The sequence below is a fragment of the Macrotis lagotis genome, chromosome X (genome assembly GCF_037893015.1).
Source record: "Macrotis lagotis isolate mMagLag1 chromosome X, bilby.v1.9.chrom.fasta, whole genome shotgun sequence".
Classification (NCBI taxonomy): Eukaryota; Metazoa; Chordata; class Mammalia; order Peramelemorphia; family Peramelidae; genus Macrotis; species Macrotis lagotis.
The window spans coordinates 45,131,439-45,203,527 of record NC_133666.1 but is presented as its reverse complement, the minus strand read 5'-3'; the positions used below and the strand labels follow the sequence as shown (position 1 = coordinate 45,203,527).

The 72,089-nt window shown below is 38.9% G+C and overlaps 1 protein-coding gene across 3 annotated transcripts; it reads right to left on the bottom strand.

Moving 5' to 3' along the window:
- Positions 1-22,749: 22,749 nt before the first annotated feature.
- On the bottom strand, positions 22,750-50,869 carry VMA21 (vacuolar ATPase assembly factor VMA21). Of its 3 annotated transcripts, none has more exons than XM_074205612.1 (4): positions 50,629-50,869; positions 44,861-44,970; positions 43,797-43,975; positions 22,750-24,692 (listed from the first exon to the last, which is right to left on the bottom strand). In XM_074205612.1, exons 1-3 carry the CDS (start codon positions 50,679-50,681, stop codon positions 43,833-43,835), a joined length of 306 nt encoding a protein of 101 aa, XP_074061713.1. In that variant the 5' UTR covers positions 50,682-50,869; the 3' UTR covers positions 22,750-24,692; positions 43,797-43,832. The 3 variants fall into 3 exon arrangements, with proteins under 3 accessions (XP_074061713.1, XP_074061711.1, XP_074061712.1); XM_074205610.1 differs by having other exon boundaries at positions 43,847-43,975; XM_074205611.1 differs by lacking the exon at positions 22,750-24,692 and having other exon boundaries at positions 43,464-43,975.
- Positions 50,870-72,089: the final 21,220 nt, after the last annotated feature.

The window sequence follows — 72,089 nt, the reverse complement described above, 5'->3', positions numbered from 1 at the left end:
AAGAGCAGTTTGGTGCAATTCTACCAAAAGAGTATTGGACTTGGGAGTCAGAAGGACCTGCATTTAAATCCCAAATCACTTATGTCTGTATGACCCTGGGTAACTCACTTAGACTGAGTTTATGGAACTAATAAGAGTACCTACATTTCAGGTTACTTTGAAAATCAAATCAGATTTTTATATATATACATTCATGTATATGTATATATGTATATATAGTGCATTATAAGCCTAAAAGCACTATATAATTGTTAGCTATAATAATATTTATTAACTATTAAATTGTTATGATTATATAATTATGTGTAGGTTTATATGCCATATATATGGTTATATATATATGTATTTTATGATAACCATAAGATAATAAAGGGCAAAACATAAGTTCTTTTTTTAAATATATAAGTTAATCAAAACCCTCCATCACGTGACCTCAACTAATATATATATATATGTATATATATATATATGTATATATATATATATGTATATATGTATGTATAGTATGTGAATTACTTTGAACAAGCATTTTGATATGGTATCACTTTGTGGCAGCAATGGTCAAAACTGTGTGCTTCTTCCAGTACTAGGCTGACTTAAAAAATTTTTTTGACCGTGATAAGACCAGAGTAAGTTGGTTTTTCCCATTATTAGTTAAGTCTCTATCAGTTAAGAGTTAATTTCCTTTCATATGTATGTATGTATTAGTACTTTAAGAATAAATAATGTTATAATAAAACATGAAAAACTGGTAGCATTAAAAAAAAACAAACTTTAATGAATATCAGTGGCTATTAGTGTGGTGGAAGTTGACCTTTTAAAGGCTCATTCAAGCCCACAGTTAAACAGGATTGGTTGTCAAAAACCAAAGATAAGGCCCAAAACTGACAAACAACATACTTATTTTCATTTAAGGCTATAAACAAGACTAAATGGAGATGGAATACTGAAACATGAAATTCTACATAGCCCCATCACAGGCAATTGAAAAACCAATCTAAAATCAAAGAGAAACATGAATCAATAATCTGGGAACTCACTGGGTTTAAACTTGAGAGGATTGTGGGAAAATGTGGACTTGTTCCCCAACAAACACTCCTGTAAAACACTAAAAATATACTAGAAGGAATAATTAAAAACAAAAATAGTCAGCTATATATTCTTCTATCCAGGCCAAGACTACACAAAAAAGGTTTCCAGAATCTTGTGGAAGTGTGGAGCAGTGGTCAAATGGAGGGCAAAATGCAAAGCAGACCAGTCCCCCCAGCACATGATGAAACAAGCCCAATGACAAACAAAGTTGAGGGTTAGTCCAGGGCCTAATTCCCATGTGAGACAAGGAATAGAAACAGAGTAGCATTCTGGGATTCTACCCACAATCCAGAAAATGGGTATCTACCCCAATGTAGTCAGCCATGACCCAACCCAGTATCTAGGCAGCCTGAGCCAGAAGCCTAGGAGGGTCAAAGGCCAGATAATTCCTTCATATGATCAGTTCTATTTTTAGCTACTGACTTCTGGATCAAATTGGCTTTACTCACAGCATCCTGGAGTACAAGAGCAGAGTCTGACTCAGGCATAAGCCCCCAATATAGATAATAAGGTTATCAACAATGAGTAAGTATGGGGAAAAAGTCAAGCACAATGAAGTACCTTGGACTACGTCAAAGAGATAAACCAAGAAGAAAAGTGCAGGTTCACAAGAGCTCCAAAAACAGCCTCATGGAAAGCACTATTCTGGCTATAAGATCTATAAGAGTACCTGGAATAAAGGAAGCAAAATAGAAAAAATAGCTAGGGAAGAAAAAACAGATAGAGGCAAACCTTAATGAAGAATCAAGTTCCCTAAAATGTAGAATAGGTCAAAGAGAAAACAACTCCATGAGAAAAAAAATATTAAAACAAAATTAAAGGATTTTTAAAAAGCCAGGAGAAAGTTCAAGGCATATAATATCAAAAACAACTAGTCTAGAAAACAAGTCAAAGAGAGATCATCTAAGAATTATTACAGTACCTAAAATGCATTATCAAAAACAAAAGATTGAGTACCATATTTCAAGAAATCATATATGAGGGGGCGGCTAGGTGGTGCACTGGGGGGGCTAGATGGTGCAGTGGATAAAGCACCAGCCCTGGAGTCAGGAATACCTGGGTTCAAATCCAGTCTCAGACACTTAATAACTACCTAGCTGTGTGGCCTTGGGCAAGCCACTTAACCCCATTTGCCTTGCAAAAACCTAAAAAAAAAACTGAAATCATATATGAGAACTTTCCAAGTCTCTTAGAACCAAAAGGACAAGGGAATGTAAAATGAACCCACTAGTCAATCTCCTGAAAAAAACAAATATGAAAACACTCAGAAATGTCACAGAATTATAAGGTCAAACTTCAAGCAACCAGCAAAAAAAAAAAAAGATTTCAAATATAGGAGGCGATAGCAAGGGGGAAAGAGAAAATTAAAAGGGATGACAGGATAGGTGAGGTAATAGTCATAAATGGGGGGGGAGAAAGAGAGAGGGAAATGGAGAGGGAGAGGGAGGGAGGAAAGAGAGAAAGAGAAAGGAAAAAGGTAGGGAGGGAAAGAAGGAAAGGAAGAGGAGAAAAAAGAGAGAAAGCAAAAAAGGGAGGGAGGGAGGGAGGAAAGAAAGGAAGACAAGAAGGGAAATAGCTGAAAACTTGTATTGGGGGCAGGGTAAGAGAATGGAAATCATTTCTAGATGACAAGTACTAAGCAAACTTTTCCCTCATCACTTTCTTCGTTGTAGAGAGAAAAAAGTACAAGAGGACAGGATGGAGGGAGATACACAAATAACAATCATAAGCATGAAAGTAAGTTGTAAGAATTAATGTAGAAAATGTAAAAGGATAGCAAAATAGATTAGAAACCAGAAACAAACAAAACAAAATTTCAAAAAAATTAAAATGTGGGATAAAAAAAAAGAATCTTTTATGCTTCAGATGAACTCAAAAAGCCAGGGTCGCAATCACAATTTCAGAAACAGCTACAGTAATAATAGACAAAATAAAAAGCAGGGAAACTACATCAACAAATCAATATCGATATTTAATACATATGCACCAAATGCTGTAGCATATAAATACTAAAGTGAAAAGTTAATCTATTTGCAGAGAGAGAGAGAATAAAAAGAGAGGGGAACCTCGATGTTCCCCTTGTATACTTAAACAAATCTAACAAAAAAGATAAAAGAAAGAAATTAAGGATCTGAAAAAAAGTTTAGAAAAATTAGAGATGATATCTCTGTGATAATGAATGAAAGGGAACAAGGGTCTACATTTTGTGATAGGAAATAGCATCCATATCCAGAGATGGTACTATGGAATTTAAATGCAGACCAAAGCTTACTATCTTCAATTTTTAGAAGTAGTCTTATGTATTATGTTGTTTTTTGTCTCTGTTTTCTTTTTTCATCTGGATTTGATTCTTCTTTCACAACATGATTAATATGGATCTAGGTTTAGCAGGGTTATACATGTATGGCCTATGTTAGATTGCTTTCTGGCCAGAGGAGGGCGGGGAGGACAGGAGATAGAGAGAAAAATGTAAAACTCAAAACCTTGCAAAAAATGATTGGTGAAAGCTACCATTGCATGTTATTGGAAAAAACAAATAAAAAATATTTAATAAGAAAAGAGGAAATTAAAAGATAAAAAAGAAAGGGTCTACATATTTTTTAACCATAGATGGCACTAAAATTGATCATTACGTATAATAATCTCAGAAATAAATGCAGAAAGCCAGAAATAATAAACACCTTCAAATAAGGCAATAAAAAAGTCCAAAAAATGAACTTTCAGTCAAGAATTAAAAATTAATTGAAGATTAAATAATTTAATCCTAAAGAATGCATAAATCAAGGAACAAATCATAGAAACAATAGAAAAAAATTACAACAATGAGAGAACATACAAAAATTTAATAAATGAGTTCTTAGGAGAAAATGTATATCTTTAAATATTTTCGTTTTAGGTTTTGTTTTGTTTTGTTTTTCAAGGCAAACGGGGTTAAGCAGCTTGCCCAAGGCCATACAGCTAGGCAATTAAGTGTCTGAGACCAGATTTGAACCTAGGTCTTCCTGACTCCAGTGCCGGTGCTCTATCCACTGCACCACCTAGCTGCCCCTCATCTTTAAATATTTTCAACCATAAAATGGAGAAAGAACATAACAGTAAATTTTGCATGAAGGCAATAAATTTTTGAAAAACAATAAATAAAAAACCCTACACCTAAGTAGAAATCCTGAAAAGTAGGGAAAAGATTAACAAAATTGAAAGCAAAAAAAATCATAAATAAAACTAGGAGCTCTTTTATAAAAAAGATAACTAATTAGCTAGTTTGAGTTTGAGAAAATCATATTGGGGCAGCTATAGGTGGCACAGTGAATAGAGCACTGGCCCTGGAGTCAGGAGGACCTGAGTTCAAATCCGACCTCAGACACTTAATAATTTGGGCTGTGAATCTCCAATCTTTATAAGGGCTATAATTACATAACAGTAATAACTATAATAATAAAATTTAAAATAAATTGCCAAATACTCACAATCTCCAAATTGCATGGAACGCACACACAACAATCTTCCAAGTAGAGGTACCTGGCTGAAAAGTTAAAAACCCTATGGAAGCAGGATGAAGTTTACAACTCATTCCCATTATCCTGTGTCCTACTGAAGCTAAACTGAATGAAGATGCTTTCAGTGAATCAACTGAGCATGAGCTAAAATCTAAATGTTTTGCTTCAACCACAAAAAGAAGTTATTTTATCCACTTGTACAATAGTCAAAAGAATATTGAATATAAAGGAAAGATATCAGGATACTTAACTGTGCCAGGATCATTTCTACTTGAACCTAAATGATAAAGATGTGACTAAGAAAACAATCACAATAATTCATATCTACAAAGTATTTTTCAATTCACAAGTTTCTTCATCACCAAACTAATGAGCTCCATAGTACAAAAATTATTATCCACATTTGACATGTAAGTAAACTGAGACCCAAGGAGGGGAAGTAACTTATACAATCATACATCTAGGAGATGGTAAACCCTGGATCTTCTAATGACAAATCCAGGGCTCTTTACACTGTACAACATATCCTTTCCAAGGTTTTCTGTATTAAAATGCTAATATGTAAGATCAATATCTCATTTTGTTCCTCCAGTTAATTGAATCTCCTTCGCAGAGGAAGTTATAAATATGATGAAACTGCCTAAAAATAATGACACCAAAAGCCAAATTATAGTAATCCCTCATAGAGCTACAGTGTCTAGAACTTTAATGTTACAAAGTGTGTCACAATTCTTGTTTCACCAGACCTAGCAACAGCCCATCAAGGTAGGCAGAGCAGGAGTTAATAAACTGATTTTACAGATGAGACCCAGAGAGGGAAAGTAATTTGAGTATATTAAAAAGGGCTGGGAATGAAAAAAGACAGACAGATCATGGAAAATAAGGGGAGAATAAAACAGAGAGACAACAGAGACAGAGAAAAAGGGAAAAAGAGAAGGAGAGAGAGAGAACGGGGGACTACTAGGAATTTGCTGGGGGAGGAGGCAGAGGAAAGCTGAAGAGAGAGGCAAAGAGAAGAGATTACTGTTGATGGGAGGGCAGAGGAGAGCAGCAGAGGAAATGTATTACTGAGGGTAGGAGAAAAATAGACACAGTTGGGAGAGATTACTGGAGGAAGAGTTCAAGGGAAAATGAAGAATAAACTTTGCCATTTTTAATAAGCATCTTTATCAACTTTTAATAGGAAAATGTCCTGTTTCTGTAATCACTCCTTTTACATGATTTGGCATTGAGTTCACAAGAGATAAACACATTCTTTAATTCTTCATCATTAAACCACACATCATGATGGATATCAAGAGTAACACTGATGAACAAATCATTTTTCAAAGTCTTCCTTGAATGCAGTAGATGAGTTTTCAGTTTTGAGCTTTTTAATATTAATTTTATTCTGAACTTAACATCAAATACAATGAACATTGCTGATAGAAAAGGTTAAGAATGAAAAGAGACAGACAGACAGACAGATCATGGAAAATAAGGGGAGAGGAAGACAGAGAGATAGATTAGACAGATGAGACAGACAGATAAGACATATGTATATGTCTACACACACACACACATATACATATACATATATATATATGGATTTTTTGTGTCCACCCTGTGATAGATCATTCCAAGCTGGTAGTGGTCTGATCAGCCACAGTTGGACACACTGTCATTTGTCTCAAACATAGTGATGTCATTTTAGTCTTCTTCAATAACAAAGGATAAAAATCAACCAACCAAAAAATACATCTAATAGATCTAAGGTGCATTTAATTTTGCATTTTTCTAATTACTGGTGATTTGGAGCATTCTGTATGACTTTATATGGTTTGATTTCATCCTGTGGAAATGTACTATTCCTATTTTGACCATTTATCTGTTGAACAAAGGCAGTTGGTTTTACAAAAGAATTAGATCCTTATAATCTTGTTAATGAGGACTTTATCAGAGATGCCTACTGTAAATTAGCCCCCCCAATTTCCTGTTTCCTTTCTAATTTTAATTGCATTAGCTTTATGCAAAAACTTTAAATATTTATATTTATAGTAGATATATATTATATATATGTCTATTTATAGTAGAAAAGATAGGGGAGGCTTAAACATTAAAAGTACACGTTTATATTATGCAAAACTTGCTTTTCTTTTTAGGTATATAATAAAATCAACTTGTAGCTTTCTAAGCCTTGTCTGACCTTGTTTCTGGCCTTCTTTCGTTTCTTTTCCCTTCTTTAAAAAAAGATGCCATTATTTTTACTTTCATTTGATGTCTTTCTCTGTGTCTCTCAATCTCTATCTCTCTGTCTCTACTCTTCTTTCTTCCCTCCTTCCTTTCTCTTCCTTTTTTGCTAACCTTTCCCTAATCTCCCATATCCTAGCACATACTCCCATTAAAAAACAAACACCAAAACCAAGCCCTTGTAAAAAATATTCATTGTCAGGCAAAATAAATTCACTATTGGTTTATTCAAAAACGTTTGTCTGAGTATACCCTCTATAAAATTGCTTACCTTCTCAATAAGGGGACTATGGAGGGACAGAGAGAATTTTGAATTTTAATGCTAAAAATTGTTTTGCATGTAATTAGGGGAAAGAAAATATTGAATTTTTAAAAAATATGTCTTATTCGGAATTTTGAGTATTCCACCTCTCTGTCAAGAGAAAAATAGGCATTATCATCTGTCCTCTTCAACAATGATTGATCACTGCATTGATCAGAGTTTACAAGTCTTTCAAAGATTGTTTTTTTCTTTATAACATTGTTATTGTATAAATTGTTCTCCTGATTCTGCCCATTTCCCTATAAGTCAATTGAAACAGGTCTTTCCAAATTGCTCTGAAACCATCCATTTCATCATATTTTATGGTACAATAAGCCTCCATTACAATTATATGCCAAAACGTCTTTCCCCCAATGGTTGAGCATCCTTTTAGTTTCCAGTTCTTTTCTACTGCAAATAACAACATGCTATAAGTGTTTTTGTGTAAATGGGTTTTTCCTTCTTTCTTTGATGAAAATTCTTTAGATGTATAAGCCTAATAGTGGTTTAGCTGTGTAAAAGACTTTGCAGTTTAGTGATTTAGTATGCATCGGTCCAAATTGCTTTTTTAGAATGGTGGACCAATTCAACAGCTCCACCAACAATTAGCATATTAGTATGCCTATTTTCCTGAAGTCCCTGTAACAACTGGAATTGTACCATTTATCATCTTTATCAATCGGATGGATGTGAATTTGAACCTCAGAATTCCTTTAATTTGATTATTGAATAGAGCTTACACTGATAGCTTAGCATTCTGCCTCTGAAAATTACCTGTTCATAGTGAATAAAGCACTGGCCCTGGTGTCAGAAAGATCTGAGTTCAAATATTGCTTTAATAGCTGTAAAACCCTGGGAAGTCAACAAATTAATAAACATTTATTAAGCAACCACATTTTCCAGGCACTCGACCTTTCCCAACACATTTCTACATCTCTAAAATAAGGATAATAATATATCACCTACCTCCCAGGATTGCAGTGAGGATCAACTGAGGTCATATTTATAAAGTATTGTGCAAACCTTAAAGCACTATAGAAATATTAGCTATTATTATTATTATTATTCACATCCTTCGACCATTTTGCTATAAAGGAATGGCTCTTATTCTCGCAAATTTGAATAAGTTCCTTATGATTATGGATGTGAGGTCATTACTATAGAAATTTGCTGCAAAGTTTTATCATCCAGGTAGTTGTTTCTCTTCTACTTTTAACTATGTTTTCTTTATACAAAAACTTTCAAATTTTGGATAATCAACACTGTACATTTTATTTTTATGATTCTCTCTATCCTTTGGTCTTGATCAGAAAGATGACTTCTTCCTTATTCCTTTCATTTGTTTACCTCTAGACTTGTTAATATCTATCTATATCATGTATCCTCTTGGAGGTAATCTTCAGATAGAGTATTTGGTGTTGGTTTAAATTCAATTTCTACCAGACTTCTTTCCAGTTTTCCCAGAAGACTTTGTCCAAGAGTAAGTCCTTAGCCCAGTAATTGGTATCTTTGAACTTATCAAACTGTGTCTCAAATCTATTTCATTAATCAATCTCTTTATTTTTTATACTGGTATACAGTACCAAATTGCTTTGATGATTTTTGCTTTGGAGCAGTTTGGGATATGTATTCATACATTTTCTACATTATCTCTGACATACTATCTGACATATATCTGACATACTATCTTAAGCTCTAGATTTGTCAGTCTTATTACCTCAATAAAATTGTAAGTATCTGAAAGATGGGGACAAAACCTACTGCTTTTGTGACTTTCACATAGAACTGAGGATAATTCTAGACACAAAAGAGTCAATTAATAAATATTTATTTACTGGAATTAGTGTCATAGACTTAGAGCTGGAAAAAGATTATAGACATCATCCAGTTCAACTTCATTTGACAGAGAAGGAAACTGAGGTGCCAAGAAGTGAAATGATTTGTCCAAGGTCTCACAGTGTCCATCAGGATTCAAATGTAGTTCTTCTGATTCCAAATTCTACTCTTTCCATTCCACTACAATGCTTTTTTCTCCCAAATTATTTATTTTTAGTTTTTTCAGGGAAATGGGGTTAAATGACTTGCCCAAGGTCATACAGCTAGGTAATTATGAAGTGTCTGAGGCCAGATTTGAACTCAGGCACTCCTGACTCCAGGGACAGTGCTCTATCCACTGCGCCACCTAGCTGCCCCCTCTCCCAAGTTATTTTGCAGTTATGTCCACAACCTTGCTACACAGGCCATGAAAACCATAGGATCTGTTCCCTTGATGAAATCTCTTCTATATCATTCTTACTTAGCAGGTATCCATTGGAACACTTCAACCTCCATTTGAACACTTTATCTGTAAATTGAGGGTCTTAAACTTGATGGTCTCTGAGCTTCCTTCCAACTCAAAAACCTATGATCCTATGATTCTATGAGTGTCATGATGTGAAGGCTACAACCTCATGAGGCAGACTATTTGCTGGAACAGAAATTTTGTCTTCCTGTAATTTCCCAAACTGTGCAAGAGTTTTGAATTAAAACTGGTCCCTTATTTCCTATCCAACCAAGCTCTCTACAGAGGTAAATAAGAGTTGTTTTTCGTTTGTTTTGGGGGGTTTGTTTTTTTTTTTACGTAAATCACATTTAGCTTACAAGTAGAAGGAGGAATAAAAATGAATGTCAAATGGATCTCATGAGTCATAGTTTTTCAGTGGGATAAAAAGCAACTCTGCCTCAAAAATCAATTCAATTAATTCTATTATATGCCATGTAAATGGGCTTTTAAAGATGAATAAAGACAGTTACATGTAATTGTCTAAAAATACATAAAAATATAAATTATTATTTGCTTTTCTAGGTACAGGCCTGGTTGGAAGAAGACATTTAAATGGAAAATAAAGCATGAATGCAATATGTTAAGAGAGAAAAAAACAAAGCAAGAATGCTAGTTGTGCATGAATTAGAAATTAGTCGAAGCAAAATATATGAATAGACATTCTATTATAATTAAAAGCTTTGTCCACAGAGGCAAGGGTAGTAATTTAGAAAGAATACTGGACTGGATGTTGGACAATGTGGACTCAACATGGAATAAGTGGTCATGAGAAAGGAAACATTTTCAAAGGAAGAATTGCAAACTCTAAAAAAGAAATATGTTAAAACCCCAAAACCACTAATAAGAAATGTACAAATTAGGATGCCTCTGATGCTTCCCCTCATACCTTGTAAACTGGCAAAGATGACAAAAAACAGGAACAGCCAGTATTGAAGGAACTGAGGGAAGACAGTCGATTACTATATTGTTGATGGAGCTGGTATGAATTTTGATTGGAAATTATTCAAGAAAAAAGCACTAAACTGTCAGTATCTTCAGACCCAATGGCTGCACTCATACCCCAAAGAAGACAAAGACAGAAACAAAGTTATAATATAAATCAAAATATTCATAGCAGTGCTTTGGAGCAAGAAGGAACAACAATAATATAGGTCTGCACTCATCGAGTGGAGGAAAGATGGCATATGGATGTAATAGAATATTACTATGGTGTAATAAGAAATGATGGATATGAGGAGTCAGAGATATATGGGGAAATTTGTAAAAACTGACTGATGCAGAGTGAAATAACCTCAACTGAGAGAAAAATGCATTCACTCGAGGGAGTTGAACTCCAAGTAATGGAAAATCTAATGACAGGCTCAGAGAAGAGATAATGAAAAATACGTTCCCTTATGAGAGAGAGGTGGGGAACTACTAGGCCAGAATATGGTATATACTGTCAGAGCTCATATCCATTCTTATCAGTTGTTTGGGTTAAATTGTTTTCCTTTGTTGTAAGGGACAGTTCTCTCTGGAGAAGGTGGGTAGGAGGTGATGATGATAAGAAGAAAAAAAGTCACCAATAAGCTATCTTTTTTGAGAAAACTTGGCTCCATTTTTCATTCCAATGATTAATAGCTATGGGACCTTATCCTTTGTGGATTGCAGTTTCATCAGCTGTAAAAAGAGAATAATATCATCTGTCTTAACTCCCTTAAAGACTTTTAGGAAGCTCACATGAGATCAGGTAAATAATCTGTAAAATTCTAACCACAGTTAATAGATTATTATTATTGATTGTGGTAATAATAATAATAATTAATATTTATAGAGTGCCTAATATGCACCAGCCACTACACTAAAGGCTTTACAATTATTACCTTGATGCATCCTCCCAACAACCCTGGGAGTTAGGTGCTATTATTATCCACATTTTACAGATGGGGAAAATAAGGCACATAGAAGCTTCGTGATTTGCCCAGGATCGTGCAGCTAGTAAGTATTTGAGGTCTGATTTTAACTCAGTTCTTCCTAACTCCAGACCTGGTTCTCTATACACTGCAATACTTAGCTGGCAGTGGTGGTGGTTAAAACAACTTCAACTGTAAAATGGGAGTAATAATAGTTCCTACCACTCCAAGTTGTGTTGAAGATCAAATGGGATAACGTGTGGAAAAGAAGGAGAAGGAGGCAGAGGAAAAGGAGGGGAAGAGAAGACAAAGCAGATGAGGATGAAAAAGAAGAATTTATATTGTATCTAAAATTGAAATAGCACCTTAAAAGTATTAGTTCAAGTCAGGAGTACCTGAGTTCAAATCTGGCCTCAGACACTTAATAATTACCTAGCCGTGTGGCTTTGGGCAAGCCACCTAACCCCATTGCCTTGCAAACCCCCCCCCCCGCTAAATTAATTAATTAATTGATTAATTAATTAATTTAAAAATTTGTTAACTGTTTGGGTGGCTAGGTGGCACAGTGGATAAAGCACCAGCCCTGGAGTCAGGAGTACCTGGGTTCAAATACCGCTCTCAGACACTTAATAATTACCCAGCTGTGTGGCCTTGGGCAAGCCACTTCACCCCATTGCCTTGCAAAAAAAAAAGTTTTAGTTCATTTGATCATCACAAGAATCCTGGGAGGTAGATATTATTATTATTATCCTCATTTTACAGATGAGGAAACTGAGGTTAAGTGCCTTGTCTAGGGGCACACAGCTAAAAAGTATCTAAAGATAGATCTGAACTAAGGTCTTCCTGATTCTAAGTTTAGTGCCCTATCCACTGTGCCATCTAGCGACTCCAAGCTTAAAGTGCTATCTGGTTAACAACATTGTCATCGTCATCATCATCACCATTCCAGGTTAGAGGCTTTTTGGACCCAAACTAATGTGGTGGTTGTATAAGTGGCAAGAGAAATGTATGAGAGATGTTGTGAAGGTAGAAATGATAAGATCTGGCCAAAGGTTGGGTATATGGAGTGAGTGAGAGTGAGGATCATGAATGTCACCAAGGTTTCATACTTGGATAACTGGGAGTTCAGGATGAAAGGCAGGTTTTTTGAAAAAAGATAAGTCTTGTTTGGGATACTTTAAGTTTGAGATATATACCAGACATCCACTTTGATATGTGCAGAATAGAGTAGCTCAAGAGATAGACTATAGATAAGATGTGTCCAACCCACAGCCCACAGACCACATGCAACCATCAAAGTCCATTCATGTGGCATTATTACATTTTATTCTTACACTTATTGGTAATATAGACTACACTGTAGCCATAAATAAATATTACATTCTATATGTGGCCCTTTGTTGTATGATGTGATCCAGGAGAGCTAAAAGACAGGACACACCTATGCGATATTACAGATGAGAGAGGAAGGCCCAGAACAAAGCCTTGGAGGACAGCCATTGTTGGCAAGCATGACATAGATGAAGAATCAACGAAGGGGATGAGAAGGAGCAGTCAGAAAGGCGGAGGAGGACCAGAAAAGCATAATGTCATAGAATCTAACGGAGAAGAGAATATTTAGGAGGAGAGGGTGGTCAATGGCATCAAAAACTGCAGAGAAGCCAAGAAGAATGAGGATGAAGAAAAAGGCCATTAGATGACCATTGGGAAATCATAGGTAACTTTTGGAAAGGACTGGGTCAAGGTCAATTAAGCCAGTGATACTAACTCTAGAACATTTATTGAGGTAAAAGACAGTCCCTACTCTTATTATACCCAGAGTCTAATGGGGGAGACAAAACTAAATAATTATGCGCTGACAAGATATCAATAGGATAAATTGGAGATGGTTAATGGAGGAAAGGGACTAATAGTAAGGGAGATTCTCAAGGTGTTTAGTCAAGAAGATGACAGGTAGCATGGGTGATAATGATAGAAGATTCTATATCACTGACCTACTTGGTGACTTTAGGAAAAACATCATTTTAACCTTTTTTCAGTTTCAACAAACTCAGCTATACACTCACAGAAGCACTGTCAGAATGGGTAGTATGTGAGTTTATATACATAAACCATGTTACAGCAAAGAAACAAAGACAGATGAGTTGAAAAGATGCTAAAGCAGTAGCTGTTATCCATAACCCTGATGAGGACACCACTCTCCCATGATGAGGCTACCTAAACATGAAATCTTAGGTAAGTGTGACTTCCTGGCTACTGTTTGAATCTCGGGGTTCATGAAAGTGAAGAGAATTTGAGGGGAGCTCTCATTATGGTATAGCCCTGAGGTTGGAAGGATCTGGTGTTTGCTCTCATTTTCTCTTTATATCCATGTTTTCTTGTGTCCTAGACATATGTGGAAAAGCTTTGTGTGTCAGACCATGCTGTGAACTGTCCAAGATATCAACCCATGCTGGGTCACAAAGTAAAAGACAATTTTGTCTTTGACAATGACTTCTGAGCTCTTTGCTATTGCTTTGGATGCATCAGAGACAGATGTAGAAGGACCCTTGCAGTAAGAGATCTAGGTTCCCTAACATAATGCTTGAAAAATGCAGTAGGGTCATATAGCAAGATTGCAAAAATTCTTTCAAAGAACTGTTTACTTGGGGGAAATCACCAATTCTTAAAGTAATGATATTAACTGATCTGTATGGCACTTTAGAGTTTGCAAAGCATTTTATATCCATGATCTCATTTAAGCCTCACAAAAACTTTGTGAGGCAGTTATTATAGGTATTATTATTATCCCCATTTTACAGATGAGAAGACTGAGGTTCACTGAAGCTAAGTAATAGCTGACCCTGTAGTCAGGAAAACCTGAGTTCAAAATCCAGTCTCAGACACTTGACACTTACTAGCTGTATGTATGACCCTGGACAAGTCATTTAACCCCAGTTCCACACCCCCCCCAAAAAAAGAATTGTTAGGGCAGCTAGGTGGTGTAGTGGATAAAGCACCGGCCCTGAAGTCAGGAGTGCCTGGGTTCAAATCCGGTCTCAGACACTTAATAATTACCTAGCTGTGTGGCCTTGGGCAAGCCACTTAACCCTGTTTGCCTTGCAAAAAAAAAAAAAAAAAAAAAGAATTGTTAGGCGGAGGATTCAAGTTCAGCTCTTCCAGACTCCAAGCTTGGCAGCCCATCTCAATAAGTATTTCCAGAATGGAAGAAAATTTCAAATACAATAAAAATATACTTCACAAAGCCCAACTGGGAGGCAGCAGTACAGTAGAAAGACTGTCAGATTTGGAGTCAATGGACCTAGTTTCAAATTCTAACCCTGTCATCAATTATGCATGACCTTAAGCAGTTCAATTAGCAACTTTATTTTTTTTTTGGTTTTTTGAGGGCAATGGGGTTAAGTGGCTTGCCCAAGGTCACACAGCTAGGTAATTATTAAGTGTCTGAGGCTGGATTTGACCCCAGGTCCTCCTAACTCCAGGGAAGGTTCTCTATCCACTGAGCCACCTAGCTGCCCTTCACTTAGTATCTCTGGGCTTCAGAGAGAGAAATGATAAACTATGAGTACAGATCAACATCAGCTATTTTTTTTATTTTTTGTTTTCTTTTTCGACATGGCTAATAAAGAAATATATTGTACATGACTTTCCATATAATCAAATCATACTGCCTACCTTCATAAGGAGTGTGAGAAGAGTGGGAGAAAGAAAATTTAGAACTCAAAATTTTAAAAAATGAATGTTAACAAATTATTTAAAATATAACATGGAAATATTTAACAAAATTTTATATATATATATATATATATATATATATATATATATATATATACATATATTTAAATGACAAGAGGCTCTCCAAGGTCCCTTCCAGGTCTGACATTTGAGATTCTAGCATATTAAGAACTGGACATAAGAAGCACTTTAGGATAATGTCATGGACTCACCAGGTGAAGTAAATAAAAGACCCTCAGTTAAGATTTCTAAGGCAAGAAAATGCTAATTTTTTCTCAAAGGATAATCTGTTTCAATGGTGACTCATTGCCCTTTGCCTGGCATGATTTTGATGATATGAAGGAAAAGAAAAGGTCACCATTTAGATCAATATTATCTTCCAGTAAAAGCAGAGGTGAGTCACCCAGTGAAAATAACACTTAACTGTAGCTCCCATTTTTGTTGTATGTTCTCTCCTACTCTACACTCCACAACCACCTCTAGCTGTGGAGCTTGGCATTCAACAGAGCCAACTTCTGGATGTCAGCATATGGTTGCCCTTTCATCATGGCAAAGAAATGCTGAAATTTTCACATTTGAATTATTAAATTTATTTGCAGAATCTGTCACCCTTGCCCCAAGTCCTACCCATGAGTTCAGAAGAAGCACTTGATGAGAATAGCGTAGAGAAGAAATGTTTGGATAACAGTTCCTGTGAAAAGATCCAAGTGTTTCAGTGGGCTGCAAGCTCTATGGTAGTTAACAGAATGACATGACACCCATTAAAAACTAACATGATTTGAAGCTACATTAAGTATACTGCCTATGCCTAATGATCTAATAGCCCCACTGTATTTTCTTCTGGACAAGCCATACTGGAAATATTGGGTCTGGTTCTAATGTCACATGCATGGAGGGTATGCAGAGGAGGCTTGTTTCAGTTATTGAATCTAGAATGATCCATAATGGTGATGTGACTTAAGACCATACATCTAAGAACTGGTTGAAATAACTGAGGGATATATAGATCAGGGATATATAGATCAGGATATATAGATCAGATCTGTCTTCGAATAATTGAAACTGCCATATGAGAGAGAGTTTTGACTTGTTCTTCTTGGACCCAGAGGGCAGAACTAGGAATAATAAATGAAAATTGCAAAAAGGCAGATTTAGGCTTGACATAGGTAATAACTTCCTAACAAATAGAACTGTCCTTGTGTGAATTGGATTGACTTGGGAGATAGCAAGATTGAACCACCACTGCACCCCCCATTTCTTACTCTTTTCAAAATGTGGAGTGCTGGGGCAAAGATAACAGAGTGGGGAGAAATCCGGGTAATTAATTGACTCTGAAGGCTGGTGAATCTCTTGATAATAAAGGTTTCACTACTTCAATATATACTTCAAAATAATCAAACTCCATTTCTTTTCCCTTTTTTGGAGGCAATCAGGGTTAAGCTATTTATCCAGGGTCACACAACTAGGAAGTGTTTGAAGTCATATGTGAACCCAAGTCCTCCTGACTCCATTTCTTTGTAAAGTTCAGACTTTTCTCTAATTCTCACTAGGTAGACCTTAGCCCTCTTCCTACTGGTGCACTGTTTAGCCTGAAATGTCAGCTAGACAAGAATCCATATATCCCCTGAGGTACACATCTGCTTGGTCCCTGAGAGCAAACTAGGACCAGTGGGTTAGAAATTACAGATAGACCCATTTAAAGTCAATATAAAGAAGAGCTTCTATTAACAGTTGCAGTTTACCAAAAGTGGAACAGTAGTTCCTCTTCTTCACTGGATCTCTTCAAGCTAAGTCTCAATGACCAATTGTTGGTGATCATTTTAAAGAAAAAAAACAGATTTTTATTGATATATTTTATTTTTGCACAGAGCCTAGATTTCTCCCTGTATTCTTTTCCCTATCATCCCCCAGAGAGCCATCTCTTATAACAAAGATTCAAAAAAAAAGAAGAGAAACATTTTCAGCAAAATTGACAATGCATCAGAAAAAACTCACATCATATGCAATGTTTCAAATCTGTGGACTTACCCTGCCCCCAAACACACACACACACACACACACACACACACACACACACATGCACACAGACCTCTGCAAGGGAGTAGGGGGAAGCAACTTCTCATCTCTCTTATTTGGAACCATTGTAATTCTTTGTAAATTTGCAATACTTTTTATTGTTTTGTGATTATAATTTCATCCATTTTATATTATTATAGTTATTGTGTTTATTGTTTTCCTGGATCTGCTTACTTCACTCTGCATCAGTTCATCTAAGTTGTTCCATACTTCTCTGTATGCATCATGTTGATTGTATCTTACAAAACAGAAAAATTCCATTATATTCATGTGACATAGTTTATTTAACCATTCCCCAATTGATGAGTATCTGCTTTGTTTTTAATTCTTTGTTATTACAAGAAGTTCTGCTATATAATATGATGTATCTGGAGCATTTTTTTTATTTTAGTCAATATCTTCTTTGGGGTATACACCTAGCAGTGGAATCTCTGGGGCTAAGAACATTTTAAGGACATTTTAGCCATTGTTTGCAGGATTCCAAACAGTGTTCCAGAATGATTATACTAATTTACAGTTCTACCAACAATATAATGATGTATCTATCGTTTCACACCCCCTTCAACACTGATTATTGGCATTTTGCCATCTTTGCCAATTTTCTAGGTATGAAGTAAAACCCCAAAGTCATTTTGAATTGTATATCTATTTTTATTAGTAACTGAGAATATTATTATTGCTAATTATTTACAATTCTTTTTAATTATTGTTGATATCTTGACTACTATTGGGGAATGATTTTTGAGTCTTAAACATAATTGTCTCTATATCTTGGATATCAAACTTTTCCCAGAGATACAAAGATGTTTTCCTCCAATCAGTGCTTCCTTCTCTATTTTTCCTGAATCTTATTAATTTTGTTTGTGGAAAAAGCTTTTTTATTTTCATGTAATAAAAACTATCTATTTTATCTTTTGTAATTGTTTTTCTCCTTTGTATGGTTAAAAGTTCATCTACTGACCAGTGGAATAAACTAGGTGCAATAGCAGGAAACAATTATAGTAATCTGCTGTTTGATAAACCCAAAGAGTCCAGCTATTGGGATAAAAAAAACTCTCTCTTTGATAAAAACCTGCTAGGAAAATTGAAAGTTAGTTTGGAAGAAATTTAGATTGGACCAACACCTCACACCCTATATCAAAATTAAGATCCAAATGGATATAGGATCTAGACATAAAAAAAAATACTATAAGCAAATTAGAAGAGCAAGGACAAGGAAGAGATGGAGAACATCACTAAAAACAAACTAGATGATTTCGATTACATTAAATTAAAAAGGTTTTGCACAGATAAAACCACTGTAACCAAGATCAAAAGAAATGTAGTAAACTAGGAAACAATCTTTACAACTAATTTTTCTGACAAAGGACTCATTTATAAAATATACAAAGAAGTGAATCACACTTTTTAAAAAAGCCATTCCCCAATTGGCAAATGGTCAAAGGATATGCAAAGGCAATTTACAGATGAGGAGATCAAAGCAATTCATAGTCATATGAAAAATTGCTCTAAATCATTACTTATTAGAGAAATGCAAATTAAAGCTTCTCTGAGGTACCACCTCACACCTCTCAGACTGGCTAATATGACCAGAAAGGATAACGATCATTGTTGGAAGGGATGTAGGAAATCTAGAACACTATTACATTGTTGGTGGAGCTGTGAACTCATTCAACCTTTCTGGAGAGAAATTTGGAACTACGCCCAAAGGGTAACAAAAATGTGTGCATACCCTTTGATCCAGCAATACCACTACTGGATATATACCCTAAAGAGATGATGAAAAAGGATTAAAACATCACTTGTACAAAAATATTCATAGCAGCCCTGTTTGGTGGCAAAGAAATGGAAATCAAGTAAATGTCCTTCAATTGGAAATGGTTTAGCAAACTGTGGTCTATGTATGTCATGGAACACTATTGTTCTATTAGAAACCAGAAGGGACGGGATTTCAGGGAAGCCTGGAGGGATTTGCATGAACTGATGCTGAGTGAGATGAGCAGAACCAGAAAAACACTGTACACCCTAACAGCAACATGGGAGTGATGTTCATCCTTGAAGGACTCGCTCATTCCATCAGTGCAACAATCAGGGACAATTTGGGGCTATCTGCAATGGAGAATACCATCTGTATCCAGAGAAAGAACTGTGGAGTTTGAACAATAACCAAGGACTATTACATTTATTAGGAAAAAAACTGATATCTTTCTTCCTATCTCTTATACTTTATGTTTCTTCCTTAAAGATATGATTTCTCTCTCATCACACTCAATTTGGATCAATGTACAACATGGAAACAATGTGAAGACTGACAAATTGCTTTCTGTGGAGGGTGGAGGAAGGAAGTAAGAATGGGGGAAAAATTGTAAAACTCAAAATAAATTAAATCTTTAATAAAAAATTCTTGAGGTAAAAAAAAAAGTTCATCTACTACCCTTAGCTGAGAAAAGTATAGGATTTGTTTCTCTTTTATTCAGACCACATATGGATTTATTGTGGAATATGGTGTAAGATGCTAATCTAAACTTAATTTCTGCCAGATTTCTTTCTAGTTTTCCCAGCAGTTCTAATCAAATGGGGAACTTGCTCGTATATACTTTATGCTTTAGGATTTAATGGAGCACTGTTTTATTCAGTCCAATTATTTCTTAGTCTTTAAGCTACATTTCATTACCTACTTGCTAACAATCTTCTATGAAGAGGGATTCCTGTTCAAGTTAGAATCTGAGGTCCCTTCCAACAAACATCCTGTGACTGAGATTATAATAAAAGTTCATTTTTCTATAATACTTAACAAACTGCATTCCTCACAACAATCCTGTGAGGAAGATAGTTTCTTGATCATGAAGGTATTAAGAGAGTCACTGGAGCTTATTGAGTGTGGAATAAGCATAGTCAGACTCCTTTTTATAGATGGAAAATTGAGGCTTAACAATGTAAAATGCCTTTTCCAAGGAGACATAATAAATATTGGAGATAAGATTCAACTCTATTCTTAACCCAAGTCAAGATTTTGTAGAACCACAGGTTCATTGATTTTGCACCAGAAAGGACCTTAATGGTTATCATACTCAAACTCTTCGATTTATCGATGACCCTTGCCATAATACCACACTAATCAGAAAATCTGTGGCTAGTTATCAAAAGCCTAAACTTCTGACCAATCAGCAGCAATCATTACAGAATAATTTTAGTTGAAACACTTTATATTAGTCTTGCAGATAAGCAAAAGAAAATACCTATCAACTCATATTGGAGGGCTATTCACAACTCCCCAAAAAGAACACAGGTTATACTAATGACAGCAAAACAGTGTAGTATTCTTAGAGCCTTGACACCTCAGTTCTAATCCTAGCTTTGCTGCTAAACTGACTGTATGGCCTTGGGCAAGTCCATCACTTCTCTGGGTCTTTGTTCCCTGCTCTGAAAAATGAAGGGGTTGGACTAGATGATCTCTAAGAGCCCTTCAAGCTCTAATGAGCTATAAATATCTATTTAAGCATTCTTTACCAAGAGAGCCCCCTTGTGTTGTGTTGAGATACTCCCATACTACAAAGTCAAATAATAAAGAGGAGGAATATCTACAACCACCCAACTGAGGCACTTAAAACACAACCTTTGTCTTCAAGTAACAAGAAATACTTCGGATGATGCAAATAGTAACTTTAAGTGTGCATAATTTACTAGAAGATAATAATCATCTGAGAAATGGTCTGATATTCAGGTTTGACCATTGTGAATGGAAGCTAATATACGGGAGAAAGAAAGAGACAGAGAGAGAGAGAGAGAAGTTCAGAAATCAGGAGATGAAGGTTTGAGTCCTAACTCTCCCTTTCCATGTGACCTTGAGTAAGTTTCTTAACCTCTCTGAACCTCAAATTCCTATGTGCAAAACTGGGATAATAATCCTGGTACTACCTAAATTGAAGAGTTGTTAGGAAATCATTTTGTAAAACTTAATAGAAGTAGGGGGTGGCTAGGTGGCATAGTGGATAAAGCACCAGCCCGGGAGTCAGGAGTACCTGGGTTCAAGTCCAGCCTCAGACACTTAATAATTACCTAGCTGTGTGGCCTCGGGCAAGCCACTTAACCCCGTTTGCCTTGCAAAAACCTAAAAAGAACTTAATAGAAGTATAAAGTTGGAAGGAACCTCAGCAACCATCCTGTCCAATTTATATCCAAAAGAGAATCCCTACAAGTAGCTGTTCAACCTTTGTAGGAAAACCTCCAGTGAAAGAGAACTCACTATCTCTCCAAGTGGACTATTCTACTTTTTGATAGCTCTAATTATTAGGAAGTTTTTCTTGACTTTAGGCCTAAATTTGTCTTTTTCTAACTTCCACCCCCAATCCTGGTTCTGCCTCAATGTCTTCAATTGTTAAATGAAGAGATTGGCCTAAGGGACCTCTGAGGACCCTTCCAGCTCTAGATTTATGATCTTATTAATAAGCCTCTTCCAAATGATATATTTTCAAGTACTAAAAGATAGCTATAATATTCCCCTGGGCAATTTAAACATGCCCAGTTCCTTCAAATGATCCTCAAATGGCATGGGCTCAAGGCCTTACCTTAGAATGCTAGATTTGGGTTCAGGAAAACTTGAGTTCAAATCTATCCTCAGGCATTGACTAGCTGTGTGACCACGGGCAAATCACTTAATCCTGTTTGCCTCAATTTCCTCATCTATAAAAGGGGGATAATAACAGCACCTACTTCACAGGACTATTGTGAGGATCAAATGATTCCAGGCACAAAGATGCTTTACAAATGTTTATTCCCTTACCTTCACCATCTTGATTGCCTTCCTTTATATCATTTCTAGTTTATCAATGATCTTTTGAAAACATACCTTATATCGAATATGATACTTCAGGCTTCTCTCTAGCAGGTTCTGATATGCCAACCAAGCTTTGTCAACCAAGTCATCAGGCGCATATTATTAATTATAATGGGATTTGGGAAAGGACAAACCCTTTACCAAGTGAAGGTAAATAAAGCAAATAAAGACAGAGTAGGATTGAGTCTTTAAAGAACTGGATCTTATAATAATGGACAATCAATAAACATTTATTAAATCCTACCAGGATTTACAAAGATACAAAGATTTAAAAAAATAGTCCCTGACCTCACATTCTAACAAGGGAAACAACATGAACATAAATATTTATATGCATTATTTCCTTTTTTTGGACATGGCTAATATGAGAATTTGTTTTGCTTGACTATGCATATTTGCTTTTGTTGTTGTTCTTTAATGCTTTATTTTTTTTCTAAATTACATGTAAAACCAATTTTAATATGTTTTTCAAATTTTGAGTTCCAAGGGGCTGCTAGGTGGTGCAATGGATAGAGCACCGGCCTTGGAGTCAGGAGTACCTGGGTTCAAATCTGACCTCACACACTCAATAATAATAATCTAGCTGTGTGGCCTTGGGCAAGCCACTTAACCCCACTTGCCTTTGCTAAAAAAAAAAAAAAATTTGAGTTCCAAATTCTCTCTCTCCTTCCAAGAAAGCAATTTGATATAGGTTTTATATATATATATATATATATATATATATATATATATATATATATATATATATGTGCAGTCATGCTGTGAAAGAAAACACAAAACAAAAAACTCCAAGAAATTAAAAGAACCTTCATTCAGACTCCACCAGTTCTTTCTCTGGAGATGGATAGTACCTTTGATCATAAGTCCTTCAGAATTTTCTTAGATCATTGTATTGCTAAGAATAGCTAAGTTATTTACAACTGTCCTAAGGGAAACACAATTCTCAAGAGTTACAGCTATTATCTTCCTGTTCAGTCATGGTCATATTAACTAACCTTTTTTTTCTTAGTCTTAATGACTTTTTTCCTTTATATTTACCTTTTCATGCATCTCTCAAGTCTTGTATTTGTTCTGGTCTTTTTATCAGTTTGAAAATCCTCTATTTTGTTAAAAGTCCATCTTTTCCCCTGAAAGAATATGCTGAATTTTGCAAGATAATTAATTCTTAGTTATAATCCAAGTTCCTTTGCTGCCCCGCCCCCCAGAATATCATATTCCAGACCCTCCAATCCTTTAGTGTTCAAGTGATAAGTCCTGTCTGTGTAGTCCTGACTGTGGGTGCCTGGTATTTAAATTGCTTCTTTTTGGCAGTTTGCAGTATTTTTTTCTTTAGCTGAGAATTCTGAAATTTGGCTCCAGTATCCCTTGGAGTTTTTAATTTGGGATCTCTTCTTGATTCTTTCAAGGACTATTTTATCTTATTGTTCTAGCATATTAGGGCAGTTTTCCATGATAATTTCCTGCATGATATTATCCAGGCTCTTTTTTCTAATCATGCCTTTCAGGTAGACCAAAAATTCATAAATTATCTCTCCTGGATCTATTCAATAGCTGGATCATTTTTCCTAAGTACTTTACGTTTTCTTCTATTTGTTCAGTCTTTGTGTTTTGTTTAATGAAATCTTGGAATCTCATAGAGTCATTAGTTTCCATTTGTCCAATTCTAATTTTTAGATTTTGTTTTCTTTGGTTACTTTTTTATTTCCTTTTCAATTGGTTAATTTTACTTTTTATGTAAAATTTGTTCATTTGGCCAATTTTACTTTCAAAGTTATTGTCTTCTTCAATAAATTTTTCATCATTCCCCTGTATGACTCATTTCTTTTCTCCATTTCTCTTCTTCTTCTCTTCTTTGGTTTTTAAAATCCTTTTTGAGTTCTTCCAAGAGATATTTTTGGATTTGAGACCAATTCAAAAACCCCTTTGAGGCTTCGCATGTAGGCAATTTGTCACTGTTTTACTCTTCTGAGATGGCATTTTTATTGTCCCTGTCAGAATAGTAACTATGTTTTGTGCTTCTGGGGGGGGAGTACTCATTTTGATAGTTGAACTCTGCAAAGGGTATACAGTGTCAAGTTTTTTTTGTGGTGGGGCTGGGGCTAGGGCTGGGGGGAGGGGAAGTGGGATGGTGTCTGGTCCCTGGATTACTGCTTACCTATGGAATTTCAGGTGCTAGGCATTTGTTCCCTGTAGTAGAGTAACCCAACTCAGTCCCACCTGTTAGCCCAGCATTCCCAGAACTCAGACTTTGTCTTCCAAGCTGGGGTTGAGACCCTGCACTGCTAGCTTACTGAGCCCAGGCTTGAGCTGTTCTGTGGCTAAGAGCCTCCGGGTGGCTTTCCAGTTCTCCTCCCTACACTAGCCTATACTCTCCCCTTTTACCCAAATGAGAGAGACCTATACACAAGTTTTTGCCATTATATCTTGAAGTTGAGAATTTGTTTCACTCTGTTTTTGGTGGGTTCTATTGCTTTAGGGTCTATTTAGAAATTTCATTTAAGGTTGTTTCAACATGAGAGATTGGACTCTAGAGAAACATGAAAAGAATTACACAAACTGACACTGAACAAAGGAAGTAGAACCAAGAGAATATTTATACATATTATCAACACTGTGAGTTGATCAACTATGATGGATGCAGCTCCTCTTAGTAGTTAAGAGAGATCAAGGACAACCCTGGGACACTTGTTATTGATAACGCCATCCACATCTAGAAAAACAAAACAAAACAGAAACTGAATGAACACTCTGTTCACTTTTTAAAAAGTTCCCTTATGCTTTTCCTTCCTATTCCATGGTTTTCTTTCTTTTCCCTTAGTCTTTATTTTTCCATACACAAAATGAATAATATATAAACATGTTAAACACAAATGTACACGTACAGTGTTCACTAGGCTCTTGCTGAGGGGAGGAAGGGAAAGGAGGATGGAAGAAAACTGTGTAACTTATAACTATGCATGTAACTTATAAATATGCATATAAATATGCAAGATGGATGTAAAAAACTTTCATAATATGTAATTGGAAAAAATAAAATAAAAACAACCACAACAAAAACGTTATTTCCAGAAAAGCTCCAGTAGTTTCCTAGCTTCACACTGTCATCTTGGCTCCACCCCCAGAAGTCAGCCATGCATATCTGTAACAGGTTGTGTTTTTCTTGCTTTCTCAATTGGTGTTGTGGGAAGAGAAACAGAAGGGTAAAAATTTAGAACTGAAAATAAAATAAAATTTAATTTAAAAATAAGGATATGTAAAACTTATGCAACATAAATTCAAGGTAATGTTGGAAAAGAGACCTTAAGGGGTGGCTAGGTGGCATAATGGATAAAGCACCGGCCTTGGAGTCAGGAGTACCTGGGTTCAAATCCGGTCTCAGACACTTAATAATTACCTAGCTGTGTGGCTCTGGGAAAGCCACTTAACCCCATTTGCCTTGCAAAAACCTAAAAAAAAAGAGAGAGAGACCTTAAAAGTTGGTTGCAGAAGGGGGAGACATTTGATATAGAGGTTGAGCAAGAGTCTTGCAGAAAACTGAGGGATTCTAAGAGGTACAAGTGAAGGAGTGGATTCCAGGCACAGGAAACAACCAGAGTAATGGCAAGAATTGTGGAAGATGTCATGCTGTGTGTGAGGAATAAAATGAAAGTCAGACTAGGCTCAACAGTAGAGCAGAGTGTGATAAGAGATGGAATGCATAATAAGGCTGCAAAGCTGTGAAGGACTTTAAGTATCAAACAGGGGAGTTTATATTTGATTCTAGAGGCTATTAATAAAAACCCACTAAAGTTTATTAAGGAAAAGAGTGACAAAGACAGATCTCCACTTCAAGAAAACACTTTGTATGCTTTGTGAAGGATGACCTGCTGGGGAGCAAAGCTTAAACAAGAAGTCCAATTAAGAGGCTAGGATGGATATAATAAGGGCCTAGGGTGGTGGTTGTAAAAGTAGAGGGAAGGAGACACATGGAAGGAAGAGAAGTAGAGATAGAAATTACAAGTCTGTGTTATAATTCAAAACATAACACTCTCTAAAGAAGCAGGATACAAAATAAACTAATGAAATTAAACAACATTTCTATATAGCAAAGAGATAATCCTGGAAGACATAATAGAAATGGAAATTTCCCTTGTAATAATTACAAAATACATAGCCTATTTTGGAGTCATTCAACCATGGCACTCTGTAGAGAGACCTCTTTGAGAATGAGTTAAACAAATGAAAAGACATTTAGTGCTCATGGCTGGGCCATGCCAATATAAATGACAATATTAGCAGATTCATTTGCAGATTTCATGCTAAACCAAGCAAACTACTAAAGGAATATATTATAGAATCAGGCAAAATAACAAAAAATTCATTTAGAGGAACACAAGAGTTATAATCTTAAGGGAAATCATGCAAAAAATAGGAATGAATAGATATGTGTGTGTATATATATGCATATATATATACATAGGTATATGTATATATGTATATCATATATTATTAAGAAATTGTTTCTATTTAATTAAGAAATAGAAAAGTAGACCAGTGTGACAGACTACCTAAGGAAGAAATAAACAATTGAACTCAGTAATAGTCATTCTGAGAAAAAGTTCCCTATGTGACAACAATTGCTAGGAAAACTAGAAAGTAATTTGGCAGAAATTAGATTCAGACCACTATCTTACGTCATATGCCGGCTCAAAATGAACATATGACCTGAATATTAAATATCATACTATTAAAAAAGACTCACATCAGGCACTTTTCACAGCTCTAGGGAAGAATTATGAACCAAATATGACATAGATGCGATCACAGAAGATAATATAGATAATTTCAATTATTTGAAATTGAAAAAATTATAGAAGCAAAATTAGCACAACTACAATAAGAATGGAAATGGCTAATTGGAAAAAACATCTTTGCATTGAATAACTATGATAAGGATCTCTGCTATCCAAGATTTATTTATATGACACTACACAAATACAGAGAAGATCAAAATCTATTCCTTGCGAGATAAGTGGTCAAAAGGATATGAACAAACATTTTTTTTTAAAAACTGCAACCATGAAAGAATACTCCAAATTACTAATAATAAGAAAAATACAAGTCAAAATAACTCTGAGGTTCCATCTCACACCTAGCAGATCAACAAAGACACCAAAAGATGATAACATTCAGTGTTGTAGAGATTGTAGAAAGATATGTACACTAAAATGCTGTTGGGGGAATTATGAATTGATTCAAGCATTATGGAAATAAATTAACAGTTACGCTAAAAATTTGTAATTATGCAAAGAAAGTAACTAAAATGTCTATACCTTTTAGCATTGAAATTTTACTGCTAGGCAGTAAATACAGCCCAAGGACGTCACTGACAAGGAGAAAATCCCCATAGACATCAAAATATTTATAGCATCACTTTTGTGGTAGCAAAGAACTAGAAACAAAATAGATGCCCATCATTTGAGCACTGATGAAACAAACTGTGGTCTGTGAAGGGAATACTACTGTGTCATAAGAAACAACAAACCTAATGAATACAGAGAAACAGGGAAAAACTCAGATGAGGTGATGCAAACTGAAGCAGTCAGGAAAAATGTACACAATGACTATAACAATGGACGTGATAAGAACAACACCACAACAGTCAAAAACAAAAATTGTGAAATAACAAAGAACAAGAATACGAGATAAAGAAGCTATCTCTCCATTACTCCTTTGCAGAAATCAGGGTCTAAGAAAGTGGAAAATGCATATGATGTCAGATCTTTTCATAGTGTTAATAGATTACTGAATTATTTTCTCTTCTCCCTTTTTGCTTCTTATTTAAAATTCAAATTCTTTGTTATAAGGGATGATTCTCTGGGAGAAGCAGGGAGAGAAATAGCATAAAGAGATCTACACTGAGGAAACGAAAGATAACAAAAATATTTTTTCCAAAAGGGGAATGAAGGGGCAGCTAGGTGGCGCAGTGGATAGAGCATCAGCCCTGGAGTCGGGAGGACCTGAGTTCAAATTTACCCTCAGACGCTTAATAATTACCTAGCTGTGTGACTTAGGCAAGTCAACCCCACTATCTTTCAAAGACCAAAAGAGGTATTTAAAAAAAAAAACTAGAATGTAAAGAGGTGTCCATTTTACAGAGGAATGCCTGAAAAAAAAAGTGGTATATGACTATCATGGAAAATTATTATGCATTAAGAAATGACAAAAGAGATAATTTCAGAAAATTCTGAATAGTATGGAATAATGCAAAGTAAGGTGAGCAGAAAAATAACTTATACAAGAACACTGGAAAGAAAAAAACCCAGAAAGGCTTAAAAGCTCTGATCAATGAAAGGATTAACCAAGTCTCCAGAGGACCAGTGATGAAATATGTTAGCCACTTTCTGACAGAAAGGTTATGGGCATAAGGTGCAGAAAGAGGTATACATTTTTTAACACAGCCACTGTGTGGGTTTGTTTTGCTTGACTATGCTAATTCGTTACAAGAGTTTTCTTTTTCTTTCTTGAGGTTACTTAATTGGGTGGCAAGACTATGAGAGAGGGGGGAGGTAAGCAATAGTGATGCCCCAAAAAGAGGGCCATTGAAACATTTTTAGAAATGCATAGAAGAGAACAGGAAGAAGTTCAGAAAGAAACCAGACAAGTAGGGCAGTTTTGTAAGTAATGTGTGGAATTTATTACATACTTTTTTTTTAAAGCAAGTGGTATGAAATGGAGATTCATGATTTCATATATATAATGATCTTTTTGTGTCCTGCTATGTTTATGGAAATATGGTTTCTTTTCGTGTTTAAGTTCAGAATTTTTTAAATAGATATTAATTTTTAAAGGATTTATGTTAAGAAAATGACTAAAATTTCCTTGCCCATGATCCAGAGAAGAACCCATCTCCAGAATCTTTATGAGTGCAATTTTTGTAATAACCCAAAACTAGAAACAAAATCGATACCATTGCCTTGGAAAGGAAAGGTAAGGGGAAACAAATCGGAATTTCTATATTGACTATCACTGTGCTAAGTACTTTCCAGATATTATCTCAATTGATCCTCACAGCAATCCTGGGAGGTAGGAGGTAGGGAGATTGTTATTATCACCACTTTTTGTTTGGTTTGGTTTGGTTTTTGGTTTTTGCAAGGCAATGGGGTTAAGTGACTTGCCCAAGGTTACATAGCTAGGTAATTTATTAAGTGTCTAAGGTTGAATTTGAACTGAGGTCCTCCTGACTCCAGGGCCAGTGCTCTATCCACTGCGCCACCTAGCTACTCCTATTATGCCCCTTTTACAGCTCAGAAAACTGAGGTAACAAGAGGCTACCAATTTGCCCAAGGTCACAGATTCCAGGCTACTCACTGCACCACTTAGTAGCCTCAAAAAGGCTAAAAAAGTTGTGTTGTATTCTTGGAATGGAATATCATAAGAGAACATGAGTACATTTTTTAACATGGCCACTGAGTATGAAGGAGCATGGGAAAACTTTAAGCAAACAGATGCAAAGAAATGAACAGAACTAGGAAAGCAATATTCACAACTACAATAATGCAAATGGAAAGAAAACCAACAAAACCAAAGCTGAATACTCTGAAATTATGATGATTGAGATTAGCTGCAAAGAAGAGATATGAAAATGGACCTCCCTCCCTCCTTTTCAGAGATGGGGGACAATGGGTGTGGAGTACTATATATAATGCTAGACTTGGTTGAGGCACTGGTTAATTTTGTTATACTATGCTCTTTCTCTTTTTAGTTTTTATTATAAAGTATGGCTGTGGGCATGGCAGGATATTTTGGGAAATCAGGTGATATAAAAGCAAAAGATATTAATAAAAATTCTTAAAACAAATATAAATAAGACAGCCAAATCATACACTGCCAAGGGGATTGAAAGGCAGTGTGCCATAGTGGATAGTTTTGGACTAGGAGTCCAAAAGATCTAAATTAATATATTAATATCCTGTCTTAGACACTTAACTAGCCATATGATACTGGGAAAGTCTCTTAGCCTCCCTCAATGTTTCCTCATCAATAAAAAGGGAATAACAACTACCTATCTTCCAAGGTTGCTGTGAGGATCAAATGAGCTAACATATGGAAAGTGCTTGGCAAACCTTAAAGTGCTATCAAAATGAAAGCCATTGTTATCATCTGACAGCTTTTCCTCCAAAGAGGACTTGGGAGTGACTTACATTGTAATGAATTACTGTCTACATCTGTTGTGTGGTCTGCGCTTAAGCAATTTTCAAGGTAAATACTGAATACACTCCTTAAATGAATGATTTCTTGATTCTTCTCATCTCTATTCTCTTTTACACCCACTAATCCAGAATTGTACACAAAGGAAAACAAAACCATGCAGAAGGAGAGTGGAATCAGTGAACAAAAATCTTTTCTGGGCCAGTTGGAATAGGCTCATAAGATTTAGAGCAGGAAAGAACCTTAGAGATCTCCCAATTCCAACCCACTTGTTTTACAAAGGAGGGAACTGATATTCAGAGAGGTAAAACAACTTGTCTTCTCCTGATAAATTCATTCTTTTTTTTTCCCTTCCAACTATTTATTTTTGGCATTCATTTTGTGAAATTTTGAGCTCCAAATTCTCTCCCTCCCTGCTGCTCCTCTCCCATCCACTGAGAAGACAAGCAATATGATATCAATTATATGTGTGGAGTCATGCAAAAGATATTTCCATGTTAGCCACATTACTAAAAAAAAAAAAGCAAGAAAAGCAAAGTGGAAAAAGTGTGTTTCAATCTGCACTTAGAGTAGATGGACTCATTCTTTAAAAGCCAACTCTCATGCTACCTCCTACATCTCCTGTATCCTTCTGGGATCCCCCCATTGAGTAACAATCATATCCTTTGCCAACTTTGCTTTAGTTTCGTTCCACATTTATCATGTAACATTGTGCCCATTATCATTGTCTATGTTTGCATAATATCTCTTTTCCAAGCTGTAAGCTCCCTAAAGGTAGGTTAACATCTTATTTAAAATTCAGCTAGGTGGAACAGTGGATACAGCACTGGACCTGGAGTCAGGAAAGACCTGAATTCAAATCCAGCATCAGACACTAAGTAGTTCTGTGACCTTGGACAAATCCTGTTTGCCTCCATTTCTTTACCTGTAAAATGAACTGGAGAATGAATAGCAAACTACTCCAGCATCTTTGCCAAGAACACTCCAAATGAGGTCATGAAGACTTGAACAGGACTGAAATAAGTGATCAACCACAAGAAACAATAATCTGCCCAAGAGACAGCATGAATTGGTGGAAAGAGCAATGGCCTCTAAGTTAGGATGCCCTGGATTCATTACCTCTTGTGTGATATCAGAATTATGACTAGCTGATGAACATATCCAGATCCAAGCAATGACACAAAACAAGTCATTTTTTTAATTTGTTAGGGGCATAACCCCAGCAAGAATTACTTTCTTTTATGCCATAGCCAGATGTAACCCAGCTATTCCTTTTAGGGAAATCTCTACATTTGTACATGTTTGAGAGAAACACAAGCCTTTGATGCCTGCTCTCCATATCCACTCTCCAACAGACTTCTTTCTCATTCCAACTAAGTATAAACTTTCCTAGAAACTGCCTACACCAGAGACTGAAATTGGAATTATGATTAGTTTTGTGATTTGTTCCCTAAACATCTGATGGCATTCTTCAAAATTTCAAGGCTGGTTTAAAAGGTTGAGGAACAGGGCTGGCTGGGTGGCTAGGTGGCGTAGTGGATAAAGCACTGGCCCTGGAGTCAGGAGTACCTGGGTTCAAATCCGGTCTCAGACACTTAATAATTACCTAGCTGTGTGGCCTTGGGCAAGCCACTTAACCCCATTTGCCTTGCAAAAACCTAAAAAAACAAAAAAAAAGAAAAGAAAAAAAGAAAAGGTTGAGGAGCTGAGAATCTAAAATCATGAACAACCAATATCTTTGGGTTTTGTTGCCATTTTTACCAGCAGCTCATCCCAGGTCTCCTATCTGACAAATACTGACTGGATGACTTTGAACAAGTCACTTAATATCTTGATGCCTTAGTGATACTACAATTCTAAGCTATTCCTAGGAGGAGTTTCTTCAGTTCCTGAAACTGGCAAAAAACATAGGTAGCCCAAAAGAAAGTCTGCCCTAGAACACAATGCTTTTGCACATATAACTTTTGCTTAATAAATCTGTTAAACTGCCTGAGGTCCCATGAGTAGTGGGAAAGTCGGGATTTTAACCTAGGTCTTCTGATGCCAAATTTGGTCTTTTTTTTTTCCAGTGCCATTTGCTAGCTACATTACCCTGTTGCCTAGGTTCCTAAATATATGTGAGACTAGGCCTTTGTGGCATCATGCCGAGGTCTTTATTTAACTTCTAGTTGGGGGAGTTTGTTGTTGAGGAGGCGATAATAGGCAGACCTAAGAGGGTATAGAAGGCTAGCAGGAAGACACAGAGTATGAGTTCAATATTACTGGCCAGTTCAATATGGCAGGCAAAAAAGCCAAAGGAATCTTCAACTAGGATGATAAAGGCATGGAATACAGAACAAGTGAGGTGATGGCCTCTTTTACAGCCGTGGCCCCGAAGTAAGGTACATCTGGAATCCTGCATTCAAGTGCAGGTGTCCTGTTTTAGGAAAGGTGTGGACAAGTTAGAGTTTGTCCAACAAAGGGTAACCAGGATGAGAAGAGGATTAAAGACCATATCATATGAATACTGACTGAAGGAATTGGCGAAATTAAGCCTAAAGAAGAAAAGACTCGGGGGAACGTGGTGGTCCCATTTGAAACAGAATTTAGGCTCTTCTGTTTGGCCCCAAAACAGAGTTCATGAGGGCAAAGAGCCTTGTTGTAATGCAAAAGCTTTCTAAGAAGAAATAATATGGGTTCCCTCTCACTGGAAGCTGGTAAGTAGAGACTGGAGGACCACTTGTTGGGAATGTCGGGGTGTTTCTGTTCTCATCTACCTTTGAGATGCTGTGATTTTGTTTTGTTTTCTGTACTTTTATAACAGCAATAAGAGAGCATCTAGTAAATAGGATAATTCTCATTTCTACAAAATATTCTTTGTTCATACTTAGCTAAACCATATTTTAAATGATATCAATATAGACATATAGGTAAACAGACATATACACTCATCATTAAAGGCTTAACACCCTGACACCTGACTTCCAGTCTTTATTCTGCTCCTAATTTATGGTTAGGACTTCAGCTGTTTTTCAGATGTGTGACTCTTCATGATTCTGTTTGGGATTTTCTTGGCAAAGAAACTGGAGTGGTTTGTCATTTCCTTCTCTAGCTCATTATACAGATAAGAAAACTGAGGCAGACACGATTAAGGGGCTTGTAAAGAGTTATACAGCTAGTGTCTGACTGTGTCTTACTGCTTCACTTACTTCTCTCTAGCCTCACTTGCTTCCTCTGTACAATGAGGGAGTTGGCTTTGATAGGCTCCAAGTTTGCTTTCAGCTTAAAAGTTCTATGATTCTATGATCTGTTTACAAATCACTGCTGTATAATTGCTTAAAAGCTTTCTTTGTCAAAACCTCCATTAGGCTGGGATTTAATAAACTCCAGCTACTTGTTCATAAGGGTCATTGCAAAGTAACAAAACAAGCATCTATTTTCATACTAAACTCATTTAGCAACCATGTAGGCTTGGTGTGAAGGAAATGCTTGGTAAACAGCAATGGATTATATAAATGACAGTCATTTTGATACTTGTACAATGCCAAATATTAATGAAATCTGCCAAGTTTGGAAAACGTGATTGATTGAAAACTGGTCACTTTTTGGCAGAGGGTATCTGGCCTGAACTCAGAGTATACCCTCATCCTTTGAAGGAAAAAGGTGAGATGAGGTGAGAGCAGGGAGAAGCTGAGACACTTAAATAAACTGACAAGAGGTCCTGGGCTTCTGACAATTAGAACTGGTAGAGAATGAACAGCAGGATGTAGAGTCAAAAGGCCCAGATTCAAATCCTATCTCCCTGATTTATTGTTTGACCTTGGGCAAGTCATCTACAGCCTCTGAACCTATCCTCATAGTGCTGCTATAAGGAAGACAATTTGTAAGCCTCGGTGCTATAGAAACCTGAGCTAATTTTCATTCACCTCAAATGCAGAGGATATGGGGCTTGTGGGATCTGAAAAGCAGCAATCTACTTTCTTCCACAGCTAAGTATGATTGAGGAAAAGGCTACAAGGTTGTGAGCTCCTGATCTGCCACTACCAGCTTGATTAAAATGCCCATAGTCCCAGGAGAGATTGTACCTACGGTGACGGGCAAAGCCACTCCATGGCTTGTCTAAAATTAACAAAGTATTTCTTTTGATCCATAACAGCCAGAGCTTTAAAGTCATTAACAGGATACTTTTTAGGGGTCTGGGGGTTTTGCAAGGCAATGAGGTTAAGTGGCTTGCCCAAGGCCACACAACTATGTAATTATTAAGTGTCTGAGGTTGGATTTGAACTCAGGGACTCCTGACTCCAGGGCCGGTGTTCTATCCACTGTGCCACCTAGCCACCCCACTGACAGGATATTTTGAAAAATGTGTCAGATATTAGTAAAAGTTCTACTGAGTACAGTTATAATAGAAGGAGAAGCAGGGTTGCCAAAGAGAAAAAGTCAGTTCTGGGCCCCAGGAAGCCAGCCCCTTCTACGAAGTAACTGTGTGACCTTGGTCAAGTCTCTGCTTCCTCAGCTGAAAAATGCACAGTATTGAGTTAGACAATATCTCTAAGATCTCTTCTGGTTGAATGATCCCCAAACTTCATTTGATCATCTAACTTTATGCTAATTATATAAAGTATTGATTAAACTTCCTTAGTCAGATCAATTCACAGTTAACATAAACCAGATACCCTCTATTCAGCAAGCCTGGCCTGTTAGCTATTCATATGACCCAGGAAGGAAGAAAATAAATTCAATGGGCTTATTAATAAAGAGGAACACCAATCAACTCCAAAATTAAAAAAATATTCAGTTCGACAATTCACCCAGACTTGCTTCTCCTAGCACTCCAAACTTCACCATTATCTACCTCTACTCCCAATTAAAATGACCTTTTCATACCTCAATTATCAATCATCTCATCTAGGAGAAAGGAGGAAAGCAATCTGATTGAAAGGGATCTTCTAGGGCATCTAAGAAATTGAGGCCAGAGAGGTTGAGCAAATTCTCCAAAGTCACCCAGCTAAGAAGTGATGGACCTGAGACACATAAGCATGGAGAAGCCTCTGTAACCATACTTGATACACTACAAGAACACTGACTATATTTAAAAAAAGAATAGATTTCCAAGTAATTGTACAGTTGGAAACAGCTGAAGGTTGTCTGGTCCAACCTACTCCTGGGCAGGAATTCCCTCTCTGACAGCCCCAACTAGTGATCATCCAGTCTCGCCCTGAAAACTGCCTATGATGTAAAAGGCAGTCCATTTATCTGCACTGTCAAAGGACTGAGAGGGGTGAGAAAGGAGGGGGTTGTCGATTTCCAGACAGAAAGGCCCTCCGACGCCATCTAGTCCCAGCCCATTCACAAACCCACATCTCCACTCCACATGCCTAAGACAAGTTGGGCCTTTCCATTATAGAAAGCAAATGACAAAGCCCTGGTTCTCTTATACTTTTTAAGGTACAGGGAAAGTGGCAAAAAGCAAAACTCCATTTAAATATATTTTGGCCTAATTTTGGAAGTACCAGTTAAATGAGGTTTTACTCCAAAGATGAAGGTCACTGAAGGTTTTAGGTTCAAAAGTGAATAAAAGATCCATAGATCAATTCATCAACCAATAAAATTTACTGAGTAGCATGTAAGGTGGGCAAATCTGGGGCACTTTTGAGTCCCTATATTCTTTTTCATTTCTTAGAGTTCCATAGCTAGGAATAGAAAGGGAGAGAGGTGCTGGGGAATGCCTGGACTGCCTTCCTTGCTCAACGAATTTACTGTCTTCACATTAGCAAAGTAGTGTTTATACAAGGACTATCTGGGATATGGAAATAGCCTCCTTATATTGAACTGGATTTTCAATGGAGCATTCATTAAAAACAGGTTTCTCCCTGCATCAACTAGAGTTGGTGGCTCTAAAAAGGAAAAGAAAACAACATAATTTAATTTCAATCCCAAATTGTCAAATAAACAAATGGGTATCTATTTAAGAGCCTTTCAATCAAGTATTAAAGGGATAGAGAACTGATGGAAATTCAGATATTGTATATCACCTTAAGTGTTTTACAATAACATCTAATTTCTCCAGGGCTGTAAGTTAAGGAGGAGTTCCAAAGAAGGGAGTTTGCCAGGCAGGTACACTTAGTTTACTTCCTCAACTTTGCCAATAGTCTGTAGATGCTTCCTCTGGACAAAGCACTTTTCTAGTGCTGGAGATACAAAGCTAGATTTGAAGACCTAAGGAGGGAGGTTAGGAGGGGAGAGACGAGGGGCAACTAGGTGGCCCAGCCAATAAGAGCACCAACTCTAGAGTCAGGAGGACTTGAATTCAAATCCAGCCTCAGGCACTTGATACTTCCTACCTGTGTGATCTTGGGTAAGTCACTTAATACCATTGCTTCACAACCCCCCCCCCCAAAAAAAGAGGGGAGCGGAGAAGATGAAATACACACACACTAACATAATATACACACAGAGTCAAAAGTGCAAGCACACACACAGAAATAAGTCATAATGCAAGGTTGTGTGTGATGGGTACAAAGGAGGAAATGCTGATGACACATTCTAGAAAACTCTGAGGAGGCAGTCAATGAAAGAAGGCTTTACAGGGGAGGTAAGTAGATGGACTGAACTTTGAAAGAAGTTGAGGATTCTGGAAAGGTGGGAAGATAAGGGAGAATGATCCAGTTAGGGAGAATGACAGAGGCTGCTGATGATATTTTGAGGTTAGAATATAGTTTTTATTCCAGTTTACACAGATCATAGGGGTCACCAAAAGGACCTAAGAGGTATCTAGTGCAATCCTCTCTTTTCCAGAGGAGGAAAATGAGGACCAGAGAAAGTAAATCGACTGACTCAAGGACATCCAGATAGAAATTCAACTGCAACAGGCTGTACAAAAGAGTAAATATAAAAGCAATCTGGAAAGGTAAATTAGAGCCATATTGCAGAGAACCGTAAAGCCTGGCAAGCAGCATCTAAATTGAACAGCTATTTAAGTACAGTGGGTAGAGTGCCCAGGCCTGAAGTCAGAAGACCTAAGTTCAAATCTAATCTTAGACAGTGACTGTATGACTAAGCAAGTCACTTAGCTTCTGTCTGCTGCAGTTTCCTCATCTGAAAAATGGATACAATAATAAGACCTAGATCCCAAGGTTGTTGTGAAGAGCAAATGAGATGATAACTATAACCTAACATGTTAGCACCTATTATAAATGCTCTTATTACTCTATAGGCAATATGGAACCACTGAAAGTTTTTGAGCAGGGTAAGACTATACCTTAAGAAAATGATTTTGAAAGATATTGTCAGGGAAGAGAATAATTCAGTAGCTTGTATTGTACTGTATTGTATTGATCAAAGGTGATGAGGTGGTTGCAGGGAGAGTGATCAGGAGGTGTCTGGACACAAGAGATTTCATGAAGTTGGAATCATTGAGACTTGACAGCCAAAAGGCTGGGGGTGGGGGGAGAGGAAGCAAAGGCAAAGGCAGAGTTCACAAGTTCTGAACTCAACTGCCAGGGAGGGTTCAGAGAAATCTGACTGGTTCAACTCAGGCAGGTTTAGAGGAGGTGATTTGGGAATCATTCAGTTTGACAAGGCAGTGAAACATCTTGATGGTAATAACCAGCAAGGCAGTTATCAATGGAGGGCTGGAGGTCAAAGAAGAGATTAGGACTGATGAACAGAACTGGGTGTTATCTACCTTAATGGGATAAATGAACCCATGGGAGTAGATGAAATCCACCAAGGGAGATATTTTCTGAAAAAAATGATACTCCTCTGCCTTCTGGAAACACAGATGAAATATCACTTAACCTTTTCTTAATGACTCAGGGTCACCATTACGAACATCTTGCTTCTTGGTCCCTCCCTTAACTGTCCCTTCTCCAAATTTTCACTGGATCTGCTGCTAATTTGCTTCTTTGTGTGTATGGAAAAGCAGATAATCGAGATCCTTAGGAATTGCATGCTACAGATGGTAAATTTTAGAAGTAAAGGACTAAAATCTGAAGTGAGAAGAGGTTTAAGACTGCCCTGTAGGGTCGGCTAGGTGGTGCAGCCCTGGAGTCAAGAGTACCTGGGTTCAAATCCGGTCTCAGACACTTAATAATTACCTAGCCGTGTGGCCTTGGGCAAGCCACTTAACCCCATTGCCTGGCAAAAACCTTAAAAAAAAAGAAAAGAAAAAAAAGAAAAAGAAAAAGACTACCCTGCCAATAATGCAGAAAAAATGTTTTGCATGACTTCATATGTATAATGGTTATCATATTTCTTGCCTTTTCAATGAGAGGGGAAGGGAGCGGAAGAGGGGGGAAAATTCATAACTGAATATAAACATTAAAAAATAAAGACTGGGGTGACTAGATGGCTCAGTGAATAGAGCACCGACACTGGAATCAGGAGTACCTGAGTTCAAATCCGACCTCAGACACTTAATAATTACCTGGTTGTATAGCCTTGGGCAACCCACTTAACCCCATTGCCTTGCAAAAACCTAAAAAAAAAAGATTGGAGAAGGAGAATGTTACAGGTTTTAAATGTTTTCGTAAGGACTGTAAGGTAGGACATTAAATGATCTCTAGAGTCCTTTCCAGTTCTAAATCTGTAGGTTCTCTCCTCAGTTTCTCCATCTATAAAATAGAGATAAGAATCTTTATATTACCTATTGGGTCCTTTTGTAAAGTAATACCTTTGCGAACTTGCAAGTCCTCTAGAATTCTAAATTATTATAATATGTAAAATCTAGTGAACTTCACTTGTCAAGCAGTTTTTCATTCATAAGCTATTCTCAGATTTGATTTTTGCTGGTTTGAGATTTGGTCAATTTCTCATTTAGGAAGGAAAAAGAAATAAGGAAAACTAAAAAAGGTTTTGTATAGTATTAAAGGAAACCTTTTCTGAATACATCTATTACAAACAGCTCTTCAGACAGTCTGAGCTAATCTAGTTCTTCATATCTCATTTTATTCAACACTTATTTACTAAATGTCTGTTGGCAAAGTAATGCTTGGATACAAAGATCAAAATCAATCCCCTGCCCTCGAAGAGCTTACATTCTCTTGGGAGTGAAGACTCCTATGTAAGACATCCTGGGGAACCCAGAAAGGGAGATGGAGAGAATATCTTAACTAGGAAGTCCACAAACTAGCAAGGGAAACACAGTTTCTATTTTCACTAACCTCTAAGTAAAATTTAGAATTACTTTCATTTAAAAACCTCATTCTGAGAACATAGGGTGGTCCATAAGTATCACCTAGAATCCAAGGGCTCTAGGACACAAAAAGGATGAAGAATTCTGTTTTTAAGGATTGTCCTTCCCAGAAATAAGCAGCCTCCAAATATTTCTCTTCCTATTTTTCCATCCTAAGAGTTTAAGCAACTACCAGCTGGCAAAACTTTAAATTTCCCTGAAACCATGAAGTGCTCCCCCCTGCCCCCTAGGGAATGGCCTCTGGGAACACAGGTTCCAATCCCTTCTGGGCTCCTGCTCTGGGTTACATTGGATGTCATGTCAGTCAGTTTCCCCTCTGCAAGATGAAGGGATTAGACAGAAGGACCTCTAAAGTTTCTTCCAGCTCTGAATGTATGATTTCAAGTCTGAATTTGAAATAAGGATTTATGGGGTAGGTGCTGGCCTACTGTAGCCTAGGCACTTGAATCATAGCTGTTTCTTGGCATACTAAATACAGAAAAGAGAGAACAGCTTCTCTGTGGGTAATGAAGTGGGGAGTCAGTTCACCCAGGAACTGGCTGCCCATCTCTATTCGACAATCAGCAATCAAGTCAAACACACCAAAATGCTTTCTTAAAAATCTACACTTACCTTATAATTATTCCTCATAGTTCTGTTCATTTTCTCCAGAAAATAAAAGAACAGGAAGGAATACTAATAAGACTACAAATATTTATTGAATCACAATACTTTTGGATTACATGTAGAGACTTCTAATGACCACAGTAGCAAACTGGTACAAACTAGAAGACTAGACTATTACAAACTCCATTCAGAAAGTCATTAGAAAAAATTCATTTGAAGAGCTAATAGTCATTCACAGTTTAAAGACTAAAATCATCCCCTTTCCTTCCATTATTACTGTTTTAAACTTATTTTTAAAAATAGCAGTCATTTGGGACAAACTATTCGCACTCCCCAAAAATTTCATCTAACATTATTATTCAGTATATTCATCTGATGTGGACCTGGATTATAGAGCAATTAAAATGGTTTGAATTTGATTTGGGTGGAGGGAGGAAGGTATTTTTTTAATTCTTCCAGCATATAGCATCAAGATTGATTTCAAAACTAGTTCACTGGTAGAGGTGAATTTGGAACAACTGAGATAAGACCAATATTAGAACATCTTCCAAGAAATGCAATATTGGGGCGGCTAGGTGGTGCAGTGGATAAAACACCGGCCCTGGAGTCAGGAGTACCTGGGTTCAAATCCGGTCTCAGACACTTGATAATGACCTAGCTGTGAGGACTTGGGCAAGCAATTTAACCCCATTTGCCTTGCAAAAACCTTAAAAAAAAAGAAAAAAGAAAAAAAAAGAAATGCAGTATTGCTTTCAAATACTCAGATAACCCAAAAACCCTAATAAAAGTGTTGCCAGAACTTGTTGCAAAGCAGAGGTATTATAGGCTGCTTTCATGAAAAGATACCATAAATTATTTGTAACTACCTTTTAAAAGTAATAAATATACAGTCCTGGAAACTATTTCACTTGGAAGTGGCCCTCCAGCAAACATATGGTTCATTTCTACCATGCTATGGGAAAAGCAGATGATAACCAGAGATTCTAAATGGGGTGGTCTACTGAGTTAGGAGTGTATCCCAAGCTCTACTGCTGATCTAAGGCCAGACATTGAAGTTGTGTGCCACGTTCCTCCATCTGTCAAATGGGAAGAATGACCATAGAGGAAGCACTTACACGGAAAGTGACTGTTCCCCAAATGGCGCTTTCTTTACCTTTGCTTTGAAGTTCCCCCTCCCCTCCCTGGCCACACCCTGATCTCTGCTGCTTCACTGCAAGTCTGCTTGGCAGCCACTCTACTTTTGCTAACTAGACAAAGTTAGTTGAAGAAAAATACCACAGACTTGTAAGAAGACAATGGCCAGATTTGTTTGAAGATGAAAACTTTCTTTTCTTTTTTTAAAGTTTTTGCAAGGCAATGGGGTTAAGTGGCTTGCCCAAGGCCACACAGCTAGGTCATTATCAAGTGTCTGAGGCCGAATTTGAACTCAGGTCCTCCTGACTCCAGGGCTGGTGCTCTATCCACTGCACCACCTAGCCACCCCATGAAAACTTTCTATTTCAAAGACTAGTAGTCACTGGATTTGGGCCCTGGTGCCAAATTTGGAGTCATCCAACTGCTGTCTGGCACTTTTGCTCCTAAGGGGCTTTGAGCAACTGGCCTAATGTCTCTTGTGCCATTAAATCAAGTATCATTTAATAAGAGCCAACAGAGCAGGTGTTGTGCTGGTGCTGGGGACTAGGAACTTAATTCCTACTCTGGAGGAGCCACCTCTCTGGGGGTTGTGTGGGAGGAGGGCATGGTTAGCTCCCTTAATGCCAAAGCCAATTACTGAAGTCTAATATCGAAAGTAAAATGGTATTCAATTAAACAGCTAATGAGAAGACAGGTATCCAACAGCAAAAGTGGATTTTTTTTTTATTTTCTGCATAATGGGGACATTCAGGGGAGGGAGGTGGAGAGTAGTAGGTGAGTGAGCAACATTGATCAGGGTCAAATACAGAGAGAGGGTCCATAATGGATAGTTTTCTACTATCAGCTCTTTCCTATGATCTGCATTAAAAAAATTTTTAAATATTTGCAAGGGAAAGACTTTTTTAAGATGTTGTACATGAGGTACATAGATTGGGCAAGAGGAACCTTTCAGTGAAGCCCTTCCAAAATAGTTTTATTGACCATCTAGAAAGTACAAGAGCTCATACAGTAGGAGGCTCCATCATTGGGGAAAGAGTTGATTGGGGGAAAAAAGACAATTTTGCTCATTCGATATCAATTTTCAGGACCTCATTCTAACAGTAGTGACTTGTTTCTTTTTAGCTACTTATATAAACATATGATGAATAGTGGAGATTCCACATCCTACATGAATACTGACAAATTGCAGAGGATACTAGAGCCTTACACTGGAAACTTATTTTAGAAATAGAAAAAGGAAGAACAAGAAAAAACTAGAAATGATGTAAAACGAAATTGTTCAGCTTAGTAGGCAATAAGAAAGAGTTCCAGTTAAGATGAATTGATATCAAAGACTCTTCCAGAGAAAACTATCTATCAAGTCTAGGCCTAAAAAGAAACCTCTGCAGGAATCCTGATAAGGACATACTGCACTGAAGGGCAAGAATATGGTTCAATAAATTCCTAAATAGATCCTGCTTAAATAAACCCTTACCATGTGCTACTCCTCAATCAGATCAACTTCCATCCCTTCACCTGGTTTTTACCTATAACCATGTCTCCTTTTCCTATTCAAAAGCACTTAAAATTCCCTATGGAAACACCCAGAATAAAGGCAAGTTATGACTATGCCTCTATCTCAGAACTTTCACAACAAAAAAGCTCTGATACTGAAAACTGATTTCTAGTAAAAGATCCAGAGTGAGACCTACTTAAAATACAGACCAATGTAAATTCCCACCAGAAGAAGTCAGAATTGGGTGAAATTCTCATTTGCTTGGATCACGGATTTCTCTAAAATTAGGAAATGGCCACAAACTGAGCATTGATAGCTTCAAATGGTTGGATAGAATGCTAGTTCAAGGCATCTTAATTAATCTCAGGGCTATTATCTGTGCTCCCCACCTCCAAACAAAAACAATATCATTTTAAAATTTTTGTAGGCCCAGAAAGAACCACATATGACTCAGCAGGTACCCTACAATATTTGTTACTGAATGAAACACTGTTCTCATTGACAAGCCCTAAGTAACAGTGGTCATTCAAAGGGCCGGACTTCTTGGGTAACTAAAATCACTGGGCCTCGGGATAACAGGAATGTTTTATTTGCTAGATGGTGCCTATACAAGTTAGGGAATTATTTTAAATTAAGACAAGTTATTGTTGAAATTTAGTGTAGCTAATTTACTAGAGAAACAAGACCTTGCTTTAGCATATGCATCCTTCTAAAACCCAAAGCCGTTTTCATATAAATGCTTGTGATTTATTCATTTTCACCCAAAATAATGTACTGAAAAATTCACACTGACTATGGAATAAATCTTTATGTGCAACATCTCAGTGAAAGATTAATGTCAGTGTCTAAAACAAGAGCACTTACTACATGAAAGGAAAACAACAACAAAAAAAACCAATTTTGTGGCCTGAACAGTTTTTACTCATTTCCAGTGAAAAATACAATTTAATTTTGATTAAAATCTGCAAGTGTCGTGAACTATTGTGCAAGTAATACAAGAAAATATTGCAAAATATATATTTTGTTGTAAAAGAGAAAACTCTTTCCCTATTGATTTTCACTAGTTGGACTTTCTAACTTTTAATTTTGTAAATAGTATGAGATTAAAGAAGTGACAATCGTTTCACACACTACTGAACTACGAGGAACATAACTCATTGGAGAGCCTTGAGCAACTCTCTTCATTTTAGCTTAATCATAAACATACTCTGTACCTATTTCCTTATTCTATTCATTAACAAAAGGTCCCTTCAGTCTTGCTTGCCTTCCCGCCACTGGCGTGAGCCTTCATTCCAAGCAAAGTAGATAAAGAGCGCCAATATCACATGAACAGCGACCACAGCAACAATAGCTGCATAGAAGTAACTGTCTTGGGTGGACATCCCCAAGGCACCTATAAGGGAAGAACCACACACATTTTACTTTAGACCAAAATGGACCAAAAACCAACCAAACGCACCCCCCTGACTCTATTACTTATGGAGGTAGCTCCCTGGTAGGGGGAAGAGGAGTTAGTCCTTGGTTCTGTGAAGTACTTGGGACAAGTCAATTATTCTGGAGAACTCCAATGATAATTTTCTCTAAAACTTCATCTCCTCCAATTTTTAAGGTCTCCTTGATGGAAAATACCGTCTGTATCCAGAGAAAGAATTGTGGAGTTTAAACAAAGACCTTCAATTTAAAAAAAAAAAAAGCTGTCTTCTGTACTCCCTAATTTTGCTATCTCTAATATTTTATTTTTTCCTCAAGGCTATGTTTTTCCTCTCAACACATTCAGTTTTGATCAATGCATAGGATGAAAACAATGTAAAGATTATCAGATTGTCTTCTGGGGGGGCTGTAAAATTCAAAATCTTACCCAAAAAGATAGGTAGAAACTACTATTGCATATAATTAAAAACAAATAAAATATTTATATAATTTTTAAAAAACTGCATCTCCTCTTTTCCAATGTCTGTAAAAGGTGTGTTCTTCAGTTCCTTTTCCTATGGCAGTTCCAAATCCCAGTGAGACACTAAAGTCAACTTCCAAGATTAAACTAAGCCATTTCACAGAAAAAGATCAATAAATAAGATGTCAAGCTCCAAATGAAGCAAACAACCAAAAAAATGGCTTTTCTGGGAGGGACTAAGAGCAATGTAACTTTTGAGAGAACAAAGAAACTTCAAGAAATCAAATTAAGAGCATTTAGTTAAGTATCAAATAGGTCATAAAACTAAGTAAACAAGTTAAAATGGAACAATTTTTTAAAAATCTGCTTTTCTAGATTTAGAATTACCTTCAAACAAATAAGACTTGGAAGAAAAATATAATCCAACAGGTAAGAGGATCATTAAAGTTGTGAAAACCAGAAGAGTCTTCAGAGACGATGGTAAAGGCTTTTCATTTCTGAAATGGACAAAAGGACATACAGATAAAAGTCAAGCTAGTCAATAATGCAGCACTCTGTTCTGGTGGAGGCCCACACTAGGCACTAGATCTAGCCAAGCTCTATGTGATAAGGAACTTCAGATCTAGTTAAGATATGGACAGGAAATAACTAATGAAGATGTGCAAAGTAACATATCCATAAGGGCAAATCAATACAGGGAAAGCTGATTAAGTGCTAAAGGGACTAAAGAGGTGGAGTGATTGGGGTCATTCAGAAAACTGCTCAAACACCTTCCTTAATATCTCTTCAAACAAATAATTAGCACATAATAAAAGCAGCCTTCATTCAACAAAGCAGCCATGCTCAATGTTGGTAATAAAGCACATTACTAGTAATGAAAACACCCCTCTCCCATCATGTTTCATTATAAAACCTGAGCTCCCGGGAGAGCAGGGGAGGAAAGCTGGCTCCTATATATTTAAAAAAAAAAATACTGAATCTTAAATGCAGTCAGTTTCTAAATACTCTTTTAAGCAAAAATTAAAGGTGTTATTGTAACCATGAAATGTTAAGGCTGGAAGGGACTTTGAAGCTCACGTGACACCATTTCTTCATCAGACAGGAAGACGCTGAAGCAGATGGAGGAAGTCACTTGTCCATGGCTGCATTAGTGGCAGAGCAAGAGCTCCTTCCATGATACCATCCAAGCAGTCTAGGCCCTGCTGTCCTCAAAGTCAATCACAAACCCAAAACACTGAAAAGTTCAACAGGGTGACCTTGTAGCAGAGAGTCTGGCAATGACTTCTTTTCCTAACATCATTTCCCCTCTAGATGGCCAAATTGTCCAAGTATAGGTATATAAACCATGTTTGCTCAGTCTCAGATTACCTCAACTTTTCTGCCAACAACACCCAAATGTCTTAATAAAAAAGCTAGGTCACCTTATCTTTTTCACAGGAATTTTTCCTCTTTCCTTAGGTGTTACCTCCTCCTCAAGTTATCATTCTTAATGAACTCTTTATGAATCATATCCCACCATTAGACTTAGCTCAAAAGCAGGGACAGTTATTTCAGCTCCTCCAAAGTTCAGTGCTCTGCATATATTAAGATAGGAGCTCTTAACCTGAGAAGATCTTAACGAAATAACTCCATTTCAATGATGGGCTTCTTTCCTAATGCTATACATTTTATTGTATGCATTTTAAAACATTCAAAACATTCTGAGAAACAGTCTGTAGACTTCCTTAGACCAGGCAAGGGGTCTATGACATCAAAAAAAGGTTAAGATGGCCCTAAGCCCTTAATAGGTGTTGGCTATATTGTTCTGCTACTTCTTCACACATCAATTTATCAAGAAGGGTGGGTACTGCCCCCCCATCCAGATAGGAAATCCTCTAGAATTTAGTTTCTGGTCTCTGAAAGATGTCAAGAATTTCCTCACCCTGCAGTCAGTAGCTCTTCATCTGGTCTGTATCACAACTGATAGAACTTGTCAAAATTTGTGGTCAGTGAGCAAAGGCTATATTTGTGTGGAATCTTGAGTAATTTGGTGCTTTGTTTTAGATCCTCCTCACTAACACCCCACCCCATCACTTCAACCTTGAGCAAATTGCTTATAGTCTGTTACCAAGGGGAGAAGATAATCAATTGGGCACCCTCTGTGAAATATCAGTTAATGTGGATACAAATGGAAGCCAATGTCCATGGAACTTGCCTTCTACTTTGGTAAAACTACAGGGACTGAAATGCCAGATCTTGCTTTGGCAGTGGAGGTTCATCTAAATACACAGATCAACCATGCAATGCCTATCTCTGGAGGCAAAATGATGCAGTATACTGAACAAACTGTTCCCCACTTAGTCATTTTAATGACTGCCCCCAAATTAAAATGATTAGCTGCTGAACCTATCAAAATGCCCATCTGCTGAAGGGAATTAGCTGCTGGACTTTACTTTTAACATATGGGGGGTATGGAAGATGGGGGGGGTGGCAAAAAACCGGGTATGTTCTAGTGAGGGGATACAAAATCTTAAGAATTAGAGCTAGAAAGAATAAGACAATACTCTCACTTCACAGACTGGAAAACTGAGGCTCAAAGGGATTCAAGTGACTAGCTCATAATCTCATAACTAGCAAGTGGCAGAGCTGAGATTCAATCTGAGGTCTGCTAATACAAAATTCCAAGCTCTTCCCATTTATATGCTGCTTTAAATGACAAGTGGTGGAACAGGATACTCAAATACCACAGAAGTGACTTTGATTCAGTTCATAAAGTCCTGAGGGTAAGAATTCTGATAGGCAAAGGATACCTGTTTTAACGCAGCAGTGAAGCAGAAAAAAAAGACTTCAATTTACTAGTTCAGAAAGAGTTCCCACTCCTAGGTGGTACAGGTCAACAGAAGTTTAAAAACAGCAATCCTAAGCAGTCTTTTTAACATGGATTAGACGCATTTGCTATGTTAAGGTTGTATCCTGTGGTGGCTAAAAAAATGATTTTCAAGCAACATAATTGGAAAGCTACTTTATGACTCTTTATAAAAAAAAAGCAAAAGGGTTGGAGAGAAAAGACAATCTTATTTCGTTTAAGCAGTAGCAAAATAGATGCTTCTGTAACTCTTTGAGAGACTTCCAATTGCTGTCTTTATTATCCACTTTGCCGGGTCTGAAAATTAGCATCAGTGGCATTTGGATGGTGAGCAAGAAATTGTGAGACTGCAGGGAGTTGAAGGGCCAAGGTGAGAACAGACTACTTCTCTTGATGCCTATAAACTGCATCCTGTTTCAACTGCTGCCACTGCTACCTCAAAGGCTGGATTCAGCCCTTAGACCCAAATGAAGCAGTTGATCTTATGCAACCAAAGAAAAAAGAGAGGGAGGTTTGGTGAGGTAAAAATTTAACTCTGTCTATTGTAAAAGTCACTATTGGGTAGAACTCTGTGGAAACGTTGATGGGAAAGAAGCAAGAGTTGAAAGTTCAGCTAGAAATTACTGGTAGCTTCAATCCTTCAAGAACTGAGGATTTTGATGGTATGAATGACTGTTCCCTTTAGAACCACTCCATAGCTTATTAGATGATTTTTGTGACCTGTTGTGGCCAAAAGATTAAGCACCCCGCAGCCAAGCTGGTGATAGTCTAAAATTTAGTTTGGTCCCTGGATAACAGACAATAAGCCTATCCACAGCTGGAATCATGTGGGACACCAGAGAAGAGATTCTGGATTGTAATCCTAGTTCTGTTACTTGATATCTATGTAACTATGAACACAAACTTCCTTCCTCTGAGGCTCTTTCTCTTTCAACTATGGGATTAGTTGATGTGCTGTCCTTTCCCCATCTCTTGGAGGTCTCTCCATCTAAAATGTAGATGTTGGCCTTTGTGACCTGAGTTTGAATTCCAGGCCTGTACCAACTCTGTCTTCTGTTTACCTCTAATGTCACTTTACTTGATGATCTCAGCAGATCCCATGAATTTAATGACCATTTGTCTCTCTGCTGCTGATTCTCAAGGTTGCCTTTTCTGCCCCAATCTCCAATCTTGCTTCTCCAACTATCATTCAGACATCTGGAATGGATTGTCCAGAAGATGCCTTGAACCACCTTGTTCAGTACAGAAAACATTCTTTTCTCTGAAACCCTCCCTGTTCCTAACCTTCCCTACTACTGTAGGGGGTGACATCCCTGCCAACACTTGTCAAATATGCCACCCTCTCTCTTCTGGTATTGCCACCATCCTAGTGTAAGCCTGGGATAACTATAATGGCCTACAGGTGGGGCTCTCCTCACTCTAATCCATCCTGCATTCAAGCCCGATAGTTATTTTCCTCAAATGCAGGTCCAAGTCCCCATCCCCATAAACTCCAGGGGATTCCTATTGCCTAGAATAAAATGCAAAATGTTCTTTTTTAGCATTCTAAAACCCTCTTAATCTGTCCCTTCCTACCTTTCCAGTCTTCTTTCTTACACCTGAGTCTAAGCTCTGGACATTCTCTGACTCCTCTCCTCTCCTGAAAAGATCCTTTCTCTGATGATTCCTGTCCTTGGCTGGTTTCCCTAGAAGTCATTTTTGTTTGTTTTTGCAAAGCAAGGGGGGAGGGTTAAGGGACTTGCCCAAGGTCACACAACTAAGTAAATAATAAGTGTCTGAAGTCGAATTTGAACTCAGGTCTTTGTGATTCAAGGGCCGGTGCTCTATTCACTACCCCTTCCCTTGAAGTCTTTCATTAAAATCCCACTTTTACAGGAAAGCCTTCTCCAACTCCTCCTCCCTTTCTTAGCCCAAGACTGTAAGTTCCTGGAGAGCAGGGAATATGTTCTCTTTCTTGTATCCCCAGAGCTTAGTACAGTCTCTGGGCCAGAGTAGGCACCTAACCAATGTTTACAGATTGATTCCATGTAGCTAACTTTTCAGTAGGGTAGGAGCAGGCAAAGTTGGTGTGTAGATGTTTAAAGAAGGCTATTTCCACAAGACTCTACATTCTATTGTCATTCCTTCCATCTCCCCAAAGAAAGCAGCTGGAGGTTGATTTATTTGAAAATCACTTCTGCATATTTTTAGAAAGGGTAGGCTATCACATTCTCTGTAGAGCAAACAAGTTTCCCTTAATTTGAATAGGGCTCTCTCAGCCTTCTCAATTCAATTGCAAACTGGGGTGGCTAAAAGGTAGTGAAAATTATTTCTTCTCAAGGGGCACTGGCTTCAAAGGGATCTTTGGAGAGCATTCACGATCATAAATTAAGACATCAGAGTCCTCCAACCCTTTTATCATTCGAATGAAGAAAAGGTGGCCCAGAAAGGTTAGGCAGCTTCTCAGAGATGCTACAGAATGTGGGTAGAGTCGAAGTCTGTACCCAGATTCTTTGACTCTGGATCCAGCACCTTTTCTCTATGTTTTGGTGCTTGTTCAATCTAAAGTATGGATGAAGTGTTGGCCTCAGAGACAGCAAGTCCTAAATTGGAATTCCAGCCCTCTATTTTATCATCGGTACCTACTTTGCAGGGTGACTATGAAGCTCGAAGGAGCTCCCAGAGTTGATGACAAAGCCCAGCTGAGGTGGCAAGGGGAGGAAGAGGATGCCACCCCAGAATTTGGCAGGGCAGAAAGTTTGGAGTTCAGCTAGGAAAGGGATCCTTGTCTACAGCACCAGGGTAGTAAGGGCTCACAGCTCGGGCGTCCTGGGCCAGCAGCGGAGAGTGGAGAGGTGGGCAGGTGCTCGGAGGGTGGTAAAGGGGCAGCTTTGGGCAGTTAGGGGGCAATTCGGAGGCAGGCGGGGAACAGGTGAGGGACAGTTAGGTGCAGGTAGATGAGCAGGGAGCGGGACAGTTAGGTAAGCAGGTGGGGGGCAGGTAGGGGCACGCTGGTGAGCTGGTGGGGGCCAGCTAGGAGCGCAGGTGGGGGGGCAGTTGGGGGGGCAGGCAGGTGGGAAGGCTGCAAGGTAAACAGGTTGGTGGGGGGGGCGGGGGCCGGGTAAGTGAACAGGTGGGGGGGCGGAAGGCAGGTAACGTGAACAGGCGGAGGGGGGCGGAGGGGGGCGGAAGGCGGGTGAGCAGGTGGGGGTGGAGGGGGCGGAAGGCGGGTGAGCAGGTGGGGGGCGGAGGGGGCGGAAGGCGGGTGAGCAGGTGGGGGGCGGGGGCTGCGCCCCCGCAGCCGGGGGCGGGGGGGCGGGCGGCAGGCTACCTCAGCTCGGGAGGCTGCGGCGCGGTCTGGGGCATCTTCTCGGGCCGGTCCATCACAGCCGGCGCCGGGGGGTCGGGGGAGGGGGTCGGTGCAGTCGCTCTGGGCAGCGGCGGGGGTTCCGGCGGGCTCGGGGTCTGCCAGCGGAGGCAGTGGGGCGGGGCGGGGCCAAGCGAATCGACCCCTCGCGGCCGCACGTGTCCTGCCCCTAAGCCTGCCGGGGGAGCTAGGCGACAGGGCCAGGGGTCACGTGAGCGCGGGCGGTTGGGGTCACGTGGCGCGCCGGCGCGTGCGTCCCGCCCACTCGCTGGACCGGCCCCAGCGGGCGGGCGCGAGCGAGGGAGCGGGCGGGCGAGCGAGGGAGCGGGCGGGCGAGCGAGGGAGCGGGCGGGCGAGCGAGGGAGCGGGCGGGCGAGCGAGGGAGCGGGCGGGCGAGCGAGGGAGCGGGCGGGCGAGCGAGGGAGCGGGCGGGCGAGCGAGGGAGCGGGCGGGCGCGGCGGCCCGGACTGGGGATGCTCCTCGCCTTAGAATGCACAAATGCCCTTGGTTCCGGGGGCGAAGCCGAAAGCAGGCCTCGCGCTCCCCAGACCCTCTCCTCTCTCTACTCTTTCCTTGCCTCGTAGGCCTCTAGGACTGTCTTCGGGGCTTGTTCTTCTGCTCTTTTTGCTCCACCTCGGCTCCTCTCCTAGCTAGTGTCGGGGGGGCCCGAAGAGGCCGAACTTGGCCAGCTCTTGTCTGGCTTCTCTAGATTCGCGCCACAAACGCGGAGGCACGTGAGGAAAGGCAGAGAAAGAAAAACGAGGGGACTCATTTTCAAAACTAGTCAGAGAAAATGGCGGAAGGAAAAGATTGCTTTTAACGAGAACCCAAAGAAGAGGCGACGAGCTTCATTCAGGGAGAGGGCCGAGCGATTCCACTTGGAATTGTTATTTCTTTGGGAAACGCTAACGAGGTGATTAAGAATCTTAAATCAAAGTTTTCTGCAGCTTAGAGATTAAAAACTGGGGGACACTATTTCAGGGCATACTTGCTGCCAGTTCTCTACCACGAATCTTTTCACCTGAATCGAATGGTGGGGCAGCTAAGTGGTGCAGTGGATAGAGCTCCAGCCCTCAGTTCAAATTTGAACTCAGACACTTCTTAATGACCTGATTGTGTGGCCTTGGGCAAGTCATTTAACCCCACGGTCTTGCAAAAACCGGGAAGAAAAGTTGCCTTGAGTGAAGGTGGTCTTCCTGATAAAAAGCAAGGAAGGGCACCAGCAAAAGGTTACTACAAGACAGATTTAAGATAGCAGGCAATCTGGCCAGGCAGGCTATGGGGCCCAGAGTTTACCTCTTCTACCACCCCCACCCACCAGACTTTGCAAATGGACAACGTGGACTTGGAACTTGGTGCAGAGATTGACCTGAAGCTAGGAACAGCTCAGGCTTCCACCCACTCACCACTTAAACCACCTCGTGAACATTTTAGGAGGTTCTGCTCAATTTTTTTCTTTGCCTAAGGAAGCTTGGGAGGATGAGGGGGCTGTAAAATTGGTTATTAAGCTTGAACTCATGGTCAGGAAAAGGGGGGTGGGGGAAGGAAAGAGGCTTAAATTTTTAAAAAAAAGAAATTTTTTACTGCATATTTAATTAGTCTAGATTACCCTTAACACGAAAGTATAAATTCTTAGAAGTAAACAACTGGGCTGCAGGCGCAAATCTTCTAAATTTTGAAAGAACATGCTGAAGAATCAAGGATAACTAAATTGTAAATTGCAAAGGGGCAGCCCTTTTTCTATTTGCTTAGTATCTTAATGGCTAAGCAAGTGTATGGGTGCTAAATATTAAAAAATAATATGGGGCGAAACAAAGTAACTGGCACAGTGGACAGAGCACCCACCCTGGATCCGGAGGACCTGAGTTCAAATGAGGCCTCAAACACTTAATAGTTAACCTAGCTATGAGACCTTGGCCAAGTCACTTAACACCACTTCCTTCCAAAAATAAAAACAATACAAAAGATATTCTATAAGGAAGTGATTGTTAGAATTCAAAGACGTAACTGTGATATATTTATATATCCAGAAAACGTATTTATGCAGTAATATTTACAGTAGCAAAAACTCATGACTAGCTAAGTTTCCACTGAACAAATTACAAGAATGCAATATTTTAGTATGAAATAAAGAATTTAACTAAACATTGGAAGATTTACATGAAATTAAGCTGAAGGAAGCTAGCAAAGCTAGAAAACAATGCAAACATTGAATACAACTTTGTAGTTAATGACAAAAATAATAGCAGCAAATTCAAGTCACAGAAAAGAAAAAGAAAGCAGGAAAACAAGGACGATTTGGGTAGTCCTGAGTGAAAGTCGATATAAACATCCTTTGGGTTGGTGTTAACAATCAGTAAATAACCCAGGGCTACAGACTCTTGTAACAATCGTTTGCAGTCTGCTGTGGCTCCATCCTGTTAGCTCATATTTTCTTAAGTTCTACTTAATACATTTGAATACCTATGCCTGTGGATGGAAGCTAAAAATCTATATTTGAAAGGAAACTTTGCCGTGTGTGTGTATGTGTGTGTGTGTATATATATATATATATATATATATATATATATATATATACATATATATATGTATATATATATATATGTGAATGTATGAGGCAGGTTGCCATAGTCCCCCAGCTCAAACCTTCGTATTTATTAATTTCCTCCTAACAGAAGAAAATTATTTTTTAGTCCTATATCCTTTTACTTTACCCATGAGTGACTCAAATGGTTACTATAATGAGATTTCACCTGTATAAAAATGTTAAATAATGGGAAAAGATAAAGTGTGTTTTGCCCAGGCTTTGCAACCTTCACTCCTCAACCTAACTTCCATGCCCCTCTCCTTACATTCCCCAGGGACATCCCTGCTGGCTAGAATCCTAATTGAAACTGTGTGTTGCATCAGTTTTGAAGTAGACTGCAGGAGGGGTATATATTACTTTAAATGATACTGAAAAATACACATCAGATTCTTTTTTGAAAGACAAATCAGAGATTCTACCACCAGCAGCAAATCCTCAAAGCCCAACTTCTCATTTTACAAAAAGATTCCTTATAAAAGTGCCTTTAATTAAGGAGTTCCCTTGAGTCAACTAAACTAGATTGCTAAGAGTTTAGCTTGCAGCAGTTTTTCTGGAACCTTATATGTGAGAGGTTTAATCCCTTTCCCCCACCCCCAAACCAAGTACTGAGAAAAAAATAATCTTACTCGAGATAGGAGATATATAAATGAATACAGGGATGATGTGGGAGAGATTCAGGGAAGGGATTCAAGGAAAATTAGGGAAGGGAAGGGGAAAAGACTGGACTAAGGTGGGCTCATAGACATGAACTAGACCTAGAAAGAACCTAAGGATTCAGAAGAGTAAACATCAATAGACTTTATCCTAGGTGTAGGGTACTACTGCCTCTGCAAAGACAGGGAGGCAGAAGACTGAAGTTTGTTGGCTGGAACATGAAAGAAAGTGATGGTAAAGGTTTATATTTTATCTTAGCAGCAATGAGAAAAACCATGACATTCTTATGGTGTTATTTTAAACAAGGGAGTGATATGGTCAGATTGTGCCTTAGACAGATGTTTTTTGACAGCTGTATAGAGGGAGGACTGGAAAGGGAAGAAACTGGAGGTCATTTCAATATTGACCTGGGGAAACTAGCAGAAAGACCCAAAAGGGAGGATATATTTCAGTGACCTTTCCTAAAAGAGTGCCGAACAGTATATTTTTAAAAATTGTGAATCTTTTTAAAATTCAGCCTTCAAGGATGTCCTGTGCCTTCTCTAGAGACAATTCAAGCCAGGATGTGGCTGCCTATCTAAAGGACAGCCAAAAATGCTAATGTGATCTTAGACCGCAATGAAGCAGTGTCCAAAATGAGAGAGGCAATAGTCCCTGCTGTACTCTGTTCTGATCAGCCCACTCACATCTGGAGCATTGTGATCAGTACAGGGTGAAACATTTTAGGAGAAATATTGACAAGCTGAAACCCATCCAGAGAAGGAAGGAAGGAATGCAGGCAGGAAGGATGGGAAGGGGATTTGACACCATGCCATCTGAAGAAAAGTTGAAAGAATGGGAGGTTTCAGCCCAGAGAAGAGAAGGCTGATGCATGGTGAACAGTGAACAGCAATCATATGGAAGGGGAACGAACAGGGCTACTAGTAAGGAGTAACGGGTTTAGCCAATGGCAGAGAAGCTGATTTAAGTGTAATATAAGGAAAAAATTTTCCCAGTAATTAGAATGATCAAAAAGTGAGATGGGCTGCCTCCAGAAGAAGTGAGTTCCCCATACCTAGAGGTCATTAAGCTAAGTCTGAATCACTTGGAAGACTTGTTCAGATGTGTGGGGGGAGATTAAATTGTCCTGTGTACAATAAAAGACTGAGGCAAAACTCTGAACCAGTGGCACTTTATTAAAGGATTCACAGTCCCCACTAATGAAGTGGACCTGAGCTCTTCCTCATGATCTGAGATCCCCTTCTTCTGACCTTATTTTTCTAGGGTTTGATACCCAAATATGCAAACGAAGAATAGTGAAATACAGAGTCTCATTGGCTGAGACCTTGCTCTTGAGGACCAAAAATGACTTACTAGGTGGGGTTCATAGATTGAGTGGAGCATGGGGTATTTCCACTAACTGGGTGGTTATAAGATAGTGGTAAAATGGATAGGCTACTTCTTAGGTTAGGCAGGGAGAGGTGGCACAGACTACATACATACAACCTGCTACTTCTTAGGCAAAGGGAGATGGCATAGGCTATATATACATCCTGACTAGGTGGTCATAAGATGATCACTTGTTTGGTCTGGAGATGCAAAAACAAATTAAAGGACTTTCCCTGTAATTGAATCATCTACACTTGGTCACCAAACAAGGAAAAACAGGGGGGGGGGGGGGGGGGGGGGCTTGAGCTAGCTTTCTATGATTGTATAAGCAATTTTATCATCTGGCTTTCACATCTCTAGGACCCAATATACAGAACTTAGAATCATATCAGAGGGTCCTCACTCATTAAATCGTCATGTGTCACCTGTCAGATTAGATGTCCTGAGGTCTCTTCTAACTGACTGGAGAACGGACTTGAGGTCTGTCCCCTTGCCTCTGATGCTGCTTCTCTCTTTTGCCTAGCCCAATTTCTTACTACTTTTAGTGAAGAAAGAACAAAAATAATAGAAGTTATCCAGAAGCAAATTTCAGGTTAACATAAGGACAAACTTCCCAATAATTAGACCTGCGTAAAAGGTGAATGAGCTGCCTCAGCAAGTGGTAAATTCTCTATCACAGGAGGTCTGCAAATAGAAGGGGATATTAAGAAAGGGCATTACTGCTCAGGTAGGCTAAACTAGATGGATCCCAACAGAAGGCCCCTCTAACTCTGAGACTTGATGATAAATTATTATGATAGTTTTGTCTTTTAGGTTCCTTGGTAGGAATATATCTTTAAGACATGAAGGCTGCTTATTGCTTGGCTACTTGCTCAGAAGAAGAAAAACAATGTCTGATTAGGGGGAATTGAAACCCAAGATAAGGGAGGAGATAGAGATCACCAAATTGTTGTGAACGGATGGATGGATGAGGTGGGAGTCAGATGAAACCTTTATCTGCTGGGTCCCTTCCAGCTCTGGTGGGTTGTCAGCCTATGAAAGTAAATTGGGAATATGAAGAAAGTATCATAAGTAGTCATATTTTGTTCTAATAGCATCTCTTTCAATTTATATAATCATAATACAACCTGTGGTGACAGCTTTGGCTCCCACTACCTAATGTGAGAGTAAGATTTACAGGAAGATAGAATTGTTGGAAAGACCTCAAGAAACGACTTCAAAGCAGTGGTGCCCACGTAATCTGTTGCCCAAGTCTAATGTGCAGCAAAGGGTGCTTTAGCATCCCTCAGTGCTAGTCAAATCATTTTTTTAGTCAGATTTTAAAAAAGGAAAATGACAACCCTAAAAGGAAGAAAAGATGGTGAAGGATCTACAAGGAAATACAGGATCACTGCCTTGACACATTTGAAGAGCCACCATCTGGAAAGAGACTGGATGGTTGTCACTTGAATTTGGAATGGAGGGGTACGTAGGGCCACATATTGAAAAGTTTAGTCTGAAACTGCACTCAGTAGTAATCACCTGTCCTGTCTCCTGTTTCACTCTAAATCTTTTCTGTCTTTATAAAGTCCTCCAGATCCTCTACTCCCTTTACCAACCTATCATCTTTGCTCTGTTTGTGGACTTTTTCTTCTGTTTGTGGACTTCATCCTATAGCAAAACAGTTCTACTCTCTATTCTCTCTTGCCTGTTCCTCCCCCCAGTCCTACTGTTGAACACTGACCTTCCAGTCTTCAACCCAGATCACTCCACCATCTGCCATCTTTCCCCCTACTTCTGAAACCCTGAATACCCCCGAAGGAAGTTCCACAATTCTGTCAACTGAATCCATGAAAAATTACTATTCGGAGTTCTCATTGAAGCATTCTTCCTTGATTCTGTCTCCTCCCTTCCTATGTCTCTTCTCAACCCCCTTCTTCATCCCTGTTCCCCTCTTTCTCAGCTGCCCTCTCACTTTATCCAGAAATTCACACTGTCTTGATAATTCATCTTTCCTGCTCCAAACCCTTTCTGCAGAGGGTGATGTGGCCATGCTTAAGGTCTGTAGGGTTTTAATTTGAGAGACAAAGGAAACTGGAACCCTTTCCAAATGTGCCAATCCAGAGCAAGCAGCCCCCAAACACCTTTGAATGCATCTCTCATGAGTAGGCCAGATATGGAGGAATTCAGGGTTGATAACATCCCTTTGGTATCAAGGGCTCCAAATGATGGACTAATCAGTCATTCCAGTTGTTTGGCTACTTATCTCCCTCTTCCTGCACTTCTCTGGGGAAAGGGGTCCAGTCTAAGCAGCCAAACATCACTTCTCTTCTGTGAAACTGATCTCTCCTTATTTATTCTCTTAGCATTTTTTAACTAGTCCTGATTATTCTCCTTTGCTTCCCATCAGCATGAATGGCACCCAGGGCTCTGTCCTGAGTTCTCTTTTCTTCTCTTTTATAATATACTGTCTCCTTTGATGAGTCCCATCAACTCCCCTGGGGTCAATTATCATCACTACTACTCAGTTGCCTCCCAGATCTATCTCTCCAGCCATCTACTCTCTGTAAAGCTGTATCCCTGCATCACTTAACTGCCTGCTGGCCATTTCTACCTTGATCCCCCACAAAGGCTCTGTCTCAAGCCTGTCATCCATTTACAGTGAAGCCATTTTGTTCATCATTTGTTGAATTACAGAATCTGTTAAATTCTAAAATTTAACTTAAAAGCCCTACTTGAGTGTGTTGCAGATAGGGGAGGAGTACAGCCAAAAACCAAAACCAAAAACCAGAGCATCAGTGGAGAGGGTGGAGGCCAAATTCAAATGTGGCCTCAAGACATTTATTAATTCTCACTTGACCCTCCATCTGCAAGATAGGGTAAGAAAAACACCCACCTTACAAGATTGCTGGGAGGTACAGCTGAAATTATGAAAAGCTCTCCTTAAGTGCTAAATAAATACCAGCTATTAGTATTTTAAAAAGCAAAATTGTGCTTTTAAAGAAGAAAAAAATGACCACCCTTAGTGAGGGCAAAATTCCTGTGACCTCATACACTTCTGGGTCACTGTGACTCTTAAGAGAAACTGAAATGTCATCTTTTGCTACCTGTCAGTTCTCCACATACATTGCACTTTGGGAGATCATCTGCTAAAAACTGAGCACCCCTGCTATTCCTGCTTTTAGGCTTCTTCCTGCTTTTAGCTTTCAGGGTGGGGGGGGCAGGAAAATGCAAATGATTTTAATGCTAGGTTGATAAGAAAAAGAACTCTGCTATTGCTAGGAGGAGGGAAAAATGACATTTTCCAAAGCCAAATAAAAACTGGGAGGGGGTGGCAATTCACACTGTTTCTCCATGATTGGCCAGAAGCACACAGTTGTCTGTATTGGGGAATAACTTCAATAGCATGTTTCAAGGGACACTAATGAAATCCATTTTCTTAAAGGACTTGAGACTTCTTAGAAGAAATGTAAAAAAAAAACCCCACAAAACATTAGCCATAGCGCATTTGTACTTTCTAACTAGCAACCTCAGAGAGAGGAAAAAGAACAATGGGAGACTGGAGTAAAGGCAGCCAGGACCCAAGGCCCTTGCAGGCACAGTAGGATAAATACTTGTGCAGAAATGGCTCTTGCTGCTGGCAGACAAGGAACCCCTTCTCTCCAAGCCCCTTCCAGCCATCTTAGTTGCCCCTCCATCATCCACTGTGGTTAATGAGGGCCTGCAGTGGAACACATCGACTGCTCTCACCACTCTGTGGGAATTCACTACTGAAATTTTTGTGATCCTAAAGTTAGCAACATCATCAAAACCAGAGAAAAAGACAAACTCAAAAGATAATGCAGGAAACTCATCCTGTTATTTCAATAATGGTTTTTTAACTCTCTAAGTCACTGATTAATATTCTTCCATGTCCATTTCAGATGCCTTTTTCTTCCATATATTTTCTGGCTGTATACACATATACATATATGTATATGTGTGTGTATATATATATATATATATATTTGTACGTTATATGTATACACACACATGTGTACATATATTTCTATTTTTTATCTAACCCTAGTCAGTGTATTGTTTTGATTCTGCTTTCTTCACTCTGTCATTTCCTATAAAGCTTGCCATATTTCTTTATAGTATTCATATTTGTTATTCCTTATGGCACAATAATATTCTGTTAGGTTCCTCCACCACAATTTGTTCAGTCATTCCCCAGTCATTGGACATATGGCTTGTTTGGAATGCATAGCTTTTTCCCAGAAGCTGGGCTCACTTTCTTACCTGAGGAGACTCTTGAACAGATCAAGTCTATCCCGAGTGACCTTAGCATACCCTCCTGGATTAAACACCACCAGGATTTATCATTTACTCTTGCAGAACAATGCTGCTTGCCTTGCTGTTGTGGCTTCAGCTACCTGGGGAAATCGACAGAATAGTCAGGGAGGTAAGATTGGTGCATGGTCCAAGGGCATTTCTCAGGATCTATGGTTCCTTGTGGAGTTCTCCTCCTAGCTCGCTCCATAATAGATTCTCTGTTTGCCAACTTTCAGGATGGTTGGTTTAACACCATATTAATTTTCCAAATAGTCTCCTCTAAGGAGCCTGTCCTTGTTAACCCTGACCCCACTGTCTACCTTACTTAGAGGACTACCCAGTGTGTTTTGGAGTATTAGCTGGTACCTGTTCATATAGTGGTCCATCGTCTTTTGCTCAGTAGGTGTGTGGAAGAGAGAATCCAAACTCCCCAGCTAGACAAATTTAGGATCACTGTGGGTTTAAAAAAGACTGACAGTCCATGTTCGTTGAAAAGTTGAATGAATTAAATTCTGTTCCTATATCACCCTCCGGCCCCTTTTTCTCCCACCGAAGTCACTTAGACTTGAACCCCATCTCATCTCCCTCTCTAGGATGGATCCAGGCCTCAGACCAGAGAAATACAAGAATTTGTAGGAGAAATAGCTTTGGGCTTGCCACTGATCCTACTCAGATCTAGTACCAAGCTTCCAGGATCTGGACTCTGAACTTGCCTGTGACCAAGCTCCTGCTTTGTCCACTTTCAACATCTGGGGCTCTGCCTTCCCTCCCAATGCTTGCCTTAGTTACTGACCCTGCAGACTGGGCTCCAAGGATGCTGGGTTTTGCTCACCAGCCAAGACACTTGCCTGTCTGTCACCTATTGCATGCCAACTACCTGCCTGTCTGGGCTCTTCCCTGATTGCTTGCTCTGGTCTAGTGAGTCTGCTTAGTCCACACTGGCCAAACCCTGGGATCTACACTGGCCTGCTTGGTGATATTTCTGCCCTGGCTGTAAAACTGATCTGCTCAGGAAACCAACATTTATGAAGTGTTTATTACGTGTCAGAAACAAAGCTAAATGCTGCAGTTCAAAGAAAAGGCAAAAATTATCCCTGACCTCAAAGAGCTCACATTATAATAACGGGCGAACACATATAAATAATTTGGGCCCTACAAGATCCATGCAGAGGGGATAGAAGGCAATCTCAGCAGGAAGGGCACCAGCAGCTGGAGGAACCCGCAAGGGGCTCCTGCAGAAATGACATATGGATAATCAAAGATAATTCTAAAGGACTTAGGATGGAAAATACCATCCACACCCTGAGAAGGAACTATGGAGTCTGAATACAGACCAAAGCAGACTATTTTCAATTTAAAATTTTTTGTGTGTGTGTAATGGTTTTCCCCCTCTCGTTTTCTTTTCTCCCCTTTTTGATTCTTCTTTCACAGCATTATTAATATGGATATATGTTTGAATACATGTATAACCTTTATTAGATTGTTTTCTGTCGGGGGGGAGGGAAGGAGAAAAATGTGAAACTGAAAACCTTACAAAAACAATGATTGTCGAAAACTTTCTTTCCATGAAATTGGAAAAAAAAACAAAAGAGAAATGAAATGTGAGTCTAGTCTTGAAGAAAGCCAGAGAAGCTAAGGGTTAGAGAGAACCGTTTTTCCTGATTGAGGAAACCCCTAGATTAGGGACCCCCAAAATGCAGAAACTACCCACAAACACTCATTCCATGATTTCCAAGCTGGCAAAAAGGGACAGGCACTGGCTCTGATCAGCCAAAAAGCTAAAATGTAGAGAGAACCAGGGCAGGAGGCCACAGTGTTTGGTTACCAATGACTTTTAAGGAAAGGGGAATGAAATTGGACTCAGTTATATCCACCAGAAGCAACTTGTATCAGGGACCAAGTCTGGTGAAAAAAGTAAGTTCATCAATATGGGAGGAGGCCAACAGCTTTGAGGTCCAGCTCAGGGATAAATCCAGCATCAAAAGGGGAGGAATCATAAAATGAGTAATAAGGAATTCTAAAGTGAAAAGATTACTTACTACCAGGGGGATAATAATATAATCTTTACCTACTTCCAGTGTAAAACCTATACCTATACTATGAATTCAAACTTGGCCCAGAATATTTTTAGTTCTAAAGTCAATAATTTTTATTTTTTTCCTACATATTGTAAAAAATTTGTAAGCAAGGACTAATTTTTCTAATTATCTGTGTATTTTTAATTAGGTGATTTCCATTGTTTACAGATGGGTCAAACCACGTGTATAGTACCTGAACATGTTTTTCTACTTTATGCAGTGGCTTCTTTGGCCATCCATGGCCTCCTTAGGCAGAGCAAAAAACTTCATAGCTACTTTGGGAAATGGGAGGCCCCAGATGGGTGCCTTGGATAAAATAAATCAAAAACAGAACTAGAAAAAGCTACCAGAATTTGTAGGCATGGGGGAAAGACAGGGAGTAGTTCTTTCTTCTCTGAATTCAAGAATATGAGATAAAAGGCCAACATTTGAAATCTATTCAGTTTTTGAGGTTTCAGTGCAGTGAGTGACTCAGCAGAGCCCAACAAGGTACTTGTTTTCTGAGAGTGAGATGTTACTCTTTGAAATAAGCAACATTTTCACAGATGGCATTCAGGTACTGCCTTGATAAAAAGGCCCCGACTGTCTGCCATTACTCCACCATCCACTCTAAGTAATGCCTAGGAGGGGTGGCGGTAGGGTGCAGTATTTTACTCTGGTGGGGTTTTAGTTCAGCCTTTTGGAAAAAGATCAGCTTCATTAAAATAAGACATACACATCGTCCCATCATCCAGATGGTCCAGGTTCCTCTGTTCCTTCCCAATGCTCCTATCCAAGTTTTTTAAACTGTAAACAGCAAGACAAACTAGAAGCAGTCCAGTCAGCCAAAACAGTACTAAAACCTGTAGTCAGAAGACCCTGGCCTAAATCCTGAGTCTTCTACTGCCTACTTGGGTGACTTTGGACAAGTAAGTTTTCTCCTCTATTTGATCTTGTTATTCAGCAATACTCTTTTACAAGGAGGCTCAGCTCCTTGTTTAGGAGACTAGGAAGCAGGATTTGGTGTCCAGGTTATTCTAGGGCCTCCATGAGGGTCAAAATAGGAGCCAACCTGATCAGCATTAGAGAAGGTGGCTTGAGCAGCCTTCATCCTGAGCCTTTTAAATACTAGGGTCTGGTGTCCTCTAGTTAAACCTGACACAATTGATCTTAGAAACAGTGGGCAGAGAAATCAAAGGTGGTTTTGGCTTTTTTTCCCAATCACCAGGATAGATTGTCTCCATTTTAACAATTTTTGGCAGAAAATGAAGCAATTGGCCCTCCGTGAAAGAGGCTGAGTAAAGTAATAGAAATAACTGGTCCAATCTGAGAGGGAAAACAAGCCCTACTTATGTACTAAAGGTGGGATGGGGTGCAGTATCTGACTCTGGTGAAGTTTCAGTATAGTTTTTTGGGAAAATGTAAGACATACATGTGTATCCAGGAAGCTCAGGTTCCTCAGGACCCTTTCTAGTGCTCACACCCAAGTCCTTTAGCTATAAACAGCAATGTTACAACAATGTAATGTTGTTTTTTTCTCATCCTGATGGTGGAATAAAAGGGCAATGAAAGAGGGTGGTAACCATGGAGGGTGGTAACCATGCCAGTCCTTGCTATTAAGAAATCACCCACCTCCTCATGAAGCCACTGGCAACCTGTAGTGCTTTGTTTGAGGCATTATTTCTATGAATCCTTCCTTGATTCTCTCAAGGAAAGAGATCTCTTCTTAGGACATAGCAATTTTCTTAGACTTGATGGCACTCTTCCTACTAGTATGATGATCTGTGTATGTATAGGACTCCTTGCCCATTACATTGGAAGCTTCTTGAGGTTAAGGATTGTTCCTTCTTCATTTTTTTTGCATCCTTCATGAAGTAGGTGCATTCCTGACACCCTTTCTTCAAATTAAATTGTTCTAAGGGTAAAAAGAATGTTTATTTCCTTTTGAAACATAGGGTGAAGGAGCTGCCAGTCAAATGATGGCATTTGATCTTCTAATAAAAATGAATAGAATTGGAAAGACCTACCAACTGTAGAGGTAGTCACTTATTTATAGAGGTAGTCACTTATTTATAATCTTGTCATATGCTGGATTTCAGGATAATAGATCGATCAGATATGTTTTTCAGAGCTGTTCTAAGCCATTCTGGAATGATTTAAGGGGACTGAAATTTTGAAGGGTCCTGGGGAGGTGGTAAAGTACTTGCATGACTGCATTCATTCTTAATTTTTAAAAGAACAACCTATAATGCCATCTCTTTGTTGTTTTTTTGTTTCCATGGTATTCACTGATCTAAGTTGAATGTGATGAGAGAGAAATCATATCCTTATGGAAGAAACAAATTATGAGATATAGCAGAATTACATAATAAGATAACATTGTTTTTTAAATTAAAGGTAATAGTCTTGGTCTTTGCTCAAACTCCACAATTCTTTCTCAGGATACTACCATCTTTGTTTATGAATAAAACCCCTCTCATTGCCTTGGCTATGTACAATCTCCGCATGGGGACAATCAGTTATAAGAATCCATTTGTTTAGCCCTTTTCCCACCACTTCTCTCTATTCCCACCCATCGCCACCAATGGAGATGTTCCCTATAGGAGAGAATTTATAAAAACTGGGCTTTTCTACCTCTTTCTCATTTAATATTTGCGAAGAGATAGGACTGTTAAAATGGAAGATTGTAAAGAAGGTTTATTCGAAAGCCAGACTAGGAAAATTGTCTGCATAAGTTGCAAATATTAGAATACTGAGTTTAGATTTCAGAAGAGGAGATATCCTGAATGGCTTTATGTTTTGTGAAGAGCTTCCCATGTATTGCCTCATTTAGTCTTCATGACAGTGAAGTTGGGGGACAGGTGAGGTGGCATTGAGAGCAGTGCCAGTATCTTTATACCAAATTTGCAGATATAGATGAAGTGACTCACCCAAAGTCAATCTACAAAGTCAGGATCTGAATAGAGAGCTTCCTTGAGCTTCTCTGTATCTCTCCAGGATATCCGAATAATAGTTTGCCCAATATCATTCAGGCACCGTGAAGTAGCAGAAGATCTCTTGACTAGATTACCAGGTTTAATACTTGATTTGATTGAATGATTGATACTTCCCTGAAGGTTTATTATGTCTAAGAGCATATTAATCTCTCCTATTGTTTCAAGTAATTTAATAAGTTAGAACCAATTGGCTTTTACAACAGGATGTTTTCTGAAATATAACTAGATCCTAAACACAAGGGGTTCTCCCATATACACTTAGCACATTCACTCTTCTGTGTACCTTACTCAAGACTTAGGGAATAGTAGACTTTGACTTGAGGTGGTTGATATCAAGGATTCCCTTCCTCCCCTAGGTTGGGCACTACCTGGATTTTGGAATCTTTTTCATTCTTTGAGGAAGCCCTTCCCAATATCTCAAGTCATTTAACAAATTAACATCAATTAGTTTTTACAACAGAATTTTTACTGAAAATGGAACAAAATCCTAAACACAATAGGATCTCCCATACACTGGAAAGCAAATTCTCTCCTCTATTTAGCCACAGTAACACTAAAGAGAAGTGGACTCTGATTTGAGATGTTTGCTCTGAAAGATTCCACTCTTGCCCTTAGGATGGGTATGTTCTGCCCTCTGGAATCGGCTTCTATTTCTGAGGAAGCTCTCCATACATTTACTTCTTGATGTGGGGAAAGCAAATGTGAGGGTACTGCTTCATTTGCTTTTAGGCTGATCCCCTCCTGGATTAGTTCTAGAAGTTAATTCTTCACATGTAATTCCTATTCCTTGTCAAGTCAATAAACCAGTTAGCATCAATTAGACTGTACAACCAGATGCTTACTGAAGAATAACTAGATGCTAAAATCAATAGGATCTCCCATACCCTTGGAAGCAACATTTCTCCTCTGTGTACCCACTGAAGGACTAGGGGAAAGTGGACTTCAAGTGCTTGCTCTTAAGGATTTCCATCCTCCCCTAGGTTGGATACTACCTGGAATCTTTTGAAATCGTTTTCTTTCTTTCAGGTATCACTATCAATATTTCCTTCTTGATATGTGGGGTTAGTCAATGAAGATTTTGCTTCTTCTCCATTAGGCCTGAATCCTTCCAGGACTGATTCTAGCACTTGAGCTCCTCCCTGCTAGTGCTTATCAAGGCATTGAACAACTAGACAAAATTAGCTTTTACAAAGGGATTTTTAGTCAAGTACAACTACATCCTGAACACATTGGGTTCTCCAGTACACTTGGAAGCACATTTGAATCTCTGGGCACCCAATAAAGCCGGAGGGAAAATTGGACATGGACTTGGAGTGGCTGCTATCCCAAATTCCCATTCTACCCTAGGTTAGGGACTACCTGGATTATGCAGTCACTGTTTTTGAGGAATCATTACCAATATTTCCTTCTTGTTATGGAGTTAGTCAATGAAGGTTAATTAGGCCAACCCCCTCTGGGACTGGGTGTAGCGCTTATCATGTAGTCTTCATTTGACAGCTAGGGAAACTGAGACTCAGGTGATGCAAGAGTCAGGATTTGAACCCAGATCCTCAGGATCCAATTAGACTATTATGAGACAGTTAGGTGGCACAATGGATAGAGTGTTGAATTTGGAGCCAGGAAGATCTGGGTTTGGAACCTGCTTCAGATAGACATTTAGTGTAACCCAAGGCAAGTCCCTTATACTCTCTGCCTGTTTCTTCATCCTTAAAATGAGAAAAATCATAGTACCTACTTTCTAGGGTGATTGTGATGATCAATGAATTAATATAAGTAAATTACTTTACACACCTCAAAATCCTGTAAAAATACTAGCTTGTATTGCTATTTGTACTAGAATGTGTTGCCTATCTCGTGGGCTGCAGTTGTCCCTCTATAACTGAGGCAGTTGAATTAGATGACTTCTAGGGACCTTTATGCTCCAACAAGGCTCTAATGAAGAATTTTCAGGTCTGAAGAAATGAGGAACTGGGTTCAAATGCTGCTTCTACTTGCCTGGGAGATCTTGGATCAGTCCCTTAACCTTTCTTCACTGTAGTTTCCTCATTTGTAACAACAAGGGGCTTGGATTGGATGACCTATAAGGTAAGGTCCCTTTCCATTTTAAATCTATGACCTGTGTTGATTCTCTTCATTTCTGAAGGATCCCTCCTGGGACAGGGAAGCTAGGTAGAAATTTTTTAAATATCCCTCGACTTTTTTTTCCTGTATTTTCAGGTATGGTTCTGATATCCTTCGAGTAGTATGGAATAGGAGGAATTGGGGGAGCACTCAAAGACACCAGCAATAACACCCCACCTGCCCCCCCCCATCATTCAGGCTAGAAGCTTCTGTGTTTACAAAGGAACGAGATTGGGAAGTGGGGGGAGGAGTGATATTCAGCACCAGTGCTTTGAACGACAAACGCTAGATGGCGATCTGAATTAACCCTGGACCTCTTTCCCCTCCTTCTTTCCCACCCCGCCCAGCTTCAAAGCTCCCCTGGGGGGCGCTCCTTGGCCACACACTTCCAGGCACTCAGGACTTCCTCTCAGTGAGGAGGCAGCTGCAGCTACCACTGCAGAACAGCCCCACCCTAGGTGCTGATGAGCTAGTCCCAACACACCCTCCTTGCCTGCACCCTCTGGCTTTGGGCTTTTATCTGGGAACCACACAGGCTCTTGGTAGAAGCCCCCTAACTGCTGAAGGTTAATAGGAGCAGGATGATCAGACAGGGCAGGCTTTTAGAAATTCTGGAAGCAACAAGGAGAAAGAGAAGAAGAGAAGCCACAGCCCCACTCTTCCTTGACCCAAGCCACTGGGGGTTTGGGGCACTCCCTAGGGAAATTCAAAAAGAAATCAGAGCCAGGAGAGTGGAGTCAGAAAAAATCAACAAGCAGTTATCAAATCTATTAAGTACCAAGCCTATGCTGTGGGGGTAGTTAGGGATACAAAGGCAAAATCCCCCTGGCTGGGTGGTTTCCAAGCCCAACTGCTCTGTGGCCCTGGACACATGAAGACCAGACAGACACATGAAGGCCCCTCTCTTTGACTCAATTGACTCCTCTGTAAAATAGACTCTGAATAGGTAGCAGCCAGGCTTCCAGAAGAAGCTGGAAGGTATAAAGGTATAGAAGAGGTAAGGTAGGGGAAGTGGGGTGGAAGAAAAGGTCCATAGAGCTGGCAAGGGCTGAAAAGGTTGGACAGGGATGCAGTCATCAGAGGGAAGCTGGGTCTCAGTGATGCTGGAAGATGAAAGTATTATGGAGAGAAAAAGATATGTATCAAGGGAAGTGTGTTCCTTATAGACCAAGAATTCCAGAGGGCACAATGGAAGGGTGGCCAAAGTTGAAATGGGATGAGGATGAGATAAGAGTAGAGTGAGATGGAGATGAGAGAACAGGAGATGAGCATGGGCAATATTTAACTCTTCCCTGACTGGAAGATAAATTAACAAAAGGATAAGAGGAATGGCAATGAAGAATATGTATTGTCACAAATTTTTGTCCCTGACATCATTGCCCACTTGTATACATCACTACCTTAGATACTAAGAAATGAAAATTACTTAATTTGTCCCTTATTGTTGAGAGTCTGAAGTAGAAAATGATGTGATAAGCATACATAATAAAGTGGTTAACAAAAGGAAAAAATTCAACATATGTCAAAAAATAAACTATTTGCATAATGGCTAGGTCAACCATCTGACTAAATTAGATGGTAATGGCAGTGAGTTCAAGATTGCAGATTGAATGTGCAGCCATAATTCCTCTTATAGCTCCAGTCTGACATTTCAGTGCCTGCTAGATGTTATTGTCTGTCTTTTTGTTTTCAAAGAGAACTATGACATCAGGGAGGTGATGCCATGACATGTAAGTGAATTGGATTTCATTGAGGGAGGGCTGTGCTAAGTCACCAGTTTCACTTTCTCCTCTGGTGCCATCTGGGACCAGTGGCCAGATGTAGATCAGGATGACTGGGTACAGTGAGAGACCTTGGTCTTTTTAAATCATGGTCTTTCCCAGGTCTCAACAACACCCATTCAGTGATTAAGGCTACTGTCTATCAGAGAACTGATCTCTGCCAAGTGATAATCTATCTTTACAACAATTTGATTCATTTATAATCAGATATGTTTAGAAGGTAAATAGACACTTCTGTGTTTTCACAATCTGTTACCATACTATTAAGACACTTCTGACCCTTTGACTTATGTTCCTTTGAGTCATTCCATGTATTCCTCTTACCTTTGCCAGAAGCTCCTATGTTGGCCACAAGGAGGATGCATGAGCACTCAGTTCCATGGGTACTTCCCCATGCCCATTAGCCATCTTTCCTGACTTCTCCTTCTCTCTTCATGCCCCCTTCAGTAGCTGACTTGTTTTACCCTCCTAGTATCTTATATTTGTTAAAATAATTCTCTTGCTATTTCCTGATAAACAAAGTGAGTTGACTAATTAGTGGCCTGATGTTCTCTTCTCAGATAACTAACCCCTGTTCTTCACTGGGGCCTCTTGTGCCTAGCCCAAGAAGCTATCCCTCCACCCCAAAGTGCATCCCTCCTGTGACACTATCTCCTCCTGGTCAGAACTTGTATTCATTTAATAAAAATGAAGAGAAATAATTCATCTGAGGCAGAACTATGGCCAACATAATTCTTTCTGTCATTCCTTTCCAGCTCCTAGGGGGTGTAGTGCACTGCATAGGATTCAGGGTTAGGAAGACCTAGGTTCAAATCCAACCTCAGATATCTAGTAGGTGTGTGACCCTTGGACAAATCATTTAAACTGTTTGCCTCCGTTTCCTCACCTATAAATGAGGTAATAATAGCATTTACATTTCCTGGTTGATGTGAGGATCAAATGAGATAATATTAGGAAAGCACTTTGACAGCTTTAGAGTATTATGTAAATACTATTGTTGTTCTTCCCTTTTCTGTCCCTCTCTTGGCCAATCTCACCACCACCACCACAGTCCAACTTGGAAAGGATCTGAAAACACCATTTCCACCTTTGGCTGAAAGGGGAGTGAGGAAGGTGGAGATTGGAAATGTTAAGACATTCCTAGCCTTTAGAGCTGAAAACAAGGCTATCAAATTATAGTACCCTCTCTGAGCTACTTCCCACTGCACTGGCCTTGAAAGGTCCCTCTTGACATCACACAAATAATGTCACAGAATTGACTAAAACAATCAGGTATAAGCTGGGCCTCCCAAGATAACAAATGCCATTGGCTGAATAGCCAGGTCAGAACTCCCTATTCCAACAGTAAACCATTTGAGCAATGATCAAATCCAGTGGAAAAGAAATTGCGTTTGGCAGGGGCTAGGGGCCCTTTTCTCCCTCCTCCCAAAGACCTTGTGAATTTCCAGAGGTCAGAAGCAACCCCCAGAAGAATCACTATGTAAACCAGCTTCTTTGTTTCCTAGAAGTGATACACAGTCCCAAGGTCATAGTAAACAGCCAGCATTTAGGCCCAGGTCCTCTGACTACAAATCAGTTATTCTTGCCATTGCACTGTAGTTCTCATAACTGGGCTACTTTTGGAACCCTGTCAAATCCAATGGCATCACACGGGCAGCAACGTACTCGGCCTTTGCTGTCGGACAATGCCCAACTGAATATTGAATTGACTTTTGAAATGGACTCAGTATTTCTTGGGTCCTCAAATCTTTCTACTTTGTGGTTCCAGTTTTAAGATAGGGGTTAAACTTGCGAATCCACTGGTATAGGCAATTCCCAAGTGAGGAAGCCCCCTTTCCCAATGCAACTGGACACTTTCTCTCCCAATCATTGTAGAGCAGCTTCAAACACTGAGGCACAGAGTCACACAGCAAGGATGTGTGGGAGATAGGGCTGGAAACCAGCTCTTCTTGCCTCTCTGTTCACTGGACCATACTACTTCTCTCCTCAGACCTCCTGCAGATAAAGAAGCCTTCCCAGGTCCAGGTATTTAACCTCCAGATGCAGTTTTTCTTCCCCCTGTTCATTAGTGGACATTCAAAAACAGGTCACATCTTGTACTTAGATCTTTGGAGCCCTCAAAGATCAATGGAAATCCGCATTTCTCCTATAAGCAGGGCTTTGCTGTGGTCAGCTAAAACCAAGAGAGAGCCGATTGTTACATTTTTGGGGTGAGTGTTCATATCTTGGAAACCGGACAGACCCTACTAACCCAATCTTGATTTATTGTCTTGTTCTCTGTCTGGACCAGTGATGTCAAACTCAGAAAAGGGGTTGGGGGCAGAACTAAACCATATATAGAGCTCCCTGAGGGGATTGACTTATTGACTTAGAAGACAATATTAACTGTGATTTTGTTGTTAAATATTCCCAATTACATTTCAATCCATTGAATAGTGTTTGATACCTCTGGTCTAGACTTAAGAAAGGCATGGAGAAAATTTTTGTAAGGCAGGCTAAACTCAAAAGTTGCGTCCTTTACACTTTTTTTGTTTTGTTTTGTTTTTGAAAACCAGTGGTTAAACATTTACTAGATTTGATCACCTGTAATTCAGTTCAAATAGCTTCCTTGTAGACTTCAGGGCTCTGCCAAGCCTAATTTGAAAAAAAAGCAGCAAATCCCTGAGATTCCTGAGATATCTTTCTATATCACCATAAATGGCCTTTTAAGTCAATTAGCCAAGCAGGTGATATGCCCAGATGATAACTCTAGGTTGCTGAAATGTTAACTAAGGGTTCTGGGAGTGATTGGAGTCCTTCAGGAATGGAGAAACAACTGAGCTTAGCACTTAACGCAGAAGAATAATTAGGGGTTGTATCCCTGGTTCTTTCTTTCTTGCTAATCCTTGCTCCTTTGACTCAATTTGTTTTAAAACGTTAATTTGAGGGAACATTTCATATTGCTTTCCCTGGATTCATTTCGGTACCATGTTCTCCTAGTAGAAAAATTGCTATGAAATCACCAGTTTTTTGTTGGACTCTCCAGGAGCAGTGACTCTGCAAATCTGTATTGCAATGAGACAATTGGTAGTTGGGGGTAAGAGAAAGATTGGGAGGAACCTAGGTTCCAGAAAATCCAAACCTATATGGTAAATTCTTTGAGAATCTATTTACTGAATGAGCTCTAAAGGATACCTAATCCAATGGCTTCAGATTTAAGAGAAGGAAAAAAATTCTTGAGGCAGTAGGGGAAAATGTCTTCTATCTCCATGGAGATTCAGCAGCCATATCACCCAATTAACAGAGTCCTGGGAATGAAGAGTATCCCACAGCTCAAAAACCTTCCTTAGAATCTGTGTTGTTATTTATTTTGTTGGACTATGTCTTTTGGTTACAAAGATTCTTTTTCATTGTGGGTAAGATAAGATAGAGGGTAGGGTAAATTAGCAAAGAGAAAGTGGAGATGAGAGGGACATTAAATTGAAAGTGTTTTTTAAAAAGGCACAGGAGAGTGCAGAAGGAAGGCCTGAAAGAATCACAGGCAAACTGGACAGCATTGGAAGTTACACATTGTGTTTGTTATATA

Coding starts and splice junctions, on each gene's coding strand:
- VMA21 (XM_074205610.1), bottom strand. CDS start 50,681: ATGGACCGGCCCGAGAAGATGCCCCAGACCGCGCCGCAGCCTCCCGAG. Junction 44,971..50,628: donor CCGCAGCCTCCCGAGCTGAG/GTAGCCTGCCGC, acceptor TGTCCATTTCAG/AAATGAAAAGCCTTTACCAT. Junction 24,693..43,846: donor CTCACGCCAGTGGCGGGAAG/GCAAGCAAGACT, acceptor TTGTTTTTCTAG/ATGTGGATGGCGTTATCAAT.